The following is a 65,642-nucleotide window of genomic DNA, read 5'->3' on the forward strand; positions in this document are numbered from 1 at the left end:
GCTGGCCGGGGACTTCAACGCCACCCATCCCTACTGGGGCTGCGTCGCGGCCAACCGCCGAGGCAGCTCCCTCCGTCAGCTCCTCCGGCGTACTAACCTCTCCATCTGCGCCCCCGCCACCCCCACATTCTTCCCCGCTCAGCACCACCGTCATCCCAGTATCATCGACCTCGCCCTCACCACACCGCTCCCCATCATCTCTGGTCTCACCACGCTCACCGCCGGGGCCTCGGATCACCTGCCCGTCCTCGGCTCCCTTCACTTCTACCCCCATTCCAACCCGCACCTTCCCCGCTTCGACTTCCGCAACGCCGACTGGAATGGGTTCCAGACCACCCTCTCATCATCACTCGACCTCACCCTCCCCTTCGACACCCCCGACCGTCTCGACGCCAACGTCGTGTCATTCACCCGGGCCGTCTCTGCGGCCGCCTCCGCTCACATTCCGCTGGCCACTCCAAGTACCCGCATCACCCCCTTCCCGCCTTACCTGCGTGACGCCGTGGTCCTGCGCGACCGCTTCCGCGGCCTGTGGCAGGCCAACCGGTCCCCGTTGACACGGATGGTGTTCCTCCTGCTGCGGGGCCGGTGCCGCCGGATGGTCGCGGCGTGGAAGGCGCATTTGGAGACCCGGCGTCTCGGCTCCCTCGCCTCTGCATCCGGCTCTCTGTGGACCTACGTCCGGCGCCTCCGATCGGTCCCCACCACTATTCCCCCACTCACCCACCCGGCCGGGGTGGCGGAGACTGCCCCTGAGCGATCGGAGGCGGTCGCTGCCTACCTCGCGACCACGTTTGCCTCCGCTGACCCCCCCACCCTCTCCTCCGAGTCTTCGGACGACGGGGACACACCCCCCCCCCCTCGCACATCACGTCACTCTGCCCGTTCTTCCGGACTCTCTGCCATTCCCTCTCGCCACGCCATCGGAGGTGCGCACACTCCTCCTCCGTCTCAAGCCCCCTTCTGCCCCCGGTTCCGACTCTCTGCCTGCACCCGTCCTCCGTGCTCTTCCTCGGAAGGCGACGGTCTTCCTTACCCGCATCATCAACGCGATGTTCCTTCTCTGTCATTTCCCCACCCCTTGGAAAGTGGCCATTGTCTCACCCATACCCAAACCCGGGAAGCCCCCTTCCCTACCATCATCGTACCGCCCCATTTCTCTTCTACCCATCATCTCTAAGGTCGCAGAGCGGACCATTCTCACACGCCTTCTCCTTCACGTCAACCTCTTGCATCTTCTCCCCCATCACCAGTTCGGTTTCCGCAAACGTCACTCCACCTCCCACGCCATCGCCCGTGTGGAGGTGCTGGCTGTTCAAGGTTTCGCACGGCGCCAACACACGGGCATGGTGCTTCTGGACCTTGCCCGGGCATTTGATTCCGTGCCCCATTCACAACTCATTCACCGTCTCTCCGCCACCGACCTTCCACCTCATCTCATACGCCTCATCTGCTCGTTCCTGGGGGGTCGTACCTTCCGGGTTCGGGTGGAGGGCGAACTCTCCGACCCCCGTCACATCATGGCCGGCGTCCCCCAGGGCGCCATCCTTTCACCCCTTCTCTTCACCCTTCACATCGCCGACCTGCAACCACCACCTGGCACTCACCTGGTTCAGTACGCCGATGACACTTGCCTCCTCGCTTCCTCCGTCTCCGAGCGGATGCTCGGCGACCGCCTGAGCCGCGGGCTCACATCACTCTCTACTCAGTTCCTCGCGCACGGCATCGGGCTGAACTGCTCGAAGACCCAATCCATTCTCTTCTCACGCATCCACCCACGCCAGGACCACCCCCCACGAGTTTCCAGCACTGCCATCCCCTGGTCACCCGAGGTCCGCTATCTGGGGGTGACCCTGGACAGTACCTTCACTTTCATCCCGCACCTTGCTTCCATGAAGACTCAATCCAGGGCGGTCTTGGCGCAGCTGGCACCGATACTGCGACCCTCATCTGGCACCCCCCTCCCGGTTCGCATCACCGCATTTCATTCCTACGTCATCCCACGCTTCACCTACGCATCCCCCGTGTGGGTTCATTCATCCCGTTTCAACCTTCGCCCCATTACCCGCACCTACTTCCTGGGGATTCGTCTCCTTCTCGGACTCCCCCGCGCCACCTCCAGGCTGACTCTCCTGGCAGACTCCGGCCTGCCCCACCTTCACCCTCTCCTTCGCTCCATGACAACTTACTTCCTACGCCGATGCCGACGCAGCGACAACCCCCTCATCCTTCAACTTGCGGAGCCGCTGCCTCCTGCACCCCACCCACGACGACCGCTCTTTTCGACTGACCACTTACGCGACGACTCCGACGACGACGCTGACGACGTCCCGGCGGCCGGTGGGCCCGGTAGATGACGGCGTAGACCTCCACGTCCACCGGTAGCCTCCGCGGACCCGCCACCATAGTTCACCATCTACATCGCCACTCCGTCTTCTTCCCATCGTCATCAGCATCGCCGTTTTCTCCGCGCGGCCTCCATCAGCTGCGCGGCTCCTGGATCAGCATCTCTTCACCCCCAGCAGTCCCTCACCCCCCCTCCACCCAACAAGTAGCCGGGACCTTCAAGAACCTCCGTGTTGGCGGGGTCCAGCAGCATCGTCATGTTCTTCATCTTTGTGTTTATGTTCTGTACAGTGTTCTTGTCCACTGCCTTGTATGTATCTTTATGTATTAAATGATGTTTTTGTGTGTGGGCCCCTAGGGGCCCCACTTATTAAAAAAAAAAAAAAAAAAAAAAAAAAAAAAAAAAAAAAAAAAAAAAAAAAAACTAAAGATTTCCGTGGAGGGGAACATTTGATGAGTCTTTAAACAATTTTTTGTTGTGCCCAGTGTTTACACACTGGGCCGGTTACCGTTAAACCACTGGGCCCGGGGGTGAGGCGGGGAGGGGGAAATCTGAAAAATCGAATTGGACAAGTATCGTTCATGGGAATTTTTTTTTTCTTTTTTCAACTATTACCATGCACAATTACGTACCTTCCTTCCGCACTTTCAAGACGGTGGGGTTGTTCGCCAAGGCACCGTAAACTTGAGACCTACGAATGCATTACATACCATACACAGATGAAAAAAAAAAAAAAAATTACACTTCACTGTACATAATTCTTAACACTACTTCACAACTACTAAGTTGAAATTTTTTCACCGGGACAGCGCGAACGCAGTCCCGACTACCAAAAATTACGCGCCCGAGTTACCCACATTTGGGGTAATCGCAGAGGTCAGCTCAACCGAAGTGCAAGTTTTTTTTTTTTTTTTTTTTTTTTTTTTTTTTTTTTTTTTTTTTTTTTTTTTTTTTTTTTTCCTCCTTACATGCTAGGTACATGGTATACATCAATACACCCGGCTGCCGAAGGGAACCGCGCGTCCCAGCGACCCTGCGCTTTTGCGCGCTTACATAAATCTAAATAATAATAAACTTAACAGCTAATGATAATTAATACACAGCAGCAAGTACAATTAATGACTAGGAAAAAATATATACATATGAAAAAACCTAGAGTACATGATTAAATATAGACATCAAAGTGGTTAAATAACAAGCCGATTAGCGTACAGAAACAAGTAAATTAACAGTGAACATGAACAATTACATAGCAGGCAAAGTGAACAATAAACAAGTGAACAAACGGTAAAAGCAAATACACGATACAAAAGAGACAAGAACAGGTACATTAACAGTGAAAGAAGTCCGCAAAGTGCGAAACATCAACATTAGGGCGGCTCGGCCAACACAAAGTCCCTGATGCGACGGTGAGGGTGGGCCACAGTGGGGTCGTAGTCCGCCAGGGAGTTGATGGCCGGGTTCAGGTGCCGGGCAGCACGGCGGAAGAAAGCGGAGGCCAGACGGCGAACAACTTCGTCGGGCGGAGCGACGCCAGCAAGGTCGTACAGGCGGGTGACGGCTGTCCGATGAGGTGTGGCGAGCAGATACCGCAGGCACCAATGGTACGTGGAGCGGATCGGCCGAAAGGTGAAAGGTGGCACGTACGCCCACACCACGCAACCGTAGAGCAGGATGGGCAGCACAAGCGCCTGCCAGAGGCGGACCCGCATGTCCAGAGGCAGAGTACTGCGCGGCGAGAGGACGGGCCGGAGAGCCTGCATGGCCGTGCGAGCGCGGCCGGCCATGTGCGAGACGTGTTCGTTCCAGGTGAGCGACGAGTCCAGGTGCAGCCCCAAGTACAGCGCAGACCGCGTCCACGGGAGGACGGTGCCCAGCAGTGTCAGCGGAGGTGGCGGGCGACTGCGGCGCTTGGAGAAGAAGATGGCTTTCGTCTTCTGCGGGTTCGGCAGGAGGCCCCACGACTGCAGGTAAGTGGCGATCGACCGAAGGCAGGTCTGCGCACGAGCACCCAGCAGGAGTGCATCCGGACCAGTGAGCAGAAGGGCGGTGTCATCCGCGTACTGCAAGGTCTTGGCAGCAGGCAGCACCGGAATGTCAGCAACAAACAAGGCGAACAGCAGCGGACTCAGCAAAGCTCCTTGTGGCACGCCGGCATCAACGGAGAGCGGCGCGGACAAGGCAGAGTCCACGCGCACCCGGAAAGTGCGGCCGGAGAGGAAACTACACAAGGTGGCAAGGAAGCGCTCCGGAAAACCAAAGGTGCGGAGCTTGGCCAGGAGGAGCGAGTGACTGATGCAGTCAAAAGCACGAGACAAGTCCAACAGGACCAAGACCGAGTGTTCGTGGCTGTTGAAGGCTCGGGTGATGTCATCCACGACGACCGCCAAGGAGTGGAGAGCCGAATGACGTTTCCGAAAGCCAAACTGCGTAGGCGGCAGTAAATCCAGACGGTCAACAAGGAGACGCAGGCGAGCGAGCAAGATCTTCTCCGCCACCTTTGAGAGCACCGACAGCAAGGAGATAGGCCGGTGGCCGGTGAGCAGCCGTACATCCTGCCCCTTCTTCGGAACGGGCACCACCACCGCTGTCTTCCAGGGGGTCGGATAGTGCTGGAGGAGAAGGATGGCGTTTAAGAGCTGCGTGAAGTACACGAGGCCCCTTCGCGACAGATGGTGCAGCAGTGGAGCCTGAACGCCATCAAGACCAGGGGCGACACGGCTTCGTAAGCTGCCGATGGCGCGTCGCACCTCCCGCGGTGTGGCCAGCAAGTAGCCGCGGAACGGGTCTTCGTCCACAGGGGCGGAGGCAGCGAGCTGCGGCGCAGCACGGAGAGCAGAAGAAGCATGCGGCTGGAATGTCTCGTGAAACCTAGCGGCCAGGGCAGCAGCTTTGGTGGCGGGGTCTTCCAACAGGGCGCCATCCACGCAAAGAGGCGGCACCGTGGTGCGAGTCGCACGCAGCTTCCGCAGGAACGTCCACACGGTGCCACGAGTCAGCGAAAGGGCCTGAATGCGGGCGAGCTGCACCTGCGCCTGCCAAGCGGCAACCGCACGGCGGACCTCAGACTTGAGCGCGTGGTACTCAGCGAGGAGGCGATCACCACGTTGGCGCTGCCAGCGGCCGCGAGCGCGGTTGCGCAGTGTAAGAAGGCGGCGGAGCTCGCGCGGCATCGGCGGGCCGGAGCGGGGAGCACGGCAGACCGGAACAGCCTCAGCAGCAGCCATGGTCAGGAGAGCCGCAAAGGACGTGGCAGTCTCGTCGAGATCTTGAGGAGTGCGAGGGACCGCAGTCAGGTCAAGGTGCGAGTCCAGACAACGGCGATAAGCCGGCCAATCAGCCCGCCGAAAATCGAGGCGCTCCTGTACGCCGCCAAAGTCGCACTCGAGCTGGAGCTCACCAAAGACGGGCAGGTGGTCAGAGTCGAGGGCGAGACGAGTCGCGACGTTGAGCACAGGCACACCAGTGGACAGAAAAAAGTCCAGGACAGACGGGCGTTGAGCCGCCCGCGTCGGGAAGTACGTGGGGGACGACGGAGCAACCAGCGACAGACCAGCCTCGCGCACCAGCCTGTAGAGACCACGGCCACGAAAGTCGGTGGTGGCGCAGCCCCAGTGAACATGCCGACAATTGTAGTCGCCCGCGATGACGCAGTGCCTGTCCAGACGCAGCAAGGTGGTGAAGGCCAGCACGGGAAAGGCCTTATGCGGTGCCGAGTAAACAGAGCAAAACGTAAACGGCTGGGCGACCCCCGTGATCTTCACGGCGACAGCCTCCAAGTTCGTCAGCTGGGGCAGCGCGCGACGATGGTGCCGGAGATCCGAACGGACAAAGATCGCAACGCCCCCACGAAGGCCGGACGCACGGTCGGCACGATGGACGGCGTAACCAGGGACCTGGAAACGGACGCCATCGGTAAGCCAAGTCTCTGTGACACCAACAATGGCCGGGCGGTGGACACGAAGAAGGTCGGAAAAATCGGCAGCACGAAGGCACAGCGAGCGGGCGTTCCACGTCACGACGGGCGCAGTCATCGGCGAGCAGAAGCAGCGGGAGGAGCGGCAGCACCAGACGACGCAGCAAGCAGATCGGCGGACGCCAGCAGCAAGACCTCAAACTTCGCAGACAAGGTGGGCGCCTGGAGAAAGGAGCGGACGTGAGCGGCGAGCTTGCGGAGCCAAGAGCAGACATCCAAGCTGCGGAGCATGTCGAGCAGCTCCCGCAGGACGTCAGCAGTAGGCGGATCCTCCGCAGGAGTGGGCCGGTGGGCAGAAGAAGTAGGCGGGGGCCCCGAGACAGCCGCAGCGAAAGAGGTGCCCGCGACACGACGGCCACCACTAAAGGTAGAGGGGGGAGGCGCCTGCGCGGGACGGCGGGCCTGCTGCTGTTCCTTCCGCTGTTCCAGAGACGCCAGCTTGCGGAGGCGGTGAGGGCATTTGGAGTAGTTGGCCGGATGGTCTCCGCCACAGTTGCAGCACGTCGCGGGCTCGGAAGCAGGGCGCTGACAGTCCCGGGAAGCATGTGCGTCACCGCAGCGCACGCAGCGCAGGGCCTCATCACAGCCGTGGGTTGTGTGGCCAAAGTGCTGGCACCGAAAACATTGTACGAGGCGACCACCCCCACGGAACGGTTCCACAGTGACGCCGACTCCACACAGGTTGGTAAGTTGGAGGGCCTTGTGGAGCGGGCCCATGCCCTGCAGCACAACCAGGAACAGAGGCAGTGGCTCAGGAAATTCCTGGCGCGACTGCAGGCGGACCACCGTGTGGTGCGGGATGTCGCGCTCATTCAAAGCGTCCGAAATATCCTCGGTGGGCGTATCAATGTGCAGCCGACGGAGGATGACACGGGCATTGCGATCTTCGGCGCAAGTCCAGGTGTGAAAGCGCTTGCCCAGAGCACGCAAGTGTTGGCACATGCGGAAGTGATCATCCTTGTTCGCCATTTGGAACGTCGAGGAACCCGCGTAATGCGTCGCCTTGAAGTCAGCGGTGAACTGCGCGCGCAACGACGCCATGTCCTTGAGCGCAGACGGGGAGAGCCCACCACGGCACACAATCAAAGGCGGCTTCTTGGACTTGGCTGACTGCCGGGACCCAGGAGCAGCAGAGTCCGGCATGGGCGCAGACGAGAGCGGCGCAGGCGCTCGAGTCGAGGGGCCAGCCTCCTGGGAGGAGTGCAGGGGCCCACGACCACGGGGCGAAGACTGGTGACGGCGGCCGCGAACGGAAGAGGAGCGAGAAGACGAGCGACTCGAACTGCGGCCGGCCCCACCAGCGGCAGGTGCAGAAGACGGCGTGGCACGGTCCGACACAGGAGGAGGCGGCGCCATGAGGGGCGGCGAGGCACTGCGACCGGAATTCTTGGCGTGGTGCCGGGGACCGACCTTGCCGCGCTGCATCTTCGGAGGCGGGTCACTAGGCGGGCTGGACGGCGGCGCAGCAGCCGCGGCGAGAGGCAGCGACTCGACAATGGGGTCCTCAGCCCAGGAAAATTTGGCAGGGGCGGGCTCCGTGCGCCGCTTGCCCAGACGGACGCGTCCGGCGTCCGAGTCGGCCTCAGAGGCGGGAGTAGAGCTGAGCACCACTGAAGGAGCAGCACTAGCCGCGGAAGCTGCCGGCGACGCAGAAGGCTCAGGACGAGGCACTGGAGCAGCCAGCGTGACAATGGGCGCAGCAGGCGGGGTGAGGCCGAAGTCAGACACGTCCACCACGGCGTGCTCAGCTCGCGGAATGCCCGCGAGGAACCCCTGGGGCAGCACAGGACCAGGCGAATAGCTCAGCGCCGCAGGCGGAGGAGAGGCCGCAGCAGGGGGCGGCACCGCAGCGGGGCGATGAAGAGGGCCAATAGCCTGCGACAGCAGCACATCAGCCTGACTGTGCTGCGAGCCGGAGGGCGAAGAGCGGCCTGCAGAGCTGGGGGTCCGCTGCCCTGAGTGCTGCGAAGAGTCAGAGTCAGACAGGTTGCCCGCCGTCAGAGTCCACAGCTCTTCAGACATGGGCAAGAGCGCCGCCGTGACCCGCGAAGCAGACAGCGGCGACGAACAGGTGGTAGTCGTGGTCGTGGTGGTGGTGAGTGACGCCAGCACGGTCAGCGCAGTCGTGGCAGCAGGACCAGCGTAACTGGAAGGAGCGGCAACACGGGCGACAGAAGGGGGGACAGCTAGCACCACAGGAACATCAGGCCTCGAGCTGGACACAGAAGCGCGCCGCGGAGGGGCAGTGCTGCGCGGCCGCGTCAGCGTGCGCCTCTGACCAGCTGCGTCGGGCGAACATTTCAGGTAGGTCTTGCGGATGCGAGGGTCAATTGACCGACCAACAGGCGGGCGAGAACTCGAAGAACGATCAGCCATGATGAGAGACACAAAAATACAAAGTCAGCAAAATTACGAAAAAAGCAAGTGCACACGGCACAAAACAGACAAAAAGACACGAAAAGCAGGAGAAAACAGAGCAGCAAAGTTCAAAAATATACCCCACAACAGAACAGACAGCAGCAAGAACAAAACCAGAAATCACTATTTTACGCACAAAACATGTTACCAGTAAACCGCAAGAAGTTGACAAAATCGCCACCAGGCAGCAAACAACAACAATGACAAAACAGAAAACGTCAAGTTTACGCACCAAACTGGTTACCATTAAACCGCAGCTAGTACCAAAAAGCGCCACTAGGTGGCAATCAGCAACAAAGAAAGCGCGCGCACGAGCGAGTCGCGCGACCAAAAACACAAAGCAGCAGTTGAGCACGAAAAACGATGTGAAGCAGCAGGTGAAAGAAAAAGCTGGCCGCGCGCAGACATGCAGCACGACCAGGATGGAGAAACAGCAGATGGAAATAAAAGAAGCATTCAAGGAGCAGCAGGCATGAAGTCCGGGAAGCGCCGACATCGGCGCATGATGAACAGCAGGTGGTGAGCAAGAAGTTCTGCGCAGCGCCGACAGGCGGCAGCACAATACGAAGAAAGTGCTGCCGCGCGGTGGTGAAAGACTGAACTTGAAGAGAATTAACGGTAATCGGCAAAGTGTGTAAGAAATGGGAGGAAGTTTGGAACCTATGCGTTCCCCTGAACAAAGCTGTACTTACTTAGGCCCTCACTTAGTCTCTTTGAATATCATGCTCAACCGCTGATCCTGGGTATTTGGCCGCAACGGTAGCCACTACGCCAGGTAAGTATGCTGCGCAGTGTTTCGCTTTTCTATTTCACTTGGAGCTCGGACCACCTCATCAACGTGTTTTGAGGTTATGTACTTCTACCTCCGAAACAGCTCTTTCCCCAGACATAACACTCCCGTGCCAGTTCATCACACTACATGACAGTACACACCAACAATGCAAATACAATTTCTTCCTACAACTGCCCGTTTCTACTCGCACCTCGTTTCCTTTGTTTCTGTACCCACGGCGACGGTCGACCGCCGCGTGCATTTGGTTACCCCGTTTGCCGCGTGGCGGCACTTGGTTACACCGTTTGCCGCGTGGCGGCACTCGGGTCGTCGCGTCCGCCTCGGCAAAAAGGCGGGCACCACGGCACAGTCGAGAGGGGAACTTTTTTCCATTAGCAACATACCTAGGGTTTCACGAAATATCGAGTGCCGTGTCCCACGAGGCGATTTTCGGACGATTCGCGGCTTCAGGCTGCACGACCGTACGCTATTTTCACCATTAGTGGTGGTCCGCACATTTTTCCTATATAGTCCGGATTTTCAAAGTTTCAACCGTGCTCTGGTTTCCCTTCAAACGCATAAATCTTTCGCCTTTTAACATTTGATGAGTCTTTAAACAATTTTTTGTTGTGCCCAGTGTTTACACACTGGGCCGGTTACCGTTAAACCACTGGGCCCGGGGGTGAGGCGGGGAGGGGGAAATCTGAAAAATCGAATTGGACAAGTATCGTTCATGGGAATTTTTTTTTTCTTTTTTCAACTATTACCATGCACAATTACGTACCTTCCTTCCGCACTTTCAAGACGGTGGGGTTGTTCGCCAAGGCACCGTAAACTTGAGACCTACGAATGCATTACATACCATACACAGATGAAAAAAAAAAAAAAAATTACACTTCACTGTACATAATTCTTAACACTACTTCACAACTACTAAGTTGAAATTTTTTCACCGGGACAGCGCGAACGCAGTCCCGACTACCAAAAATTACGCGCCCGAGTTACCCACATTTGGGGTAATCGCAGAGGTCAGCTCAACCGAAGTGCAAGTTCAAGTTCAAGTTCATAACATTTATTAACAGAAAATTAAAATACACCTTGGTCGGTTTACAAACAAAAAGATACAATTACATGCCTCAGCCGCAGGCTCCTACATGAAAACAAATTTAAATAAAAAATACACAAAAAGAACGAAAGAAAACAAGTCGGTAAAAATAAGTGGGGAAAAACACGAAAAACCCCAAAACAAATTGAAAAAGGGGAAAGGAAAAATGACCAGAAACAGGAGAAGCCCCAAAACAGCTAACGAGAAGGAGGGCGGGGAATAAAAACCCCGAAAACCCCCACGAGGCAAAGAAAACAAAAAGCGAAGAATGGGTGGCGAAACGCCACCGAGGCCAAAAGAGAGAGGAAAAAAAAGGCGACCCGAACACTCGCGGGCCGCGGCAACAAAAGAAAGCGACGAATAAAAACATCGCAAAAAGAATGCCTAGAGAGGCAAATAAAAGATCCCAAAGGAAAAGCTAAAAGGCAGCCATGTTGGTTGCAAAAATATAGGAAAAATAATTAAGAACATTTAAAGCAAAGTGGTATCATAAATGGCAGCATACCAGCAAACGAAGGGGGAAAGCAATAACAATTAAATCCCCTACAAGAAAGGGCCAGAAGGAAGCCAAAAGGCACCCACGAGAAGCGTGGCGCAAAGCAAATACATGAAAAGACACCCAGCGCAGGCAAGATGTCACTCAATGAAACAGTACCCTAAAATAAATTTACAGCATAAGGCTGAACAAGAGCACCCCCCCCGAACCCTAACAGAGAACCAAGTGGGTCGAGGAGGGAGGGGGAAGGCACACAAAACACTAATTTAATAAACACAGACAGCAAACAAGACACGATACACAAACACCACCCTGACACAATAAAGCATTTAAAGTCCAAAAATAACCCTGAAAAAGAAAACAAAAACACACCGAAGCACACAAAGTACACCGAAGACAGCCAGAGTCAAACGACGCACAGCACGTAAAAATGTCAAAGTTAGGGTGGGTCGTCACGAAGAATGTCACGCAACCGGGGATGGGCGTGTGGCGCAGCAACGTCGTAGTCCCCAATAGACCGGACCAACGGGTTAAGGCTGCGCGCATTGCGCCTGAAGAACCGCCGGGCGAAGTCAGCAACCATCTCCACCGGCCGCCGGAGACCAGAGAGGCGGTACAGCAGCTCCACAGGCGTCCACAGCGGGTAGCCGAGCACCAGGCGCAGACCAGCGTGCAGCACAGAATTGATGGGGCGCCAGCAAGTCCGGGGAAGCGCCGCCCAGACCACCGACGCGTACAGCAACACTGGCAGGATGTAGGCCCTGTACACCAGTTGCCGGGTGGGCAGAGGCACGCCACTCCGCGCCCCCAGCACCGGCCGCAACGTCCTGTGCAGAATCCGCGTCCTCCGAACCGCCGCCGTGATGTGGGGCTGCCAGGTGAAAGTGGCGTCCAGCAGCACCCCCAGGTACTTCACCGCAGGCAAGTACGGCAGCAAGACGCCCAGGAGCACCAGGGGGGCCGGTGGTCGGCGGCGGCGCTTGGTGCAGAAGAGCACCTGGGTCTTCGCGGGGTTCGGCAAGATGCCCCAGGAGGCCATGTAGCCGCTCAAGTGACGCAGCGCCACCTGCGCCTGCGCCTGCAGCACCTGCGCGTCGTCACCGGTCACCAGAACCGCCGTGTCATCGGCGTAGAGCGCCAAAGTAGCCCCAGGCGGGGGCGCCATGTCCGCCAGGAACACAGCGAACAGCGTCGGACTCAGGATCGCCCCCTGCGGCACCCCAGCAGCCACGCGATGAATCCCGGAGAGCGCGCCATCAACCCGGACAGCAAACGTACGGTCAGCAAGGAAGCTCTGGAGGAGATTGATCAGATGGGGGCTCAGCTCCGTCCGCCGCAGCTTGTGCACCAGGGCAGCATGGTGAACCGAGTCAAAGGCGCGCTTTAAATCCAGCAGCACGAGAATGGAGTGCGCCCGCCGATTGAAGCCGGCAGAAATCAGGTCAGTCACGTATGCAACAGCTTGGAGCGCAGACAGGTGCCGGCGGAACCCAAACTGGAAGTCCTGGAGAGTGCCATGAACCGCCAGGTGGAGCCCCAAACGCCCAAGAACCATACGCTCAAAGACCTTGGAGAGGCAAGACAGCAGAGAGATAGGCCGGTACAGGGCAACATCTGGAGAAGCAGGATGCGTCTTGGGGACCGGGACGATCACAGCATGACGCCACGGCAGAGGAAAGTGTGCCAGAAGAAGGCTGAAGTTGCACAGCTTGGTGAAATAAATAAGCGCCTTCCGGGAGAGGGACTTCACCAAAACGGGGCGCACACCATCAGGGCCAGGAGCCTTCCCCAGCTTCAGCCGGCCCACGGCACGCTCCACCTCACGAGGCGTGACCAGCAGGGAGCCCACGGCGGCCGGGAGCGGCAGCGGCGGCAGATCCCGGAAGGCGGCAGCAGTCGGCCCAGCCGCCGGAACAGCGTGCGGCACGAAGGTGGACACGAAGTGGCCCGCCAACAGCTCCGCTTTATCCCGGGGGTCATCCAGGAAGCGCTGACCAGACTGCAGCGGCGGGACACCAGCGGCACGGGAGCGCAGGCCCCGGACGTAGCCCCACACCGAGCCCGTCTGCGCCGATAAAGACCGCAGGGCCAGAAGGTGCTGAGAGGCCTGCCAGTCGGTAACGGCACGGCGGCAGCGGCCCTTGTAGTACCGGTAGTCTTCCAGCGCCTGGGGGTGGCGCAGGCGCTGCCAGCAACGCCGGGCAGCATTCCGCATCCGGATCAGCGCACGCAGGGGCGGCGGTAAAGGCTTGCCCCCCGGGCGCACAGGCCGCAACGGGACGGCCGCACGCTCCGCACTGCCAAGTGCGGCAGCGAACCGCTCCACCACGTCATCCAGGTCCTCAGGGGTCGCCACCGTCAGCCCCAGGTCCAGCTGGTCATCCAGGTGCCTCCGAAAGGCCGGCCAATCCGCCCGCTGGTAGTCGCGCCGCCGCAGAGGAGGGCCAGCAGCCTGAAGACCCTGGAGAACACCGACCACCGGTAAATGGTCAGAGGCGAGGTCAGAGAGGACGGCCAGGGAAACGACGGTCAGCCGTTGGGTGGTCAGGCACAAGTCCAGGACAGAAGGGCGCTGGTTAGCCCGGGTGGGACAGTAGGTAGGCGAGGGAGGCGCATGGATGGTCAGATCGCAAGCAGCCGTGAACCGCAGGAGCGCACGGCCACGGAAGGTGTCAGCGGCGCAGCCCCAGCGAGTATGGCGGCAGTTGAAATCGCCAGCGAGCAAGACAGCAGCGTCCAGCCGCGCCAGCAGCACCAGGTCATCCGTGGGCAGCACCCGATTAGGCTGCAGGTAGGCGGCCACCACCGTGAGGGCCGGGCGCGTGGACGTCAGCCGAACAGCCACCGCCTCCGCCGCGGCCAGCGCAGGAACAGCACGGCGGTAGTGGGAGATGTGGCACCGCACCAGCACAGCAACCCCGCCACGCGGCCCAGCAGGGCGGTCAGCCCGGTGGCACACGTAGCCCGGGACGTCAAGCGCCAAATGCGGCTTGAGCCAGGTCTCGGTGAGCAGCACCAGGTCGGGCGACCAGCGGTGAAGGATGTCAGCCAGCTCCTGGGAATGAGAACGGACAGACCGGGCATTCCACAGAAGCAGGCTAGTCATGAGAGGCAGCACCAGCGGCGGGCACAGCCTGCCCGGGCCCCGCATCGTCATCGCCAAAGAGCCGCAGCAGAGCAGACAGCAGCACCTCGCCCTTCTCCAGGAGAGTGGGGGCACGCGCCAGGGCAACAAGCGTGCGCCGGATGCACTGCAGCCAGGACGAGAGGCGCAGGTCCTTCAGCAGGCGGATGATCTCCTGCACATCAGCAGCCAAGCCGCGCCCGCCCTCGGGGGGCGCATCTGCACCGCCAGCAGCAGGCCGGCCGCGGGAAGAGCCCGCAACCGCCCCCGCATAGTCCACGCCGTCACGACGAGAGGCCGGCAGACCTGGAAACTGACTGCCCCGGGTCGCATCAAACCCGCCAGGGCCCCGGGCTGGAGGCTTGCGGCGGCGCGCCTGACGCTCCTCGTACGCCAACCGAGAAGGACAGCCAGAGAAGTTGGCCGGGTGATCCAGGCCACACAGCGCACACGTGGGCGGAGAGGCAGGATCAAGCGAGCAGTCGGTAGACCGGTGGGGCCCCCCACAGCGCACACACACCGCGGGGTTATCGCAGTTGTGGCTGGAGTGGCCGAACTCCTGGCACCTATAACACTGGACAGCCCGAAGGCTGCCGCGGTACAGCTCTACCTTGACCGCGACGTGTCCCAGGTGCTTCAGCTGGAGAGCCTGCGCCTTCTGCTCCGTCCCGTTCAGCACCACGAGAAAGAGCGGCCAAGGAGTGGCCTGAGGTCCGCGGCTGCCCATACGCACCACCTTGCTGTGGGCGATGCCCTGCTCTGTCAGGAACTCGGAGATGAGCTCCACCGGGGTGTCCAGGTGGAGGTTCCGGATCACCACCCGAGCATTGCGGTCCTCCTGACTGGCCCAGGTGTGGAACGCCATGCCACGCTCCCGCAGAATGGTGCGCATCTTCTCGAAGTCCGCCTTGTTGCGCATCTGAAAGGTGGACGTGCGGGCGAAACTCTTGGCCTCGAAATCTGCAGAGAAGTGCGGCCGCAGATCCCGCAAGTCCCGCAGCGCAGTAGGCGAAAGACCCCCCTGGCACACGATGACAGGCGGCCAGGACTTCCGGCCTGTAAGAGGCGGCGCAGGGGCCGGCGCACCACCAGCAGAGGACACCGCCGGCCGCGGCGAGGGGGCCCCGGGCGCTGGCGGCCGTGCTGGGCGGCCAGAGCTAGGGCCAGCAACAGCAGACACATCGGAGAGGTCGTCCCGTGAGGTAGACAGATCACCAGAGGTCTGCGACAGCCGGGACGACCGGCCGCGGGCGCCCCCAGACTTGGGGCGTTTCCCCTTGGGCGGCGGCTTGGCCCGGGGAGGCAGAGGCCCACCAGAACCTCCACCCTGCTCCTCACGCTCCGAGTCAGGGGACAGCAAATGGTCGCCCGGGGCCGCAGCGCGCTTCCGCTTGCCCAGCAGCACCGGCTCCTGGTCCCGCGGAGCCACCACCAGGGGCTTCGGGCGGGGCACCACCAAAGGAGGACCTGAATAAACAGACACAGGAACCCCAGCACCCGACGAGACGGGCGGCGCGGGCGCGCCATCCACAGCCACAGGCGCCACAGTGACAGCAGGCGCAGTGGAATCGCCCGCCATGCCACGATACCGCAGCGAATAGTCAGGCACCGCAAAGACGTGCCCCCCAGCAGCAGTTGTCCGGCTAGTCGTCGTCACGCTTGAGGTGGTGACGGTGGCGGTGGCACACCGGAGGCAGGCCACCGGTAGCCCCACATCAGAAAAGACAGCAACAGGCGTCGCAGGCAGCTGGCACGAACCACCCGGGGGCTGGTCCACCCCCGAGGCAGACGGCGGCGTCAGGCCGGGCCGCTGGGCCGCGTACGGATCCGGCACAGGCGGCGGCACGCCGCCCCCACTGGGCTGCTTGGACCCAACGTACGAAGACTGGGTACGAGTGCGGGGGCCATCCGCCCGCCGATCAAGACTGAGGGAGCGCCGCGCCCCAGCCCCAGGCCGGGGGCCATCGCCACCAGAACCATCAGCGCGCGCCAGACGCCGGGACAAAGGCCGCGCAATCCGCTCAGGCTGCGAGGAGGACATAACAGGTGACACAATGCAGCCAGGCGCCACCGCGCTGACCGCCACACAAACAGAAGGCTGGGAGAGAGACACAGTGCGCACAGGCTGGGCAGGACAGTCAGCAATGTAGTAATGTTCGTAATCATCAGTATCAGTGGTACAGGAAATAATGTCACAAGTAGGTTCACTCGCCATAATAAGAAGAAAATAAAGAAGTAACAGAACAGCAAAAATAACCCACAACAAAACCTGGGCGCAGGAACAGAAAATTAAATATAATTAATTGGTCGCAAGTATGCCGCGCTCCAACTAACGAGGCCAACAGCAATCGATTGCGGGCCACATAGGCGGCCATTAACTGCAACAGAAAACAAGCACCGGCCGTTGCCGGAACTGCCGGAGGCCAACCACCAGGCAAGCCGAAGAAGACAAGATGGCCAGCGAGACTATTATAGCAAACAGAAAACACGAACCACAAAAATACTAAATAAACAAATCGGCAACGAAAAATACGCAAAGGAGCGAAAGACACGAGACCCAAACACAAGAACAGAAAACAGAAAAAATACAGAGCGAAAACACGAAAGTACAGAGCAAAATGACACGAAATGACGACCACAAAAATACCACGAGATCGCAAACAGCAAAACGAAAAATCAGCGAACACAGAAAACGTAAATAAACCGCGCGCGAGACACAGATCACGGACCAATAAACAATCAGCAATCACGAAAACAGAAATAAACGCAGCAGCAATTAATAGTGCAAACAGAAAGGCATGAGTCGGCCTTGCAAAATTAAATGTGCAGGAACGAGAGACCTGGCGGCCATGACACGCGGACTCGTCACAAGGAGCAGCAAGCGTGAACAGCAAAAACGGGAAATGAATGCGCAGAAAATTAATAGAACCAGCAAGGAAAGAATGTGGAACAACAAGCAGCATAAAATTAAACCAGAAAATAAGGGAAATGAAACAGACCTGAATCGGGCGTGAAATATGGGTCGGGCTCACATTATTCAGCAGACGATCGCCTGCGATGACGACACAGGGCGCGGGCAGCACGGAGTTCCGCAGGCCGCCACCAGGGGCAGCACCATCCAGGCGGCGCTCGGCGAAGTCCCGCGCAGGCCAGCGGCTTGTAGATCCCGCCACCAGGAGCAGCACCAGGCACCGCAACACCAGCAGCTTCTGACTGCCGCCGCTAGGCGGCAGCACCGACGCACGCGCACACGACCAGGAATTTACACACTCGCGGGGTTACAGCAAAACCGATGGACCCGGGGGTGAAGCGGGGAGGGGGGGAAAACCGAAATTCAGCGAAAAGAGCACAACTACGCGCGTAAGCACACTCAAAACGACCCGCACACAGGGTAGCCCCTACGCCAGGTAAGTATGCTGCGCAGTGTTTCGCTTTTCTATTTCACTTGGAGCTCGGACCACCTCATCAACGTGTTTTGAGGTTATGTACTTCTACCTCCGAAACAGCTCTTTCCCCAGACATAACACTCCCGTGCCAGTTCATCACACTACATGACAGTACACACCAACAATGCAAATACAATTTCTTCCTACAACTGCCCGTTTCTACTCGCACCTCGTTTCCTTTGTTTCTGTACCCACGGCGACGGTCGACCGCCGCGTGCATTTGGTTACCCCGTTTGCCGCGTGGCGGCACTTGGTTACACCGTTTGCCGCGTGGCGGCACTCGGGTCGTCGCGTCCGCCTCGGCAAAAAGGCGGGCACCACGGCACAGTCGAGAGGGGAACTTTTTTCCATTAGCAACATACCTAGGGTTTCACGAAATATCGAGTGCCGTGTCCCACGAGGCGATTTTCGGACGATTCGCGGCTTCAGGCTGCACGACCGTACGCTATTTTCACCATTAGTGGTGGTCCGCACATTTTTCCTATATAGTCCGGATTTTCAAAGTTTCAACCGTGCTCTGGTTTCCCTTCAAACTGCTCTTAGGTGCTACTCTGAGTGGTTTGCAGGGATTTCCTTAGTTAATTCGAGTTTTCCTCGCGTGCTTTTATAATCCGACCAGTCGTTTCTGGTGCGAAGACTTGCTGCTGGGTGCATATCCGGATCTGGTAACTCTCAGCAGCAAGCAACAGGGTCCCCCCCTGGGCATTGCTGGGGGGACTCTGCAGAAATAAATTCAACCCTCGGGTTCCACTAATTATTATTTTATTTTTATTTACAAGTTCTACTCAGCATCACTCCTATTATATTCACTCCATCTTCTTCCACCTTTAACTGACTGCCGACTGCTGCTGCTGCTTCCTGGGGCTGTCACCAGGTGGCCGAGAAGAGTAGTTCCTCCCAGGTGTGGCTCTTGGCCTGCCGACTTGATTGTTTCTCGTCGGCATGGCCGAGGGGGGGTCCGGGGAGGACCCGCCCCTGGGGGACTCCGACTTTGAGGGCCGACTCCAACCGCCATTGAGGGACTACACCAGGCCTCCTGGTGGCCACCGAGACCGGACGGGTGCCTCGGGCGATGCTGGAGCAGAGGGATGCTCGCCGCCCCCCACCCCCAGCCGGACCGGGATCCGCACCCAGGAGCGCTGCACGAAGGTGTCGGAGTCCAAGCATCACCAGATGGTGCCACCTGGCTTCTGCTCCGACACCCCCTTCACCCCGGACGTCACCATGGCAGCAACCCTCACCACCACGACCACCACCATGACGACCACGACAGTTTGCACTTTCACCCCCTCTGCTTCTCACCCCATCTCCTCACCATTCTCAGCGCCTTCCCCCTCACTGCCACTCATCCCTGTCGAGCCTGCGGCCCCCCGGGACGTGCCGATGGACACCGGCTTCAGCCTCCCCCGCCGGACGGTGAAGCGGCCGAGGATGGGGCGCGCCGAGGACCGCACCTCCATCTCCAACCGGTTTGGCGCCCTCGAGCTCGACTCCGCCGGCGAGGAGGGGACCTCGTCCCGGGACTCGTCACCTGCACCATCCACGTCATCCCGCATCTCACACCTCACCCGCCGCACCACCCCCCGACCGACTACGACCGCCGCGACTCAGCCATCGACCTCCGCTGCTCGTCAGCCGTCGCCTCGACCATCCACCTCCGCATCTGCACCTGGACCCCGCACCCGGCCTCCCACCCAACCTGCTGCCGCCCCCGCATCTGCCTCCGCCGCCGCCACCGTCAAGCCTACCCGCATGCCGCCCATCGGCTGCCGCCTCCCCATCACCACCAGCCCCTTCACCCTGGCCCAATCGTTTCAGTCGCTCCTTTCTGGCAAGCTATCCATCACCTCCGTCGACGGCCGCACCTCCTTTTACACTTCTAACGCCGCTGATCACACCTTCCTATACAACCACCTCACCCAGCTCGGCCATCAGCCTTTCACGCACCTGCGACAGGACGAGAAGGGGGACCGACTCGTCCTGAAGCGTCTCCCACTCACCACTACCCCCGAGGAGGTGCACGCCGCCCTCCTCGACCTGGACCTACCCGTTGCTTCCGTCACTCCGCTCCGCGTCACCGACACCGCCACGACCCGTCCGTTCCTGGTTAATACTCACCACCTGGGGGAGGCAGCTCCCTTCCTGGCTCTACGCTCCCTGGGCTGCTGGGTGGTCTCCGTCGAACGCTATCGTGGCAGCGGGCGGGTCCCGCAGTGTTACCGGTGCCAGCAGGCCGGCCACCCATCCACACGCTGCGAGAGGCCGGTGGCCTGTTTCAAGTGTGCCGGGCCCCACCGGTCCCGCGAGTGCACATCGACGACTCCGAAGTGCGTCAATTGCGGCGAGGCGCACTTCGCGACTTCCATGGACTGCCGGGTGAACCAGGCCTACCTCAGACGCCACCCCCCCCGACAACAGCCTGAGGCCACCCCGGCACCGCGACCGCGACCGCCAAACTTGACCGACGCTCGTGCCTTTCCCGCCGTCACCTCCAACGCCTGGACTCGGCGCGGTTCCGCCGCCGCCACCCTGTTCCCCTCCCGCAACGGGCCATCTCCATCTGCACCTCAGGACCCCTCATCTCACCGACCGGACGCTGACGACACTTCATTCACCACGATCATACGTGACCTCATCCAGCTGTTTCGGCAGTACTTTCCCTTCATTCGCCGCACCCTGACCGCCCTGTCCCATGCCAAGTCCCCTTCGGAGAGATTCGAGGTGCTCCTCCAAGCGCTTCTGGGTCTCTTCGATGGATCCCCCGCCGCCCCTTAAGCTCCTAGTCTGGAACGCCTTTTCTTTGCTCCCTAAGCTTCTCGACTTCCTTCACCTCGTCGACGAGCACTCACCCGATGTCGTGTTCCTATCAGAGACCTGGCTGACCCCCGCTGTACCCCTCCGCGTCCCGGGATATGCCGTCCACCGCTCCGACCGTGATGGTCGGGGGGGTGGGGTGGCACTCCTGGTGCGCGACACCTTCACCCATCACCGCCGACACATTCCACCTTCACCCGCGACTGAGGCTGTGGCCGTGCGCCTGTTCGGACAGCCCTACTCCCTGACTCTAGTCTCCGTGTATCTCCCACCCCAATTTGCCTTCCCCTCTGCCGCCGTTGTCGCCCTCGGTCGGCTCGATGCCCATGTCGTGCTGGCCGGGGACTTCAACGCCACCCATCCCTACTGGGGCTGCGTCGCGGCCAACCGCCGAGGCAGCTCCCTCCGTCAGCTCCTCCGGCGTACTAACCTCTCCATCTGCGCCCCCGCCACCCCCACATTCTTCCCCGCTCAGCACCACCGTCATCCCAGTATCATCGACCTCGCCCTCACCACACCGCTCCCCATCATCTCTGGTCTCACCACGCTCACCGCCGGGGCCTCGGATCACCTGCCCGTCCTCGGCTCCCTTCACTTCTACCCCCATTCCAACCCGCACCTTCCCCGCTTCGACTTCCGCAACGCCGACTGGAATGGGTTCCAGACCACCCTCTCATCATCACTCGACCTCACCCTCCCCTTCGACACCCCCGACCGTCTCGACGCCAACGTCGTGTCATTCACCCGGGCCGTCTCTGCGGCCGCCTCCGCTCACATTCCGCTGGCCACTCCAAGTACCCGCATCACCCCCTTCCCGCCTTACCTGCGTGACGCCGTGGTCCTGCGCGACCGCTTCCGCGGCCTGTGGCAGGCCAACCGGTCCCCGTTGACACGGATGGTGTTCCTCCTGCTGCGGGGCCGGTGCCGCCGGATGGTCGCGGCGTGGAAGGCGCATTTGGAGACCCGGCGTCTCGGCTCCCTCGCCTCTGCATCCGGCTCTCTGTGGACCTACGTCCGGCGCCTCCGATCGGTCCCCACCACTATTCCCCCACTCACCCACCCGGCCGGGGTGGCGGAGACTGCCCCTGAGCGATCGGAGGCGGTCGCTGCCTACCTCGCGACCACGTTTGCCTCCGCTGACCCCCCCACCCTCTCCTCCGAGTCTTCGGACGACGGGGACACACCCCCCCCCCCTCGCACATCACGTCACTCTGCCCGTTCTTCCGGACTCTCTGCCATTCCCTCTCGCCACGCCATCGGAGGTGCGCACACTCCTCCTCCGTCTCAAGCCCCCTTCTGCCCCCGGTTCCGACTCTCTGCCTGCACCCGTCCTCCGTGCTCTTCCTCGGAAGGCGACGGTCTTCCTTACCCGCATCATCAACGCGATGTTCCTTCTCTGTCATTTCCCCACCCCTTGGAAAGTGGCCATTGTCTCACCCATACCCAAACCCGGGAAGCCCCCTTCCCTACCATCATCGTACCGCCCCATTTCTCTTCTACCCATCATCTCTAAGGTCGCAGAGCGGACCATTCTCACACGCCTTCTCCTTCACGTCAACCTCTTGCATCTTCTCCCCCATCACCAGTTCGGTTTCCGCAAACGTCACTCCACCTCCCACGCCATCGCCCGTGTGGAGGTGCTGGCTGTCCAAGGTTTCGCACGGCGCCAACACACGGGCATGGTGCTTCTGGACCTTGCCCGGGCATTTGATTCCGTGCCCCATTCACAACTCATTCACCGTCTCTCCGCCACCGACCTTCCACCTCATCTCATACGCCTCATCTGCTCGTTCCTGGGGGGTCGTACCTTCCGGGTTCGGGTGGAGGGCGAACTCTCCGACCCCCGTCACATCATGGCCGGCGTCCCCCAGGGCGCCATCCTTTCACCCCTTCTCTTCACCCTTCACATCGCCGACCTGCAACCACCACCTGGCACTCACCTGGTTCAGTACGCCGATGACACTTGCCTCCTCGCTTCCTCCGTCTCCGAGCGGATGCTCGGCGACCGCCTGAGCCGCGGGCTCACATCACTCTCTACTCAGTTCCTCGCGCACGGCATCGGGCTGAACTGCTCGAAGACCCAATCCATTCTCTTCTCACGCATCCACCCACGCCAGGACCACCCCCCACGAGTTTCCAGCACTGCCATCCCCTGGTCACCCGAGGTCCGCTATCTGGGGGTGACCCTGGACAGTACCTTCACTTTCATCCCGCACCTTGCTTCCATGAAGACTCAATCCAGGGCGGTCTTGGCGCAGCTGGCACCGATACTGCGACCCTCATCTGGCACCCCCCTCCCGGTTCGCATCACCGCATTTCATTCCTACGTCATCCCACGCTTCACCTACGCATCCCCCGTGTGGGTTCATTCATCCCGTTTCAACCTTCGCCCCATTACCCGCACCTACTTCCTGGGGATTCGTCTCCTTCTCGGACTCCCCCGCGCCACCTCCAGGCTGACTCTCCTGGCAGACTCCGGCCTGCCCCACCTTCACCCTCTCCTTCGCTCCATGACAACTTACTTCCTACGCCGATGCCGACGCAGCGACAACCCCCTCATCCTTCAACTTGCGGAGCCGCTGCCTCCTGCACCCCACCCACGACGACCGCTCTTTTCGACTGACCACTTACGCGACGACTCCGACGACGACGCTGACGACGTCCCGGCGGCCGGTGGGCCCGGTAGATGACGACGTAGACCTCCACGTCCACCGGTAGCCTCCGCGGACCCGCCACTATAGTTCACCATCTACATCGCCACTCCGTCTTCTTCCCATCGTCATCAGCATCGCCGTTTTCTCCGCGCGGCCTCCATCAGCTGCGCGGCTCCTGGATCAGCATCTCTTCACCCCCAGCAGTCCCTCACCCCCCCTCCACCCAACAAGTAGCCGGGACCTTCAAGAACCTCCGTGTTGGCGGGGTCCAGCATCGTCATGTTTGTGTTTATGTTCTGTACAGTGTTCTTGTCAACTGCCTTGTATGTATCTTTATGTATTAAATGATGTTTTTGTGTGTGGGCCCCTAGGGGCCCCACTTTATAAAAAAAAAAAAAAAAAAAAAAAAAAAAAAAAAAAAAAAAAAAAAAAAAACTAAAGATTTCCGTGGAGGGGAACATTTGATGAGTCTTTAAACAATTTTTTGTTGTGCCCAGTGTTTACACACTGGGCCGGTTACCGTTAAACCACTGGGCCCGGGGGTGAGGCGGGGAGGGGGAAATCTGAAAAATCGAATTGGACAAGTATCGTTCATGGGAATTTTTTTTTTCTTTTTTCAACTATTACCATGCACAATTACGTACCTTCCTTCCGCACTTTCAAGACGGTGGGGTTGTTCGCCAAGGCACCGTAAACTTGAGACCTACGAATGCATTACATACCATACACAGATGAAAAAAAAAAAAAAAATTACACTTCACTGTACATAATTCTTAACACTACTTCACAACTACTAAGTTGAAATTTTTTCACCGGGACAGCGCGAACGCAGTCCCGACTACCAAAAATTACGCGCCCGAGTTACCCACATTTGGGGTAATCGCAGAGGTCAGCTCAACCGAAGTGCAAGTTTTTTTTTTTTTTTTTTTTTTTTTTTTTTTTTTTTTTTTTTACATTCAAGACAATGACACAAACACAGTACACATTTATGCCCGACGTCGAAGGGGTCCGCGCGCCCCAGCGACCCTGCGCTTTTGCGCGCTTACATCAAACTAAACACAAACTTAACAACTAATTAAACATACATAGCAGCAAGTACAACTTATAACTAGGAAAAATACACAAGTATGAAAAAACCTAGCGCACATAAAATACAAGTTCAGAACAGGAGTTAAATAACAAACAAAGTAGCAAACAGCAAATAGAGAATGATACAAAAGCAAACAATTTAAGTACAAGCATGACAATAGATTACACTGGTTTACACAGATAGATACACACAAGTACAAGGTACACTACTATCAGGCCAACAGCAGGCAAGTCTGGAAAATTAGGGCGGCTCGAACAACTCGTAGTCACGGAGCCGGCAGTGTGGGTGAGGCTCTGCCGGGTTGTAGTCAGCCAAAGAGCTGATCACAGGGTTCAGGTGGCGGGCCGCTCGGCGGAAGAAGGCCATCGCCAGAGAGCGGACGACGACGGCGGGCGGATCGACCCCTGCTAGGTCGTAGATGGTGTCGACCGCGGTCCGATGGGGCGAGCCGGTCAGGTACCGCAAGCACCAGTTGTAGGTGGTGCGGACTGGGCGAGACGTGAAGGCAGGAACAGAGGCCCAGACCACTGCGCCGTAGAGGAGAATCGGCAGGACCAGCGACTGCCAGAGACGCAGACGCATCTCCAGCGGGAGCGTGCTGCGAGGTGAGAGCACGGGGCGAACGGCCTGCATGGCGGTACGAGCGCGGCCAGACATCCGGGAGATGTGCTCGTGCCAGGTAAGCGTAGAGTCCAGTTGGACGCCAAGGTACCGCACGGAGCTGGACCACGGAAGGACCGTGCCCATCAGAGACAGAGGCGCAGGCGGACGGCGGCGGCGCTTGGTGAAGAAGATCGCCATCGTCTTCTGAGGGTTCGGAAGAAGGCCCCAGGACTGCAGGTAAGCCGCAACGGAGCGGAGGCTGCTCTGCGCACGAGCACCCAGCAGGGAAGCAGTGGGGCCGGTCAGCAAGAGAGCAGTGTCGTCCGCGTACTGCAGCGTCCGAGTGGCGGGCAAGGCAGGCAGATCAGCCACAAAGAGGGCAAACAACAGCGGGCTGAGGAGAGCCCCCTGAGGGGTACCAGCATCGGCAGTAGAAGGAGCCGAGAGAGCAGAATCCACACGAACACGGAACGTGCGGCCAGAAAGAAAGCTGGACAGAACGGCAAGAATAGTCTCCGGGAAGCCAAAGGTGCGGAGTTTGGCGATGAGAAGGGGATGACTGATGCTGTCAAAGGCCCGAGAAAGATCCAGTAGGACCAAAATGGCGTGCTCCTGTGCGTTGAAGGCCGTCTGGATGTCATCAACGGCCACGGCGACGGTGTGGAGCGCCGAGTGGCGCCTCCGAAACCCAAATTGCGTGGGAGGAAGCAAGGCCAGGCGATCTGCAATGAGACGCACACGGGACAGCAGGACCTTCTCGGCGACCTTTGACAAGGCTGGCAACAGCGAGATGGGACGGTAGCCGGCGACCGACTGCGCGGACTGGCCCCTCCGCGGAATGGGCACCACCACCGCAGTCTTCCAAGGCGTGGGGAAATGTCCGAGCAGCAGCATGGCATTCACCAGGTAGGTGACGTAAACAACGCCCTTGCGCGACAGGGCACGGAGAAGCGGGGTCTGGATGCCATCGAAGCCAGGCGCAATACTGCAGCGGAGGCCGGCGAGAGCACGGCGTATCTCCCTGGGCGTCGCAAGAGAAACACCACGGAGCAGGTCCTCCGCCCCCAGGTCGGGGTCAGTAGGCGGGCACGGCGGAGGGGCGCGAGCAGCAGCGTGGGGCTGGAAGGCCTGATGAAACGCCTGGGCGAGAGCCTCCGCCTTGGCGACCGGGTCCTCCAAAGTTGCGCCGTCCACCAGCAGCGGGGGAACGGTGGTCCGAGATGCACGCAGTTTGCGGAGGAAGGTCCAGACAGTGCCCCGAGAGAAGGAAAGAGCCTGGATGCGCGCCAACTGGGTCTGAGCGTGCCAATCGGCCACAGCACGGCGAGCCTCAGACTTGAGGGCGCGGAACTCGCAGAGCAGGGGTTCGGTGCGGTGGCGCTGCCAACGACCGCGTGCCCGATTCCGCAACTTGATGAGACGGCGGATGGCGGAGGGCAGCGGAGGGCCGGCCCGAGACACACGGCAGGTCGGAACGTGGGCGGCGGCAGACATGGTCAGGAGGGCAGCAAAGTCCGAAACGGCCGCATCCAGAGCCTCAGGCGAACGAGGGACTGCGGTCAGGTCGAGGCGAGCATCCAGGAACCGGCGAAACGCCGGCCAGTCGGCACGGCGAAAATCCAGGCGTTCCTGAGGACCCCCGAAGTCGGGCTGAAGTTGGAGCACGCCAAACACCGGCAGGTGGTCCGAGTCCAGGATGGTGCGAGCCTCAACAAACGACAGCTGCGGACCAGAGGACAAAAACAAGTCCAGCACGGATGGATGCTGAGTCGCCCGAGCAGGATAGTAGGTGGGCGAAGGCGGAGCAAACAGAGAAAGGCCCGCTTCACAGATGAGCCGGTAAAGGCCACGGCCGCGATAGTCGGTGGTAGCGCAGCCCCAGTGGACGTGGCGGCAGTTAAAATCACCAGCGACGACGCAGTGCCGGTCAAGACGGAGCAAAGCAGCAAAGGCAAGAACCGGAAACGCCGTGTGCGGAGGTGAGTAGGCAGAACAGAAAGTGAAGGGCTGCACAATGCCGGTGATCTTGACGGCCACGGCCTCCATGTTCGCCAACTGGGGAAGCGCGCGGCGGTGATGGCGCAGGTCGGAGCGAACGAAGACAGCTACACCACCTCGGGGCCGGTCCGCACGGTCGGCACGATGGGCTACATAACCCGGGACCTGGAAACGAGCGTCTGCAGTAAGCCAGGTCTCCGTCACACCGACAATGGCAGGGCGGTGAGAGCGGAGCAGGGCAGCAAAATCGACGGCACGTAAGCTCAAGGACCGTGCGTTCCAGGTGACGACCGTGTCTGTCATGGGCGAGCGGCGTCGGTAGAACGAGCAGCAGCATCGAGAGAACCAGAGAGCAGGTCAGCAGAAGCAAGCAGCAGGACCTCGAACTTGGCCGACAAGGAAGGCGCACGGAGAAACTGGCGCACATGACCGACAAGGCGCCGCAGCCACGAGCAGATGTCGAGGTGGCGCACCATGTCCAGCAACTCCCGGAAAATGTCAGTGACCGGAGGTTCAGAAGCCGCAGGAGTAGGCCGAGCAGAAGTGGCGGAAGACTGACCGGCCAAGACGTCTGCAAAAGAGGCACCAGCAACGCGGCGACTGCCGTCAAAGGAACGCGCAGGCGGCTGTTGAGCGGGATGACGAGCACGTTGCTCCTTCTGCTTGTCCAGGGCCGCCATCTTGCGAAGCCGAGCGGGACACTTGGAGTAGTTCGCCGGGTGCGCCTCCCCGCAATTGCAGCAGGTGGCCGGGTCAGACATAGGCCGCTCGCAGCGTCGAGACTCGTGATCGCCACCACAGCGCACACAGCGCGGGGCCTCATCACAGTTGTGAGTCGTGTGGCCGAATCTCTGACAGCGGAAGCATTGCACGAGACGCCCGCCCCCACGGAACGGCTCCACAGAGACACCGACGCCGCACAGATTGGTGATCTGCAGGGCCTGATGTAGTTGGCCCATGCCCTGGAGCACAACAAGGAACAGCGGCAGCGGCTCGGGAAATTCTTGCCGCGACTGAAGACGGACAACAGAGCTGTGTTCGATGCCGCGTTCATGCAGAGCCTCAGAAATGTCCTCAACAGGCGTGTCAATATGGAGGCGGCGAAGGATCACGCGGGCATTCCGGTCCTCAGCGCAGGACCACGTGTGGAACTGCCTGCCCTCGGAGCGCAGATGTTGGCACATCCGAAAGTGATCCTCACGATTGGCCATCTGATAAGTCGAGGAGTTCTGATAGTGAGTGGCCTTGAAGTCCGCAATAAATTTGGAGCGCAGAGCCGCCATATCCTTGAGGGCAGTCGGGGGCAAGCCACCACGACAAACAATCAGAGGGGGCCGCTTGGGCCGCGCAGAAGCAGAGGCAGCGCGCGGGTCAGCCGCTGAAGCCGAAGGAGCAGGAGGGGCTGCGGGGCGAGACGACGGGCCAGCTTCCTGCGACGAGTGCGGAGAAGTCCCACGACGAGGCGTCCGAGGGTGGCGCACGTGCGAGCGGGAACCACGCGAGGACGAACGGCTGGAACCGCGGCCGGCACCAGCGGACGAGGTGGCGGGACCGGCTGATGAAGGCGCGGGCGCAGAGACAGGTGGTGCAGGCGAGGCGCGGCGAAGAGTGGACTTAGGCTGGTGACGAGGGCCAACCTTCCCCCGCTGCATCTTGGGGGGGGGAAGACTCGGCGGGCTGGAAGGCGGGGCCCCATCAGGAGCAGGAGCATCCGACGGGTCCAGCGGGTCATCAGCCCAGAGAAAAGGCGGCGGGTCGGCACCAGGTCGGCGCTTCCCCAAACGCACGCGGTCAGTCTCCATGTCGGCCGCGGCACGCACCACAGGGACCGGCTGGTCCTCAGGGGAGACATCCACCAGCAAGGGGGCAGACGGAGGTACGGCGTCAGAAGGCACAGGCAGCGGCGCCGCCGGGGCGGCATCCACCACCAGAGCAGGCCCCGAAGTAGGCGGCAAGACAGGAGCAGGCACGCCAAGCAGGTCCAGCACCTCCTGGGACAACGCCTCCGAAGGGCCGAGCACCAACCCGGGACCTGGAGAGTAGCTGGGCGCGAGAGGGGCGGCCGCCGAGGAGACAAGGGCAGCGCCGGACACAGGCGTAGTAGCGCCTGGACGGAAATGGGGGCCCAAAGTCTGCGAAACAGCCAGATCAGACCAGACAAGGGAACCATCGACAGGAGAGGCACGGCCAGATGAAGTAGGAGTGGCCTGGCCTAACTGCACGGAGGAGTCCGAGTCAGAAAGACCGCGAGGAGACAACGTCCATAAGTCCTCGGACATAGGCAAATAGGCCCCAGACAGGCGCGAGGCAGACAGCGGCGCCGAACAGGTAGTGGTGGTCGTAGTGGTAGTGGTCAGCGAAGCCAAGACGGTCAGCGCGGTGGAGGCAGCGGGACCAGCATACCCCGAAGCAGCAACAGAGAGGCCGACAGAGGTGACAGCGGAGGGGGCGACTGAAACAGCAGAGACTGGACAAGATACAGAAGAGCGCCGCGGAGGGGCGGTACTGCGGGGCCGCGTCGGCGTGCGCCGCTGGCCAGCGGCATCCTGGGAGCACTTCAGGTAAGTCTTGCGAACTCTGGGGTCAACAGACCGACCAACAGATTTGCGAGAGCCAGAAAAGCGATCAGCCATAATGGTGCAGACAAAAACTCAAGAGCAGCAAAAGCACACAAAAAAGCACAGCGAAGCAGCAAACAGCAAAACTACAAGAAAAATGCAAGAGTGAAAAGCAGCAAAATACAAGAACAATTCCACCAAAAAGACGGACAACAGCAAGAACAGCACGAGTAAACGCAGAAGCACAGACAAAACGGACAATAATATATGCAGGAACAGCACACAAAATCACTACAAGGCAAGAAACAGCAAAAAAGAAAAATCGAAAAAAGCCAACTTTACGCACTGGGATGGTTACCATTAAACCTCGCGCAGTTGCAAAAGCTGCCACCAGGCGGCAGAGAACATCAAATGTGGCGCGCGCGCAGGCAGGCAGCGCGACCAAACACAGGGAACAGCGGTTGAGCACGAAAAGAGTAGTTAGACAGCAGGTGGAAGAAAAAACTGGCCGCGCGCAGACATGCAGCACGACCAGGATGGTAAAACAGCAAAAGGAAATAAACGAAGCAATCAACGAGCAGGCAGGAAATCCAGGAAGCGCCGACATCGGCGCATGACGAACAGCAGGTGGTGAGCAAGGAGTTCTGCGCAGCGCCGACAGGCGGCAGCACAGTACGAAGACGGTGCTGCCGCGCGGTGGTGAGAAACGGAACTTAGTGAGAAATAATGGTAATCGGCAGAGTGTGTAAAATGAACTGAAAGAGGGAGGAAGTTTGGATCCTATGCGATCCCCTGGTATAATCTGTACTTACTGTTGTCCCTAACTAATCTCTTTGAATATCATGCTCAACCGCTTACTTCAGTCCCTTGAGCCGCGATGGGAGCCCCGAGCCAGGTAAGTATGCTGCGCAGTGTTTCGCTTTTCTATTTCACTTGGAGCTCGGACCACCTCATCAACGTGTTTTGAGGTTATGTACTTCTACCTCCGAAACAGCTCTTTCCCCAGACATAACACTCCCGTGCCAGTTCATCACACTACATGACAGTACACACCAACAATGCAAATACAATTTCTTCCTACAACTGCCCGTTTCTACTCGCACCTCGTTTCCTTTGTTTCTGTACCCACGGCGACGGTCGACCGCCGCGTGCATTTGGTTACCCCGTTTGCCGCGTGGCGGCACTTGGTTACACCGTTTGCCGCGTGGCGGCACTCGGGTCGTCGCGTCCGCCTCGGCAAAAAGGCGGGCACCACGGCACAGTCGAGAGGGGAACTTTTTTCCATTAGCAACATACCTAGGGTTTCACGAAATATCGAGTGCCGTGTCCCACGAGGCGATTTTCGGACGATTCGCGGCTTCAGGCTGCACGACCGTACGCTATTTTCACCATTAGTGGTGGTCCGCACATTTTTCCTATATAGTCCGGATTTTCAAAGTTTCAACCATGCTCTGGTTTCCCTTCAAACTGCTCTTAGGTGCTACTCTGAGTGGTTTGCAGGGATTTCCTTAGTTAATTCGAGTTTTCCTCGCGTGCTTTTATAATCCGACCAGTCGTTTCTGGTGCGAAGACTTGCTGCTGGGTGCATATCCGGATCTGGTAACTCTCAGCAGCAAGCAACAGGGTCCCCCCCTGGGCATTGCTGGGGGGACTCTGCAGAAATTAATTCAACCCTCGGGTTCCACTAATTATTATTTTATTTTTATTTACAAGTTCTACTCAGCATCACTCCTATTATATTCACTCCATCTTCTTCCACTTTTAACTGACTGCTGACTGCTGCTGCTGCTTCCTGGGGCTGTCACCAGGTGGCCGAGAAGAGTAGTTCCTCCCAGGTGTGGCTCTTGGCCTGCCGACTTGATTGTTTCTCGTCGGCATGGCCGAGGGGGGGTCCGGGGAGGACCCGCCCCTGGGGGACTCCGACTTTGAGGGCCGACTCCAACCGCCATTGAGGGACTACACCAGGCCTCCTGGTGGCCACCGAGACCGGACGGGTGCCTCGGGCGATGCTGGAGCAGAGGGATGCTCGCCGCCCCCCACCCCCAGCCAGACCGGGATCCGCACCCAGGAGCGCTGCACGAAGGTGTCGGAGTCCAAGCATCACCAGATGGTGCCACCTGGCTTCTGCTCCGACACCCCCTTCACCCCGGACGTCACCATGGCAGCAACCCTCACCACCACGACCACCACCATGACGACCACGACAGTTTGCACTTTCACCCCCTCTGCTTCTCACCCCATCTCCTCACCATTCTCAGCGCCTTCCCCCTCACTGCCACTCATCCCTGTCGAGCCTGCGGCCCCCCGGGACGTGCCGATGGACACCGGCTTCAGCCTCCCCCGCCGGACGGTGAAGCGGCCGAGGATGGGGCGCGCCGAGGACCGCACCTCCATCTCCAACCGGTTTGGCGCCCTCGAGCTCGACTCCGCCGGCGAGGAGGGCACCTCGTCCCGGGACTCGTCACCTGCACCATCCACGTCATCCCGCATCTCACACCTCACCCGCCGCACCACCCCCCGACCGACTACGACCGCCGCGACTCAGCCATCGACCTCCGCTGCTCGTCAGCCGTCGCCTCGACCATCCACCTCCGCATCTGCACCTGGACCCCGCACCCGGCCTCCCACCCAACCTGCTGCCGCCCCCGCATCTGCCTCCGCCGCCGCCACCGTCAAGCCTACCCGCATGCCGCCCATCGGCTGCCGCCTCCCCATCACCACCAGCCCCTTCACCCTGGCCCAATCGTTTCAGTCGCTCCTTTCTGGCAAGCTATCCATCACCTCCGTCGACGGCCGCACCTCCTTTTACACCTCTAACGCCGCTGATCACACCTTCCTATACAACCACCTCACCCAGCTCGGCCATCAGCCTTTCACGCACCTGCGACAGGACGAGAAGGGGGACCGACTCGTCCTGAAGCGTCTCCCACTCACCACTACCCCCGAGGAGGTGCACGCCGCCCTCCTCGACCTGGACCTACCCGTTGCTTCCGTCGCTCCGCTCCGCGTCACCGACACCGCCACGACCCGTCCGTTCCTGGTTAATACTCACCACCTGGGGGAGGCAGCTCCCTTCCTGGCTCTACGCTCCCTGGGCTGCTGGGTGGTCTCCGTCGAACGCTATCGTGGCAGCGGGCGGGTCCCGCAGTGTTACCGGTGCCAGCAGGCCGGCCACCCATCCACACGCTGCGAGAGGCCGGTGGCCTGTTTCAAGTGTGCCGGGCCCCACCGGTCCCGCGAGTGCACATCGACGACTCCGAAGTGCGTCAATTGCGGCGAGGCGCACTTCGCGACTTCCATGGACTGCCGGGTGAACCAGGCCTACCTCAGACGCCACCCCCCCCGACAACAGCCTGAGGCCACCCCGGCACCGCGACCGCGACCGCCAAACTTGACCGACGCTCGTGCCTTTCCCGCCGTCACCTCCAACGCCTGGACTCGGCGCGGTTCCGCCGCCGCCACCCTGTTCCCCTCCCGCGACGGGCCATCTCCATCTGCACCTCAGGACCCCTCATCTCACCGACCTGACGCTGACGACACTTCATTCACCACGATCATACGTGACCTCATCCAGCTGTTTCGGCAGTACTTTCCCTTCATTCGCCGCACCCTGACCGCCCTGTCCCATGCCAAGTCCCCTTCGGAGAGATTCGAGGTGCTCCTCCAAGCGCTTCTGGGTCTCTTCGATGGATCCCCCGCCGCCCCTTAAGCTCCTAGTCTGGAACGCCTTTTCTTTGCTCCCTAAGCTTCTCGACTTCCTTCACCTCGTCGACGAGCACTCACCCGATGTCGTGTTCCTATCAGAGACCTGGCTGACCCCCGCTGTACCCCTCCGCGTCCCGGGATATGCCGTCCACCGCTCCGACCGTGATGGTCGGGGGGGTGGGGTGGCACTCCTGGTGCGCGACACCTTCACCCATCACCGCCGACACATTCCACCTTCACCCGCGACTGAGGCTGTGGCCGTGCGCCTGTTCGGACAGCCCTACTCCCTGACTCTAGTCTCCGTGTATCTCCCACCCCAATTTGCCTTCCCCTCCGCCGCCGTTGTCGCCCTCGGTCGGCTCGATGCCCATGTCGTGCTGGCCGGGGACTTCAACGCCACCCATCCCTACTGGGGCTGCGTCGCGGCCAACCGCCGAGGCAGCTCCCTCCGTCAGCTCCTCCGGCGTACTAACCTCTCCATCTGCGCCCCCGCCACCCCCACATTCTTCCCCGCTCAGCACCACCGTCATCCCAGTATCATCGACCTCGCCCTCACCACACCGCTCCCCATCATCTCTGGTCTCACCACGCTCACCGCCGGGGCCTCGGATCACCTGCCCGTCCTCGGCTCCCTTCACTTCTACCCCCATTCCAACCCGCACCTTCCCCGCTTCGACTTCCGCAACGCCGACTGGAATGGGTTCCAGACCACCCTCTCATCATCACTCGACCTCACCCTCCCCTTCGACACCCCCGACCGTCTCGACGCCAACGTCGTGTCATTCACCCGGGCCGTCTCTGCGGCCGCCTCCGCTCACATTCCGCTGGCCACTCCAAGTACCCGCATCACCCCCTTCCCGCCTTACCTGCGTGACGCCGTGGTCCTGCGCGACCGCTTCCGCGGCCTGTGGCAGGCCAACCGGTCCCCGTTGACACGGATGGTGTTCCTCCTGCTGCGGGGCCGGTGCCGCCGGATGGTCGCGGCGTGGAAGGCGCATTTGGAGACCCGGCGTCTCGGCTCCCTCGCCTCTGCATCCGGCTCTCTGTGGACCTACGTCCGGCGCCTCCGATCGGTCCCCACCACTATTCCCCCACTCACCCACCCGGCCGGGGTGGCGGAGACTGCCCCTGAGCGATCGGAGGCGGTCGCTGCCTACCTCGCGACCACGTTTGCCTCCGCTGACCCCCCCACCCTCTCCTCCGAGTCTTCGGACGACGGGGACACACCCCCCCCCCCTCGCACATCACGTCACTCTGCCCGTTCTTCCGGACTCTCTGCCATTCCCTCTCGCCACGCCATCGGAGGTGCGCACACTCCTCCTCCGTCTCAAGCCCCCTTCTGCCCCCGGTTCCGACTCTCTGCCTGCACCCGTCCTCCGTGCTCTTCCTCGGAAGGCGACGGTCTTCCTTACCCGCATCATCAACGCGATGTTCCTTCTCTGTCATTTCCCCACCCCTTGGAAAGTGGCCATTGTCTCACCCATACCCAAACCCGGGAAGCCCCCTTCCCTACCATCTTCGTACCGCCCCATTTCTCTTCTACCCATCATCTCTAAGGTCGCAGAGCGGACCATTCTCACACGCCTTCTCCTTCACGTCAACCTCTTGCATCTTCTCCCCCATCACCAGTTCGGTTTCCGCAAACGTCACTCCACCTCCCACGCCATCGCCCGTGTGGAGGTGCTGGCTGTCCAAGGTTTCGCACGGCGCCAACACACGGGCATGGTGCTTCTGGACCTTGCCCGGGCATTTGATTCCGTGCCCCATTCACAACTCATTCACCGTCTCTCCGCCACCGACCTTCCACCTCATCTCATACGCCTCATCTGCTCGTTCCTGGGGGGTCGTACCTTCCGGGTTCGGGTGGAGGGCGAACTCTCCGACCCCCGTCACATCATGGCCGGCGTCCCCCAGGGCGCCATCCTTTCACCCCTTCTCTTCACCCTTCACATCGCCGACCTGCAACCACCACCTGGCACTCACCTGGTTCAGTACGCCGATGACACTTGCCTCCTCGCTTCCTCCGTCTCCGAGCGGATGCTCGGCGACCGCCTGAGCCGCGGGCTCACATCACTCTCTACTCAGTTCCTCGCGCACGGCATCGGGCTGAACTGCTCGAAGACCCAATCCATTCTCTTCTCACGCATCCACCCACGCCAGGACCACCCCCCACGAGTTTCCAGCACTGCCATCCCCTGGTCACCCGAGGTCCGCTATCTGGGGGTGACCCTGGACAGTACCTTCACTTTCATCCCGCACCTTGCTTCCATGAAGACTCAATCCAGGGCGGTCTTGGCGCAGCTGGCACCGATACTGCGACCCTCATCTGGCACCCCCCTCCCGGTTCGCATCACCGCATTTCATTCCTACGTCATCCCACGCTTCACCTACGCATCCCCCGTGTGGGTTCATTCATCCCGTTTCAACCTTCGCCCCATTACCCGCACCTACTTCCTGGGGATTCGTCTCCTTCTCGGACTCCCCCGCGCCACCTCCAGGCTGACTCTCCTGGCAGACTCCGGCCTGCCCCACCTTCACCCTCTCCTTCGCTCCATGACAACTTACTTCCTACGCTGATGCCGACGCAGCGACAACCCCCTCATCCTTCAACTTGCGGAGCCGCTGCCTCCTGCACCCCACCCACGACGACCGCTCTTTTCGACTGACCACTTTGGCGACGACTCCGACGACGACGCTGACGACGTCCCGGCGGCCGGTGGGCCCGGTAGATGACGGCGTGGACCTCCACGTCCACCGGTAGCCTCCGCGGACCCGCCACCATAGTTCACCATCTACATCGCCACTCCGTCTTCTTCCCATCGTCATCAGCATCGCCGTTTTCTCCGCGCGGCCTCCATCAGCTGCGCGGCTCCTGGATCAGCATCTCTTCACCCCCAGCAGTCCCTCACCCCCCCTCCACCCAACAAGTAGCCGGGACCTTCAAGAACCTCCGTGTTGGCGGGGTCCAGCATCGTCATGTTCTTCATCTTTGTGTTTATGTTCTGTACAGTGTTCTTGTCCACTGCCTTGTATGTATCTTTATGTATTAAATGATGTTTTTGTGTGTGGGCCCCTAGGGGCCCCACTTATTAAAAAAAAAAAAAAAAAAAAAAAAAAAAAAAAAAAAAAAAAAAAAAAAAACTAAAGATTTCCGTGGAGGGGAACATTTGATGAGTCTTTAAACAATTTTTTGTTGTGCCCAGTGTTTACACACTGGGCCGGTTACCGTTAAACCACTGGGCCCGGGGGTGAGGCGGGGAGGGGGAAATCTGAAAAATCGAATTGGACAAGTATCGTTCATGGGAATTTTTTTTTTCTTTTTTCAACTATTACCATGCACAATTACGTACCTTCCTTCCGCACTTTCAAGACGGTGGGGTTGTTCGCCAAGGCACCGTAAACTTGAGACCTACGAATGCATTACATACCATACACAGATGAAAAAAAAAAAAAAAATTACACTTCACTGTACATAATTCTTAACACTACTTCACAACTACTAAGTTGAAATTTTTTCACCGGGACAGCGCGAACGCAGTCCCGACTACCAAAAATTACGCGCCCGAGTTACCCACATTTGGGGTAATCGCAGAGGTCAGCTCAACCGAAGTGCAAGGGAAGAGCCTCACCCTGGGGGAACCCCCTGCTTGATCAGGGTAGCCCCTACGCCAGGTAAGTATGCTGCGCAGTGTTTCGCTTTTCTATTTCACTTGGAGCTCGGACCACCTCATCAACGTGTTTTGAGGTTATGTACTTCTACCTCCGAAACAGCTCTTTCCCCAGACATAACACTCCCGTGCCAGTTCATCACACTACATGACAGTACACACCAACAATGCAAATACAATTTCTTCCTACAACTGCCCGTTTCTACTCGCACCTCGTTTCCTTTGTTTCTGTACCCACGGCGACGGTCGACCGCCGCGTGCATTTGGTTACCCCGTTTGCCGCGTGGCGGCACTTGGTTACACCGTTTGCCGCGTGGCGGCACTCGGGTCGTCGCGTCCGCCTCGGCAAAAAGGCGGGCACCACGGCACAGTCGAGAGGGGAACTTTTTTCCATTAGCAACATACCTAGGGTTTCACGAAATATCGAGTGCCGTGTCCCACGAGGCGATTTTCGGACGATTCGCGGCTTCAGGCTGCACGACCGTACGCTATTTTCACCATTAGTGGTGGTCCGCACATTTTTCCTATATAGTCCGGATTTTCAAAGTTTCAACCGTGCTCTGGTTTCCCTTCAAACGCATAAATCTTTCGCCTTTTACTAAAGATTTCCGTGGAGGGGAACATTTGATGAGTCTTTAAACAATTTTTTGTTGTGCCCAGTGTTTACACACTGGGCCGGTTACCGTTAAACCACTGGGCCCGGGGGTGAGGCGGGGAGGGGGAAATCTGAAAAATCGAATTGGACAAGTATCGTTCATGGGAATTTTTTTTTTCTTTTTTCAACTATTACCATGCACAATTACGTACCTTCCTTCCGCACTTTCAAGACGGTGGGGTTGTTCGCCAAGGCACCGTAAACTTGAGACCTACGAATGCATTACATACCATACACAGATGAAAAAAAAAAAAAAAATTACACTTCACTGTACATAATTCTTAACACTACTTCACAACTACTAAGTTGAAATTTTTTCACCGGGACAGCGCGAACGCAGTCCCGACTACCAAAAATTACGCGCCCGAGTTACCCACATTTGGGGTAATCGCAGAGGTCAGCTCAACCGAAGTGCAAGGGAAGAGCCTCACCCTGGGGGAACCCCCTGCTTGATCAGGGTAGCCCCTACGCCAGGTAAGTATGCTGCGCAGTGTTTCGCTTTTCTATTTCACTTGGAGCTCGGACCACCTCATCAACGTGTTTTGAGGTTATGTACTTCTACCTCCGAAACAGCTCTTTCCCCAGACATAACACTCCCGTGCCAGTTCATCACACTACATGACAGTACACACCAACAATGCAAATACAATTTCTTCCTACAACTGCCCGTTTCTACTCGCACCTCGTTTCCTTTGTTTCTGTACCCACGGCGACGGTCGACCGCCGCGTGCATTTGGTTACCCCGTTTGCCGCGTGGCGGCACTTGGTTACACCGTTTGCCGCGTGGCGGCACTCGGGTCGTCGCGTCCGCCTCGGCAAAAAGGCGGGCACCACGGCACAGTCGAGAGGGGAACTTTTTTCCATTAGCAACATACCTAGGGTTTCACGAAATATCGAGTGCCGTGTCCCACGAGGCGATTTTCGGACGATTCGCGGCTTCAGGCTGCACGACCGTACGCTATTTTCACCATTAGTGGTGGTCCGCACATTTTTCCTATATAGTCCGGATTTTCAAAGTTTCAACCGTGCTCTGGTTTCCCTTCAAACGCATAAATCTTTCGCCTTTTACTAAAGATTTCCGTGGAGGGGAACATTTGATGAGTCTTTAAACAATTTTTTGTTGTGCCCAGTGTTTACACACTGGGCCGGTTACCGTTAAACCACTGGGCCCGGGGGTGAGGCGGGGAGGGGGAAATCTGAAAAATCGAATTGGACAAGTATCGTTCATGGGAATTTTTTTTTTCTTTTTTCAACTATTACCATGCACAATTACGTACCTTCCTTCCGCACTTTCAAGACGGTGGGGTTGTTCGCCAAGGCACCGTAAACTTGAGACCTACGAATGCATTACATACCATACACAGATGAAAAAAAAAAAAAAAAATACACTTCACTGTACATAATTCTTAACACTACTTCACAACTACTAAGTTGAAATTTTTTCACCGGGACAGCGCGAACGCAGTCCCGACTACCAAAAATTACGCGCCCGAGTTACCCACATTTGGGGTAATCGCAGAGGTCAGCTCAACCGAAGTGCAAGGGAAGAGCCTCACCCTGGGGGAACCCCCTGCTTGATCAGGGTAGCCCCTACGCCAGGTAAGTATGCTGCGCAGTGTTTCGCTTTTCTATTTCACTTGGAGCTCGGACCACCTCATCAACGTGTTTTGAGGTTATGTACTTCTACCTCCGAAACAGCTCTTTCCCCAGACATAACACTCCCGTGCCAGTTCATCACACTACATGACAGTACACACCAACAATGCAAATACAATTTCTTCCTACAACTGCCCGTTTCTACTCGCACCTCGTTTCCTTTGTTTCTGTACCCACGGCGACGGTCGACCGCCGCGTGCATTTGGTTACCCCGTTTGCCGCGTGGCGGCACTTGGTTACACCGTTTGCCGCGTGGCGGCACTCGGGTCGTCGCGTCCGCCTCGGCAAAAAGGCGGGCACCACGGCACAGTCGAGAGGGGAACTTTTTTCCATTAGCAACATACCTAGGGTTTCACGAAATATCGAGTGCCGTGTCCCACGAGGCTATTTTCGGACGATTCGCGGCTTCAGGCTGCACGACCGTACGCTATTTTCACCATTAGTGGTGGTCCGCACATTTTTCCTATATAGTCCGGATTTTCAAAGTTTCAACCGTGCTCTGGTTTCCCTTCAAACTGCTCTTAGGTGCTACTCTGAGTGGTTTGCAGGGATTTCCTTAGTTAATTCGAGTTTTCCTCGCGTGCTTTTATAATCCGACCAGTCGTTTCTGGTGCGAAGACTTGCTGCTGGGTGCATATCCGGATCTGGTAACTCTCAGCAGCAAGCAACAGGGTCCCCCCCTGGGCATTGCTGGGGGGACTCTGCAGAAATAAATTCAACCCTCGGGTTCCACTAATTATTATTTTCTTTTTATTTACAAGTTCTACTCAGCATCACTCCTATTATATTCACTCCATCTTCTTCCACCTTTAACTGACTGCTGACTGCTGCTGCTGCTTCCTGGGGCTGTCACCAGGTGGCCGAGAAGAGTAGTTCCTCCCGGGTGTGGCTCTTGGCCTGCCGACTTGATTGTTTCTCGTCGGCATGGCCGAGGGGGGGTCCGGGGAGGACCCGCCCCTGGGGGACTCCGACTTTGAGGGCCGACTCCAACCGCCATTGAGGGACTACACCAGGCCTCCTGGTGGCCACCGAGACCGGACGGGTGCCTCGGGCGATGCTGGAACAGAGGGATGCTCGCCGCCCCCCACCCCCAGCCGGACCGGGATCCGCACCCAGGAGCGCTGCACGAAGGTGTCGGAGTCCAAGCATCTCCAGATGGTGCCACCTGGCTTCTGCTCCGACACCCCCTTCACCCCGGACGTCACCATGGCAGCAACCCTCACCACCACGACCACCACCATGACGACCACGACAGTTTGCACTTTCACCCCCTCTGCTTCTCACCCCATCTCCTCACCATTCTCAGCGCCTTCCCCCTCACTGCCACTCATCCCTGTCGAGCCTGCGGCCCCCCGGGACGTGCCGATGGACACCGGCTTCAGCCTCCCCCGCCGGACGGTGAAGCGGCCGAGGATGGGGCGCGCCGAGGACCGCACCTCCATCTCCAACCGGTTTGGCGCCCTCGAGCTCGACTCCGCCGGCGAGGAGGGGACCTCGTCCCGGGACTCGTCACCTGCACCATCCACGTCATCCCGCATCTCACACCTCACCCGCCGCACCACCCCCCGACCGACTACGACCGCCGCGACTCAGCCATCGACCTCCGCTGCTCGTCAGCCGTCGCCTCGACCATCCACCTCCGCATCTGCACCTGGACCCCGCACCCGGCCTCCCACCCAACCTGCTGCCGCCCCCGCATCTGCCTCCGCCGCCGCCACCGTCAAGCCTACCCGCATGCCGCCCATCGGCTGCCGCCTCCCCATCACCACCAGCCCCTTCACCCTGGCCCAATCGTTTCAGTCGCTCCTTTCTGGCAAGCTATCCATCACCTCCGTCGACGGCCGCACCTCCTTTTACACTTCTAACGCCGCTGATCACACCTTCCTATACAACCACCTCACCCAGCTCGGCCATCAGCCTTTCACGCACCTGCGACAGGACGAGAAGGGGGACCGACTCGTCCTGAAGCGTCTCCCACTCACCACTACCCCCGAGGAGGTGCACGCCGCCCTCCTCGACCTGGACCTACCCGTTGCTTCCGTCACTCCGCTCCGCGTCACCGACACCGCCACGACCCGTCCGTTCCTGGTTAATACTCACCACCTGGGGGAGGCAGCTCCCTTCCTGGCTCTACGCTCCCTGGGCTGCTGGGTGGTCTCCGTCGAACGCTATCGTGGCAGCAGGCGGGTCCCGCAGTGTTACCGGTGCCAGCAGGCCGGCCACCCATCCACACGCTGCGAGAGGCCGGTGGCCTGTTTCAAGTGTGCCGGGCCCCACCGGTCCCGCGAGTGCACATCGACGACTCCGAAGTGCGTCAATTGCGGCGAGGCGCACTTCGCGACTTCCATGGACTGCCGGGTGAACCAGGCCTACCTCAGACGCCACCCCCCCCCGACAACAGCCTGAGGCCACCCCGGCACCGCGACCGCGGCCGCCAAACTTGACCGACGCTCGTGCCTTTCCCGCCGTCACCTCCAACGCCTGGACTCGGCGCGGTTCCGCCGCCGCCACCCTGTTCCCCTCCCGCGACGGGCCATCTCCATCTGCACCTCAGGACCCCTCATCTCACCGACCGGACGCTGACGACACTTCATTCACCACGATCATACGTGACCTCATCCAGCTGTTTCGGCAGTACTTTCCCTTCATTCGCCGCACCCTGACCGCCCTGTCCCATGCCAAGTCCCCTTCGGAGAGATTCGAGGTGCTCCTCCAAGCGCTTCTGGGTCTCTTCGATGGATCCCCCGCCGCCCCTTAAGCTCCTAGTCTGGAACGCCTTTTCTTTGCTCCCTAAGCTTCTCGACTTCCTTCACCTCGTCGACGAGCACTCACCCGATGTCGTGTTCCTATCAGAGACCTGGCTGACCCCCGCTGTACCCCTCCGCGTCCCGGGATATGCCGTCCACCGCTCCGACCGTGATGGTCGGGGGGGTGGGGTGGCACTCCTGGTGCGCGACACCTTCACCCATCACCGCCGACACATTCCACCTTCACCCGCGACTGAGGCTGTGGCCGTGCGCCTGTTCGGACAGCCCTACTCCCTGACTCTAGTCTCCGTGTATCTCCCACCCCAATTTGCCTTCCCCTCTGCCGCCGTTGTCGCCCTCGGTCGGCTCGATGCCCATGTCGTGCTGGCCGGGGACTTCAACGCCACCCATCCCTACTGGGGCTGCGTCGCGGCCAACCGCCGTGGCAGCTCCCTCCGTCAGCTCCTCCGGCGTACTAACCTCTCCATCTGCGCCCCCGCCACCCCCACATTCTTCCCCGCTCAGCACCACCGTCATCCCAGTATCATCGACCTCGCCCTCACCACACCGCTCCCCATCATCTCTGGTCTCACCACGCTCACCGCCGGGGCCTCGGATCACCTGCCCGTCCTCGGCTCCCTTCACTTCTACCCCCATTCCAACCCGCACCTTCCCCGCTTCGACTTCCGCAACGCCGACTGGAATGGGTTCCAGACCACCCTCTCATCATCACTCGACCTCACCCTCCCCTTCGACACCCCCGACCGTCTCGACGCCAACGTCGTGTCATTCACCCGGGCCGTCTCTGCGGCCGCCTCCGCTCACATTCCGCTGGCCACTCCAAGTACCCGCATCACCCCCTTCCCGCCTTACCTGCGTGACGCCGTGGTCCTGCGCGACCGCTTCCGCGGCCTGTGGCAGGCCAACCGGTCCCCGTTGACACGGATGGTGTTCCTCCTGCTGCGGGGCCGGTGCCGCCGGATGGTCGTGGCGTGGAAGGCGCATTTGGAGACCCGGCGTCTCGGCTCCCTCGCCTCTGCATCCGGCTCTCTGTGGACCTACGTCCGGCGCCTCCGATCGGTCCCCACCACTATTCCCCCACTCACCCACCCGGCCGGGGTGGCGGAGACTGCCCCTGAGCGATCGGAGGCGGTCGCTGCCTACCTCGCGACCACGTTTGCCTCCGCTGACCCCCCCCACCCTCTCCTCCGAGTCTTCGGACGACGGGGACACACCCCCCCCCCCTCGCACATCACGTCACTCTGCCCGTTCTTCCGGACTCTCTGCCATTCCCTCTCGCCACGCCATCGGAGGTGCGCACACTCCTCCTCCGTCTCAAGCCCCCTTCTGCCCCCGGTTCCGACTCTCTGCCTGCACCCGTCCTCCGTGCTCTTCCTCGGAAGGCGACGGTCTTCCTTACCCGCATCATCAACGCGATGTTCCTTCTCTGTCATTTCCCCACCCCTTGGAAAGTGGCCATTGTCTCACCCATACCCAAACCCGGGAAGCCCCCTTCCCTACCATCATCGTACCGCCCCATTTCTCTTCTACCCATCATCTCTAAGGTCGCAGAGCGGACCATTCTCACACGCCTTCTCCTTCACGTCAACCTCTTGCATCTTCTCCCCCATCACCAGTTCGGTTTCCGCAAACGTCACTCCACCTCCCACGCCATCGCCCGTGTGGAGGTGCTGGCTGTCCAAGGTTTCGCACGGCGCCAACACACGGGCATGGTGCTTCTGGACCTTGCCCGGGCATTTGATTCCGTGCCCCATTCACAACTCATTCACCGTCTCTCCGCCACCGACCTTCCACCTCATCTCATACGCCTCATCTGCTCGTTCCTGGGGGGTCGTACCTTCCGGGTTCGGGTGGAGGGCGAACTCTCCGACCCCCGTCACATCATGGCCGGCGTCCCCCAGGGCGCCATCCTTTCACCCCTTCTCTTCACCCTTCACATCGCCGACCTGCAACCACCACCTGGTACTCACCTGGTTCAGTACGCCGATGACACTTGCCTCCTCGCTTCCTCCGTCTCCGAGCGAATGCTCGGCGACCGCCTGAGCCGCGGGCTCACATCACTCTCTACTCAGTTCCTCGCGCACGGCATCGGGCTGAACTGCTCGAAGACCCAATCCATTCTCTTCTCACGCATCCACCCACGCCAGGACCACCCCCCACGAGTTTCCAGCACTGCCATCCCCTGGTCACCCGAGGTCCGCTATCTGGGGGTGACCCTGGACAGTACCTTCACTTTCATCCCGCACCTTGCTTCCATGAAGACTCAATCCAGGGCGGTCTTGGCGCAGCTGGCACCGATACTGCGACCCTCATCTGGCACCCCCCTCCCGGTTCGCATCACCGCATTTCATTCCTACGTCATCCCACGCTTCACCTACGCATCCCCCGTGTGGGTTCATTCATCCCGTTTCAACCTTCGCCCCATTACCCGCACCTACTTCCTGGGGATTCGTCTCCTTCTCGGACTCCCCCGCGCCACCTCCAGGCTGACTCTCCTGGCAGACTCCGGCCTGCCCCACCTTCACCCTCTCCTTCGCTCCATGACAACTTACTTCCTACGCCGATGCCGACGCAGCGACAACCCCCTCATCCTTCAACTTGCGGAGCCGCTGCCTCCTGCACCCCACCCACGACGACCGCTCTTTTCGACTGACCACTTACGCGACGACTCCGACGACGACGCTGACGACGTCCCGGCGGCCGGTGGGCCCGGTAGATGACGGCGTAGACCTCCACGTCCACCGGTAGCCTCCGCGGACCCGCCACCATAGTTCACCATCTACATCGCCACTCCGTCTTCTTCCCATCGTCATCAGCATCGCCGTTTTCTCCGCGCGGCCTCCATCAGCTGCGCGGCTCCTGGATCAGCATCTCTTCACCCCCAGCAGTCCCTCACCCCCCCTCCACCCAACAAGTAGCCGGGACCTTCAAGAACCTCCGTGTTGGCGGGGTCCAGCATCGTCATGTTCTTCGTCTTTGTGTTTATGTTCTGTACAGTGTTCTTGTCAACTGCCTTGTATGTATCTTTATGTATTAAATGATGTTTTTGTGTGTGGGCCCCTAGGGGCCCCACTTTAAAAAAAAAAAAAAAAAAAAAAAAAAAAAAAAAAAAAAAAAAAAAAAAAAAAAACTAAAGATTTCCGTGGAGGGGAACATTTGATGAGTCTTTAAACAATTTTTTGTTGTGCCCAGTGTTTACACACTGGGCCGGTTACCGTTAAACCACTGGGCCCGGGGGTGAGGCGGGGAGGGGGAAATCTGAAAAATCGAATTGGACAAGTATCGTTCATGGGAATTTTTTTTTTCTTTTTTCAACTATTACCATGCACAATTACGTACCTTCCTTCCGCACTTTCAAGACGGTGGGGTTGTTCGCCAAGGCACCGTAAACTTGAGACCTACGAATGCATTACATACCATACACAGATGAAAAAAAAAAAAAAAATTACACTTCACTGTACATAATTCTTAACACTACTTCACAACTACTAAGTTGAAATTTTTTCACCGGGACAGCGCGAACGCAGTCCCGACTACCAAAAATTACGCGCCCGAGTTACCCACATTTGGGGTAATCGCAGAGGTCAGCTCAACCGAAGTGCAAGGGAAGAGCCTCACCCTGGGGGAACCCCCTGCTTGATCAGGGTAGCCCCTACGCCAGGTAAGTATGCTGCGCAGTGTTTCGCTTTTCTATTTCACTTGGAGCTCGGACCACCTCATCAACGTGTTTTGAGGTTATGTACTTCTACCTCCGAAACAGCTCTTTCCCCAGACATAACACTCCCGTGCCAGTTCATCACACTACATGACAGTACACACCAACAATGCAAATACAATTTCTTCCTACAACTGCCCGTTTCTACTCGCACCTCGTTTCCTTTGTTTCTGTACCCACGGCGACGGTCGACCGCCGCGTGCATTTGGTTACCCCGTTTGCCGCGTGGCGGCACTTGGTTACACCGTTTGCCGCGTGGCGGCACTCGGGTCGTCGCGTCCGCCTCGGCAAAAAGGCGGGCACCACGGCACAGTCGAGAGGGGAACTTTTTTCCATTAGCAACATACCTAGGGTTTCACGAAATATCGAGTGCCGTGTCCCACGAGGCGATTTTCGGACGATTCGCGGCTTCAGGCTGCACGACCGTACGCTATTTTCACCATTAGTGGTGGTCCGCACATTTTTCCTATATAGTCCGGATTTTCAAAGTTTCAACCGTGCTCTGGTTTCCCTTCAAACTGCTCTTAGGTGCTACTCTGAGTGGTTTGCAGGGATTTCCTTAGTTAATTCGAGTTTTCCTCGCGTGCTTTTATAATCCGACCAGTCGTTTCTGGTGCGAAGACTTGCTGCTGGGTGCATATCCGGATCTGGTAACTCTCAGCAGCAAGCAACAGGGTCCCCCCCTGGGCATTGCTGGGGGGACTCTGCAGAAATAAATTCAACCCTCGGGTTCCACTAATTATTATTTTATTTTTATTTACAAGTTCTACTCAGCATCACTCCTATTATATTCACTCCATCTTCTTCCACCTTTAACTGACTGCTGACTGCTGCTGCTGCTTCCTGGGGCTGTCACCAGGTGGCCGAGAAGAGTAGTTCCTCCCAGGTGTGGCTCTTGGCCTGCCGACTTGATTGTTTCTCGTCGGCATGGCCGAGGGGGGGTCCGGGGAGGACCCGCCCCTGGGGGACTCCGACTTTGAGGGCCGACTCCAACCGCCATTGAGGGACTACACCAGGCCTCCTGGTGGCCACCGAGACCGGACGGGTGCCTCGGGCGATGCTGGAGCAGAGGGATGCTCGCCGCCCCCCACCCCCAGCCAGACCGGGATCCGCACCCAGGAGCGCTGCACGAAGGTGTCGGAGTCCAAGCATCACCAGATGGTGCCACCTGGCTTCTGCTCCGACACCCCCTTCACCCCGGACGTCACCATGGCAGCAACCCTCACCACCACGACCACCACCATGACGACCACGACAGTTTGCACTTTCACCCCCTCTGCTTCTCACCCCATCTCCTCACCATTCTCAGCGCCTTCCCCCTCACTGCCACTCATCCCTGTCGAGCCTGCGGCCCCCCGGGACGTGCCGATGGACACCGGCTTCAGCCTCCCCCGCCGGACGGTGAAGCGGCCGAGGATGGGGCGCGCCGAGGACCGCACCTCCATCTCCAACCGGTTTGGCGCCCTCGAGCTCGACTCCGCCGGCGAGGAGGGCACCTCGTCCCGGGACTCGTCACCTGCACCATCCACGTCATCCCGCATCTCACACCTCACCCGCCGCACCACCCCCCGACCGACTACGACCGCCGCGACTCAGCCATCGACCTCCGCTGCTCGTCAGCCGTCGCCTCGACCATCCACCTCCGCATCTGCACCTGGACCCCGCACCCGGCCTCCCACCCAACCTGCTGCCGCCCCCGCATCTGCCTCCGCCGCCGCCACCGTCAAGCCTACCCGCATGCCGCCCATCGGCTGCCGCCTCCCCATCACCACCAGCCCCTTCACCCTGGCCCAATCGTTTCAGTCGCTCCTTTCTGGCAAGCTATCCATCACCTCCGTCGACGGCCGCACCTCCTTTTACACCTCTAACGCCGCTGATCACACCTTCCTATACAACCACCTCACCCAGCTCGGCCATCAGCCTTTCACGCACCTGCGACAGGACGAGAAGGGGGACCGACTCGTCCTGAAGCGTCTCCCACTCACCACTACCCCCGAGGAGGTGCACGCCGCCCTCCTCGACCTGGACCTACCCGTTGCTTCCGTCACTCCGCTCCGCGTCACCGACACCGCCACGACCCGTCCGTTCCTGGTTAATACTCACCACCTGGGGGAGGCAGCTCCCTTCCTGGCTCTACGCTCCCTGGGCTGCTGGGTGGTCTCCGTCGAACGCTATCGTGGCTGCGGGCGGGTCCCGCAGTGTTACCGGTGCCAGCAGGCCGGCCACCCATCCACACGCTGCGAGAGGCCGGTGGCCTGTTTCAAGTGTGCCGGGCCCCACCGGTCCCGCGAGTGCACATCGACGACTCCGAAGTGCGTCAATTGCGGCGAGGCGCACTTCGCGACTTCCATGGACTGCCGGGTGAACCAGGCCTACCTCAGACGCCACCCCCCCCGACAACAGCCTGAGGCCACCCCGGCACCGCGTCCGCGACCGCCAAACTTGACCGACGCTCGTGCCTTTCCCGCCGTCACCTCCAACGCCTGGACTCGGTGCGGTTCCGCCGCCGCCACCCTGTTCCCCTCCCGCGACGGGCCATCTCCATCTGCACCTCAGGACCCCTCATCTCACCGACCGGACGCTGACGACACTTCTTTCACCACGATCATACGTGACCTCATCCAGCTGTTTCGGCAGTACTTTCCCTTCATTCGCCGCACCCTGACCGCCCTGTCCCATGCCAAGTCCCCTTCGGAGAGATTCGGGGTGCTCCTCCAAGCGCTTCTGGGTCTCTTCGATGGATCCCCCGCCGCCCCTTAAGCTCCTAGTCTGGAACGCCTTTTCTTTGCTCCCTAAGCTTCTCGACTTCCTTCACCTCGTCGACGAGCACTCACCCGATGTCGTGTTCCTATCAGAGACCTGGCTGACCCCCGCTGTACCCCTCCGCGTCCCGGGATATGCCGTCCACCGCTCCGACCGTGATGGTCGGGGGGGTGGGGTGGCACTCCTGGTGCGCGACACCTTCACCCATCACCGCCGACACATTCCACCTTCACCCGCGACTGAGGCTGTGGCCGTGCGCCTGTTCGGACAGCCCTACTCCCTGACTCTAGTCTCCGTGTATCTCCCACCCCAATTTGCCTTCCCCTCTGCCGCCGTTGTCGCCCTCGGTCGGCTCGATGCCCATGTCGTGCTGGCCGGGGACTTCAACGCCACCCATCCCTACTGGGGCTGCGTCGCGGCCAACCGCCGAGGCAGCTCCCTCCGTCAGCTCCTCCGGCGTACTAACCTCTCCATCTGCGCCCCCGCCACCCCCACATTCTTCCCCGCTCAGCACCACCGTCATCCCAGTATCATCGACCTCGCCCTCACCACACCGCTCCCCATCATCTCTGGTCTCACCACGCTCACCGCCGGGGCCTCGGATCACCTGCCCGTCCTCGGCTCCCTTCACTTCTACCCCCATTCCAACCCGCACCTTCCCCGCTTCGACTTCCGCAACGCCGACTGGAATGGGTTCCAGACCACCCTCTCATCAACACTCGACCTCACCCTCCCCTTCGACACCCCCGACCGTCTCGACGCCAACGTCGTGTCATTCACCCGGGCCGTCTCTGCGGCCGCCTCCGCTCACATTCCGCTGGCCACTCCAAGTACCCGCATCACCCCCTTCCCGCCTTACCTGCGTGACGCCGTGGTCCTGCGCGACCGCTTCCGCGGCCTGTGGCAGGCCAACCGGTCCCCGTTGACACGGATGGTGTTCCTCCTGCTGCGGGGCCGGTGCCGCCGGATGGTCGCGGCGTGGAAGGCGCATTTGGAGACCCGGCGTCTCGGCTCCCTCGCCTCTGCATCCGGCTCTCTGTGGACCTACGTCCGGCGCCTCCGATCGGTCCCCACCACTATTCCCCCACTCACCCACCCGGCCGGGGTGGCGGAGACTGCCCCTGAGCGATCGGAGGCGGTCGCTGCCTACCTCGCGACCACGTTTGCCTCCGCTGACCCCCCCACCCTCTCCTCCGAGTCTTCGGACGACGGGGACACACCCCCCCCCCCTCGCGCATCACGTCACTCTGCCCGTTCTTCCGGACTCTCTGCCATTCCCTCTCGCCACGCCATCGGAGGTGCGCACACTCCTCCTCCGTCTCAAGCCCCCTTCTGCCCCCGGTTCCGACTCTCTGCCTGCACCCGTCCTCCGTGCTCTTCCTCGGAAGGCGACGGTCTTCCTTACCCGCATCATCAACGCGATGTTCCTTCTCTGTCATTTCCCCACCCCTTGGAAAGTGGCCATTGTCTCACCCATACCCAAACCCGGGAAGCCCCCTTCCCTACCATCATCGTAACGCCCCATTTCTCTTCTACCCATCATCTCTAAGGTCGCAGAGCGGACCATTCTCACACGCCTTCTCCTTCACGTCAACCTCGTGCATCTTCTCCCCCATCACCAGTTCGGTTTCCGCAAACGTCACTCCACCTCCCACGCCATCGCCCGTGTGGAGGTGCTGGCTGTCCAAGGTTTCGCACGGCGCCAACACACGGGCATGGTGCTTCTGGACCTTGCCCGGGCATTTGATTCCGTGCCCCATTCACAACTCATTCACCGTCTCTCCGCCACCGACCTTCCGCCTCATCTCATACGCCTCATCTGCTCGTTCCTGGGGGGTCGTACCTTCCGGGTTCGGGTGGAGGGCGAACTCTCCGACCCCCGTCACATCATGGCCGGCGTCCCCCAGGGCGCCATCCTTTCACCCCTTCTCTTCACCCTTCACATCGCCGACCTGCAACCACCACCTGGCACTCACCTGGTTCAGTACGCCGATGACACTTGCCTCCTCGCTTCCTCCGTCTCCGAGCGGATGCTCGGCGACCGCCTGAGCCGCGGGCTCACATCACTCTCTACTCAGTTCCTCGCGCACGGCATCGGGCTGAACTGCTCGAAGACCCAATCCATTCTCTTCTCACGCATCCACCCACGCCGGGACCACCCCCCACGAGTTTCCAGCACTGCCATCCCCTGGTCACCCGAGGTCCGCTATCTGGGGGTGACCCTGGACAGTACCTTCACTTTCATCCCGCACCTTGCTTCCATGAAGACTCAATCCAGGGCGGTCTTGGCGCAGCTGGCACCGATACTGCGACCCTCATCTGGCACCCCCCTCCCGGTTCGCATCACCGCATTTCATTCCTACGTCATCCCACGCTTCACCTACGCATCCCCCGTGTGGGTTCATTCATCCCGTTTCAACCTTCGCCCCATTACCCGCACCTACTTCCTGGGGATTCGTCTCCTTCTCGGACTCCCCCGCGCCACCTCCAGGCTGACTCTCCTGGCAGACTCCGGCCTGCCCCACCTTCACCCTCTCCTTCGCTCCATGACAACTTACTTCCTACGCCGATGCCGACGCAGCGACAACCCCCTCATCCTTCAACTTGCGGAGCCGCTGCCTCCTGCACCCCACCCACGACGACCGCTCTTTTCGACTGACCACTTACGCGACGACTCCGACGACGACGCTGACGACGTCCCGGCGGCCGGTGGGCCCGGTAGATGACGGCGTAGACCTCCACGTCCACCGGTAGCCTCCGCGGACCCGCCACCATAGTTCACCATCTACATCGCCACTCCGTCTTCTTCCCATCGTCATCAGCATCGCCGTTTTCTCCGCGCGGCCTCCATCAGCTGCGCGGCTCCTGGATCAGCATCTCTTCACCCCCAGCAGTCCCTCACCCCCCCTCCACCCAACAAGTAGCCGGGACCTTCAAGAACCTCCGTGTTGGCGGGGTCCAGCATCGTCATGTTCTTCATCTTTGTGTTTATGTTCTGTACAGTGTTCTTGTCCACTGCCTTGTATGTATCTTTATGTATTAAATGATGTTAAAAAAAAAAAAAAAAAAAAAAAAAAAAAAAAAAAAAAAAAAAAAAAAAAAACTAAAGATTTCCGTGGAGGGGAACATTTGATGAGTCTTTAAACAATTTTTTGTTGTGCCCAGTGTTTACACACTGGGCCGGTTACCGTTAAACCACTGGGCCCGGGGGTGAGGCGGGGAGGGGGAAATCTGAAAAATCGAATTGGACAAGTATCGTTCATGGGAATTTTTTTTTTCTTTTTTCAACTATTACCATGCACAATTACGTACCTTCCTTCCGCACTTTCAAGACGGTGGGGTTGTTCGCCAAGGCACCGTAAACTTGAGACCTACGAATGCATTACATACCATACACAGATGAAAAAAAAAAAAAAAATTACACTTCACTGTACATAATTCTTAACACTACTTCACAACTACTAAGTTGAAATTTTTTCACCGGGACAGCGCGAACGCAGTCCCGACTACCAAAAATTACGCGCCCGAGTTACCCACATTTGGGGTAATCGCAGAGGTCAGCTCAACCGAAGTGCAAGGGAAGAGCCTCACCCTGGGGGAACCCCCTGCTTGATCAGGGTAGCCCCTACGCCAGGTAAGTATGCTGCGCAGTGTTTCGCTTTTCTATTTCACTTGGAGCTCGGACCACCTCATCAACGTGTTTTGAGGTTATGTACTTCTACCTCCGAAACAGCTCTTTCCCCAGACATAACACTCCCGTGCCAGTTCATCACACTACATGACAGTACACACCAACAATGCAAATACAATTTCTTCCTACAACTGCCCGTTTCTACTCGCACCTCGTTTCCTTTGTTTCTGTACCCACGGCGACGGTCGACCGCCGCGTGCATTTGGTTACCCCGTTTGCCGCGTGGCGGCACTTGGTTACACCGTTTGCCGCGTGGCGGCACTCGGGTCGTCGCGTCCGCCTCGGCAAAAAGGCGGGCACCACGGCACAGTCGAGAGGGGAACTTTTTTCCATTAGCAACATACCTAGGGTTTCACGAAATATCGAGTGCCGTGTCCCACGAGGCGATTTTCGGACGATTCGCGGCTTCAGGCTGCACGACCGTACGCTATTTTCACCATTAGTGGTGGTCCGCACATTTTTCCTATATAGTCTGGATTTTCAAAGTTTCAACCGTGCTCTGGTTTCCCTTCAAACGCATAAATCTTTCGCCTTTTAACATTTGATGAGTCTTTAAACAATTTTTTGTTGTGCCCAGTGTTTACACACTGGGCCGGTTACCGTTAAACCACTGGGCCCGGGGGTGAGGCGGGGAGGGGGAAATCTGAAAAATCGAATTGGACAAGTATCGTTCATGGGAATTTTTTTTTTCTTTTTTCAACTATTACCATGCACAATTACGTACCTTCCTTCCGCACTTTCAAGACGGTGGGGTTGTTCGCCAAGGCACCGTAAACTTGAGACCTACGAATGCATTACATACCATACACAGATGAAAAAAAAAAAAAAAATTACACTTCACTGTACATAATTCTTAACACTACTTCACAACTACTAAGTTGAAATTTTTTCACCGGGACAGCGCGAACGCAGTCCCGACTACCAAAAATTACGCGCCCGAGTTACCCACATTTGGGGTAATCGCAGAGGTCAGCTCAACCGAAGTGCAAGGGAAGAGCCTCACCCTGGGGGAACCCCCTGCTTGATCAGGGTAGCCCCTACGCCAGGTAAGTATGCTGCGCAGTGTTTCGCTTTTCTATTTCACTTGGAGCTCGGACCACCTCATCAACGTGTTTTGAGGTTATGTACTTCTACCTCCGAAACAGCTCTTTCCCCAGACATAACACTCCCGTGCCAGTTCATCACACTACATGACAGTACACACCAACAATGCAAATACAATTTCTTCCTACAACTGCCCGTTTCTACTCGCACCTCGTTTCCTTTGTTTCTGTACCCACGGCGACGGTCGACCGCCGCGTGCATTTGGTTACCCCGTTTGCCGCGTGGCGGCACTTGGTTACACCGTTTGCCGCGTGGCGGCACTCGGGTCGTCGCGTCCGCCTCGGCAAAAAGGCGGGCACCACGGCACAGTCGAGAGGGGAACTTTTTTCCATTAGCAACATACCTAGGGTTTCACGAAATATCGAGTGCCGTGTCCCACGAGGCGATTTTCGGACGATTCGCGGCTTCAGGCTGCACGACCGTACGCTATTTTCACCATTAGTGGTGGTCCGCACATTTTTCCTATATAGTCCGGATTTTCAAAGTTTCAACCGTGCTCTGGTTTCCCTTCAAACTGCTCTTAGGTGCTACTCTGAGTGGTTTGCAGGGATTTCCTTAGTTAATTCGAGTTTTCCTCGCGTGCTTTTATAATCCGACCAGTCGTTTCTGGTGCGAAGACTTGCTGCTGGGTGCATATCCGGATCTGGTAACTCTCAGCAGCAAGCAACAGGGTCCCCCCCTGGGCATTGCTGGGGGGACTCTGCAGAAATAAATTCAACCCTCGGGTTCCACTAATTATTATTTTATTTTTATTTACAAGTTCTACTCAGCATCACTCCTATTATATTCACTCCATCTTCTTCCACCTTTAACTGACTGCTGACTGCTGCTGCTGCTTCCTGGGGCTGTCACCAGGTGGCCGAGAAGAGTAGTTCCTCCCAGGTGTGGCTCTTGGCCTGCCGACTTGATTGTTTCTCGTCGGCATGGCCGAGGGGGGGTCCGGGGAGGACCCGCCCCTGGGGGACTCCGACTTTGAGGGCCGACTCCAACCGCCATTGAGGGACTACACCAGGCCTCCTGGTGGCCACCGAGACCGGACGGGTGCCTCGGGCGATGCTGGAGCAGAGGGATGCTCGCCGCCCCCCACCCCCAGCCGGACCGGGATCCGCACCCAGGAGCGCTGCACGAAGGTGTCGGAGTCCAAGCATCACCAGATGGTGCCACCTGGCTTCTGCTCCGACACCCCCTTCACCCCGGACGTCACCATGGCAGCAACCCTCACCACCACGACCACCACCATGACGACCACGACAGTTTGCACTTTCACCCCCTCTGCTTCTCACCCCATCTCCTCACCATTCTCAGCGCCTTCCCCCTCACTGCCACTCATCCCTGTCGAGCCTGCGGCCCCCCGGGACGTGCCGATGGACACCGGCTTCAGCCTCCCCCGCCGGACGGTGAAGCGGCCGAGGATGGGGCGCGCCGAGGACCGCACCTCCATCTCCAACCGGTTTGGCGCCCTCGAGCTCGACTCCGCCGGCGAGGAGGGGACCTCGTCCCGGGACTCGTCACCTGCACCATCCACGTCATCCCGCATCTCACACCTCACCCGCCGCACCACCCCCCGACCGACTACGACCGCCGCGACTCAGCCATCGACCTCCGCTGCTCGTCAGCCGTCGCCTCGACCATCCACCTCCGCATCTGCACCTGGACCCCGCACCCGGCCTCCCACCCAACCTGCTGCCGCCCCCGCATCTGCCTCCGCCGCCGCCACCGTCAAGCCTACCCGCATGCCGCCCATCGGCTGCCGCCTCCCCATCACCACCAGCCCCTTCACCCTGGCCCAATCGTTTCAGTCGCTCCTTTCTGGCAAGCTATCCATCACCTCCGTCGACGGCCGCACCTCCTTTTACACTTCTAACGCCGCTGATCACACCTTCCTATACAACCACCTCACCCAGCTCGGCCATCAGCCTTTCACGCACCTGCGACAGGACGAGAAGGGGGACCGACTCGTCCTGAAGCGTCTCCCACTCACCACTACCCCCGAGGAGGTGCACGCCGCCCTCCTCGACCTGGACCTACCCGTTGCTTCCGTCACTCCGCTCCGCGTCACCGACACCGCCACGACCCGTCCGTTCCTGGTTAATACTCACCACCTGGGGGAGGCAGCTCCCTTCCTGGCTCTACGCTCCCTGGGCTGCTGGGTGGTCTCCGTCGAACGCTATCGTGGCAGCGGGCGGGTCCCGCAGTGTTACCGGTGCCAGCAGGCCGGCCACCCATCCACACGCTGCGAGAGGCCGGTGGCCTGTTTCAAGTGTGCCGGGCCCCACCGGTCCCGCGAGTGCACATCGACGACTCCGAAGTGCGTCAATTGCGGCGAGGCGCACTTCGCGACTTCCATGGACTGCCGGGTGAACCAGGCCTACCTCAGACGCCACCCCCCCCCGACAACAGCCTGAGGCCACCCCGGCACCGCGACCGCGACCGCCAAACTTGACCGACGCTCGTGCCTTTCCCGCCGTCACCTCCAACGCCTGGACTCGGCGCGGTTCCGCCGCCGCCACCCTGTTCCCCTCCCGCGACGGGCCATCTCCATCTGCACCTCAGGACCCCTCATCTCACCGACCGGACGCTGACGACACTTCATTCACCACGATCATACGTGACCTCATCCAGCTGTTTCGGCAGTACTTTCCCTTCATTCGCCGCACCCTGACCGCCCTGTCCCATGCCAAGTCCCCTTCGGAGAGATTCGAGGTGCTCCTCCAAGCGCTTCTGGGTCTCTTCGATGGATCCCCCGCCGCCCCTTAAGCTCCTAGTCTGGAACGCCTTTTCTTTGCTCCCTAAGCTTCTCGACTTCCTTCACCTCGTCGACGAGCACTCACCCGATGTCGTGTTCCTATCAGAGACCTGGCTGACCCCCGCTGTACCCCTCCGCGTCCCGGGATATGCCGTCCACCGCTCCGACCGTGATGGTCGGGGGGGTGGGGTGGCACTCCTGGTGCGCGACACCTTCACCCATCACCGCCGACACATTCCACCTTCACCCGCGACTGAGGCTGTGGCCGTGCGCCTGTTCGGACAGCCCTACTCCCTGACTCTAGTCTCCGTGTATCTCCCACCCCAATTTGCCTTCCCCTCTGCCGCCGTTGTCGCCCTCGGTCGGCTCGATGCCCATGTCGTGCTGGCCGGGGACTTCAACGCCACCCATCCCTACTGGGGCTGCGTCGCGGCCAACCGCCGAGGCAGCTCCCTCCGTCAGCTCCTCCGGCGTACTAACCTCTCCATCTGCGCCCCCGCCACCCCCACATTCTTCCCCGCTCAGCACCACCGTCATCCCAGTATCATCGACCTCGCCCTCACCACACCGCTCCCCATCATCTCTGGTCTCACCACGCTCACCGCCGGGGCCTCGGATCACCTGCCCGTCCTCGGCTCCCTTCACTTCTACCCCCATTCCAACCCGCACCTTCCCCGCTTCGACTTCCGCAACGCCGACTGGAATGGGTTCCAGACCACCCTCTCATCATCACTCGACCTCACCCTCCCCTTCGACACCCCCGACCGTCTCGACGCCAACGTCGTGTCATTCACCCGGGCCGTCTCTGCGGCCGCCTCCGCTCACATTCCGCTGGCCACTCCAAGTACCCGCATCACCCCCTTCCCGCCTTACCTGCGTGACGCCGTGGTCCTGCGCGACCGCTTCCGCGGCCTGTGGCAGGCCAACCGGTCCCCGTTGACACGGATGGTGTTCCTCCTGCTGCGGGGCCGGTGCCGCCGGATGGTCGCGGCGTGGAAGGCGCATTTGGAGACCCGGCGTCTCGGCTCCCTCGCCTCTGCATCCGGCTCTCTGTGGACCTACGTCCGGCGCCTCCGATCGGTCCCCACCACTATTCCCCCACTCACCCACCCGGCCGGGGTGGCGGAGACTGCCCCTGAGCGATCGGAGGCGGTCGCTGCCTACCTCGCGACCACGTTTGCCTCCGCTGACCCCCCCACCCTCTCCTCCGAGTCTTCGGACGACGGGGACACACCCCCCCCCCCTCGCACATCACGTCACTCTGCCCGTTCTTCCGGACTCTCTGCCATTCCCTCTCGCCACGCCATCGGAGGTGCGCACACTCCTCCTCCGTCTCAAGCCCCCTTCTGCCCCCGGTTCCGACTCTCTGCCTGCACCCGTCCTCCGTGCTCTTCCTCGGAAGGCGACGGTCTTCCTTACCCGCATCATCAACGCGATGTTCCTTCTCTGTCATTTCCCCACCCCTTGGAAAGTGGCCATTGTCTCACCCATACCCAAACCCGGGAAGCCCCCTTCCCTACCATCATCGTACCGCCCCATTTCTCTTCTACCCATCATCTCTAAGGTCGCAGAGCGGACCATTCTCACACGCCTTCTCCTTCACGTCAACCTCTTGCATCTTCTCCCCCATCACCAGTTCGGTTTCCGCAAACGTCACTCCACCTCCCACGCCATCGCCCGTGTGGAGGTGCTGGCTGTCCAAGGTTTCGCACGGCGCCAACACACGGGCATGGTGCTTCTGGACCTTGCCCGGGCATTTGATTCCGTGCCCCATTCACAACTCATTCACCGTCTCTCCGCCACCGACCTTCCACCTCATCTCATACGCCTCATCTGCTCGTTCCTGGGGGGTCGTACCTTCCGGGTTCGGGTGGAGGGCGAACTCTCCGACCCCCGTCACATCATGGCCGGCGTCCCCCAGGGCGCCATCCTTTCACCCCTTCTCTTCACCCTTCACATCGCCGACCTGCAACCACCACCTGGCACTCACCTGGTTCAGTACGCCGATGACACTTGCCTCCTCGCTTCCTCCGTCTCCGAGCGGATGCTCGGCGACCGCCTGAGCCGCGGGCTCACATCACTCTCTACTCAGTTCCTCGCGCACGGCATCGGGCTGAACTGCTCGAAGACCCAATCCATTCTCTTCTCACGCATCCACCCACGCCAGGACCACCCCCCACGAGTTTCCAGCACTGCCATCCCCTGGTCACCCGAGGTCCGCTATCTGGGGGTGACCCTGGACAGTACCTTCACTTTCATCCCGCACCTTGCTTCCATGAAGACTCAATCCAGGGCGGTCTTGGCGCAGCTGGCACCGATACTGCGACCCTCATCTGGCACCCCCCTCCCGGTTCGCATCACCGCATTTCATTCCTACGTCATCCCACGCTTCACCTACGCATCCCCCGTGTGGGTTCATTCATCCCGTTTCAACCTTCGCCCCATTACCCGCACCTACTTCCTGGGGATTCGTCTCCTTCTCGGACTCCCCCGCGCCACCTCCAGGCTGACTCTCCTGGCAGACTCCGGCCTGCCCCACCTTCACCCTCTCCTTCGCTCCATGACAACTTACTTCCTACGCCGATGCCGACGCAGCGACAACCCCCTCATCCTTCAACTTGCGGAGCCGCTGCCTCCTGCACCCCACCCACGACGACCGCTCTTTTCGACTGACCACTTACGCGACGACTCCGACGACGACGCTGACGACGTCCCGGCGGCCGGTGGGCCCGGTAGATGACGGCGTAGACCTCCACGTCCACCGGTAGCCTCCGCGGACCCGCCACCATAGTTCACCATCTACATCGCCACTCCGTCTTCTTCCCATCGTCATCAGCATCGCCGTTTTCTCCGCGCGGCCTCCATCAGCTGCGCGGCTCCTGGATCAGCATCTCTTCACCCCCAGCAGTCCCTCACCCCCCCTCCACCCAACAAGTAGCCGGGACCTTCAAGAACCTCCGTGTTGGCGGGGTCCAGCATCGTCATGTTCTTCATCTTTGTGTTTATGTTCTGTACAGTGTTCTTGTCCACTGCCTTGTATGTATCTTTATGTATTAAATGATGTTTTTGTGTGTGGGCCCCTAGGGGCCCCACTTTTAAAAAAAAAAAAAAAAAAAAAAAAAAAAAAAAAAAAAAAAAACTAAAGATTTCCGTGGAGGGGAACATTTGATGAGTCTTTAAACAATTTTTTGTTGTGCCCAGTGTTTACACACTGGGCCGGTTACCGTTAAACCACTGGGCCCGGGGGTGAGGCGGGGAGGGGGAAATCTGAAAAATCGAATTGGACAAGTATCGTTCATGGGAATTTTTTTTTTCTTTTTTCAACTATTACCATGCACAATTACGTACCTTCCTTCCGCACTTTCAAGACGGTGGGGTTGTTCGCCAAGGCACCGTAAACTTGAGACCTACGAATGCATTACATACCATACACAGATGAAAAAAAAAAAAAAAATTACACTTCACTGTACATAATTCTTAACACTACTTCACAACTACTAAGTTGAAATTTTTTCACCGGGACAGCGCGAACGCAGTCCCGACTACCAAAAATTACGCGCCCGAGTTACCCACATTTGGGGTAATCGCAGAGGTCAGCTCAACCGAAGTGCAAGGGAAGAGCCTCACCCTGGGGGAACCCCCTGCTTGATCAGGGTAGCCCCTACGCCAGGTAAGTATGCTGCGCAGTGTTTCGCTTTTCTATTTCACTTGGAGCTCGGACCACCTCATCAACGTGTTTTGAGGTTATGTACTTCTACCTCCGAAACAGCTCTTTCCCCAGACATAACACTCCCGTGCCAGTTCATCACACTACATGACAGTACACACCAACAATGCAAATACAATTTCTTCCTACAACTGCCCGTTTCTACTCGCACCTCGTTTCCTTTGTTTCTGTACCCACGGCGACGGTCGACCGCCGCGTGCATTTGGTTACCCCGTTTGCCGCGTGGCGGCACTTGGTTACACCGTTTGCCGCGTGGCGGCACTCGGGTCGTCGCGTCCGCCTCGGCAAAAAGGCGGGCACCACGGCACAGTCGAGAGGGGAACTTTTTTCCATTAGCAACATACCTAGGGTTTCACGAAATATCGAGTGCCGTGTCCCACGAGGCGATTTTCGGACGATTCGCGGCTTCAGGCTGCACGACCGTACGCTATTTTCACCATTAGTGGTGGTCCGCACATTTTTCCTATATAGTCCGGATTTTCAAAGTTTCAACCGTGCTCTGGTTTCCCTTCAAACTGCTCTTAGGTGCTACTCTGAGTGGTTTGCAGGGATTTCCTTAGTTAATTCGAGTTTTCCTCGCGTGCTTTTATAATCCGACCAGTCGTTTCTGGTGCGAAGACTTGCTGCTGGGTGCATATCCGGATCTGGTAACTCTCAGCAGCAAGCAACAGGGTCCCCCCCTGGGCATTGCTGGGGGGACTCTGCAGAAATAAATTCAACCCTCGGGTTCCACTAATTATTATTTTCTTTTTATTTACAAGTTCTACTCAGCATCACTCCTATTATATTCACTCCATCTTCTTCCACCTTTAACTGACTGCTGACTGCTGCTGCTGCTTCCTGGGGCTGTCACCAGGTGGCCGAGAAGAGTAGTTCCTCCCGGGTGTGGCTCTTGGCCTGCCGACTTGATTGTTTCTCGTCGGCATGGCCGAGGGGGGGTCCGGGGAGGACCCGCCCCTGGGGGACTCCGACTTTGAGGGCCGACTCCAACCGCCATTGAGGGACTACACCAGGCCTCCTGGTGGCCACCGAGACCGGACGGGTGCCTCGGGCGATGCTGGAGCAGAGGGATGCTCGCCGCCCCCCACCCCCAGCCGGACCGGGATCCGCACCCAGGAGCGCTGCACGAAGGTGTCGGAGTCCAAGCATCACCAGATGGTGCCACCTGGCTTCTGCTCCGACACCCCCTTCACCCCGGACGTCACCATGGCAGCAACCCTCACCACCACGACCACCACCATGACGACCACGACAGTTTGCACTTTCACCCCCTCTGCTTCTCACCCCATCTCCTCACCATTCTCAGCGCCTTCCCCCTCACTGCCACTCATCCCTGTCGAGCCTGCGGCCCCCCGGGACGTGCCGATGGACACCGGCTTCAGCCTCCCCCGCCGGACGGTGAAGCGGCCGAGGATGGGGCGCGCCGAGGACCGCACCTCCATCTCCAACCGGTTTGGCGCCCTCGAGCTCGACTCCGCCGGCGAGGAGGGGACCTCGTCCCGGGACTCGTCACCTGCACCATCCACGTCATCCCGCATCTCACACCTCACCCGCCGCACCACCCCCCGGCCGACTACGACCGCCGCGACTCAGCCATCGACCTCCGCTGCTCGTCAGCCGTCGCCTCGACCATCCACCTCCGCATCTGCACCTGGACCCCGCACCCGGCCTCCCACCCAACCTGCTGCCGCCCCCGCATCTGCCTCCGCCGCCGCCACCGTCAAGCCTACCCGCATGCCGCCCATCGGCTGCCGCCTCCCCATCACCACCAGCCCCTTCACCCTGGCCCAATCGTTTCAGTCGCTCCTTTCTGGAAAGCTATCCATCACCTCCGTCGACGGCCGCACCTCCTTTTACACTTCTAACGCCGCTGATCACACCTTCCTATACAACCACCTCACCCAGCTCGGCCATCAGCCTTTCACGCACCTGCGACAGGACGAGAAGGGGGACCGACTCGTCCTGAAGCGTCTCCCACTCACCACTACCCCCGAGGAGGTGCACGCCGCCCTCCTCGACCTGGACCTACCCGTTGCTTCCGTCACTCCGCTCCGCGTCACCGACACCGCCACGACCCGTCCGTTCCTGGTTAATACTCACCACCTGGGGGAGGCAGCTCCCTTCCTGGCTCTACGCTCCCTGGGCTGCTGGGTGGTCTCCGTCGAACGCTATCGTGGCAGCGGGCGGGTCCCGCAGTGTTACCGGTGCCAGCAGGCCGGCCACCCATCCACACGCTGCGAGAGGCCGGTGGCCTGTTTCAAGTGTGCCGGGCCCCACCGGTCCCGCGAGTGCACATCGACGACTCCGAAGTGCGTCAATTGCGGCGAGGCGCACTTCGCGACTTCCATGGACTGCCGGGTGAACCAGGCCTACCTCAGACGCCACCCCCCCCGACAACAGCCTGAGGCCACCCCGGCACCGCGACCGCGACCGCCAAACTTGACCGACGCTCGTGCCTTTCCCGCCGTCACCTCCAACGCCTGGACTCGGCGCGGTTCCGCCGCCGCCACCCTGTTCCCCTCCCGCGACGGGCCATCTCCATCTGCACCTCAGGACCCCTCATCTCACCGACCGGACGCTGACGACACTTCATTCACCACGATCATACGTGACCTCATCCAGCTGTTTCGGCAGTACTTTCCCTTCATTCGCCGCACCCTGACCGCCCTGTCCCATGCCAAGTCCCCTTCGGAGAGATTCGAGGTGCTCCTCCAAGCGCTTCTGGGTCTCTTCGATGGATCCCCCGCCGCCCCTTAAGCTCCTAGTCTGGAACGCCTTTTCTTTGCTCCCTAAGCTTCTCGACTTCCTTCACCTCGTCGACGAGCACTCACCCGATGTCGTGTTCCTATCAGAGACCTGGCTGACCCCCGCTGTACCCCTCCGCGTCCCGGGATATGCCGTCCACCGCTCCGACCGTGATGGTCGGGGGGGTGGGGTGGCACTCCTGGTGCGCGACACCTTCACCCATCACCGCCGACACATTCCACCTTCACCCGCGACTGAGGCTGTGGCCGTGCGCCTGTTCGGACAGCCCTACTCCCTGACTCTAGTCTCCGTGTATCTCCCACCCCAATTTGCCTTCCCCTCTGCCGCCGTTGTCGCCCTCGGTCGGCTCGATGCCCATGTCGTGCTGGCCGGGGACTTCAACGCCACCCATCCCTACTGGGGCTGCGTCGCGGCCAACCGCCGAGGCAGCTCCCTCCGTCAGCTCCTCCGGCGTACTAACCTCTCCATCTGCGCCCCCGCCACCCCCACATTCTTCCCCGCTCAGCACCACCGTCATCCCAGTATCATCGACCTCGCCCTCACCACACCGCTCCCCATCATCTCTGGTCTCACCACGCTCACCGCCGGGGCCTCGGATCACCTGCCCGTCCTCGGCTCCCTTCACTTCTACCCCCATTCCAACCCGCACCTTCCCCGCTTCGACTTCCGCAACGCCGACTGGAATGGGTTCCAGACCACCCTCTCATCATCACTCGACCTCACCCTCCCCTTCGACACCCCCGACCGTCTCGACGCCAACGTCGTGTCATTCACCCGGGCCGTCTCTGCGGCCGCCTCCGCTCACATTCCGCTGGCCACTCCAAGTACCCGCATCACCCCCTTCCCGCCTTACCTGCGTGACGCCGTGGTCCTGCGCGACCGCTTCCGCGGCCTGTGGCAGGCCAACCGGTCCCCGTTGACACGGATGGTGTTCCTCCTGCTGCGGGGCCGGTGCCGCCGGATGGTCGCGGCGTGGAAGGCGCATTTGGAGACCCGGCGTCTCGGCTCCCTCGCCTCTGCATCCGGCTCTCTGTGGACCTACGTCCGGCGCCTCCGATCGGTCCCCACCACTATTCCCCCACTCACCCACCCGGCCGGGGTGGCGGAGACTGCCCCTGAGCGATCGGAGGCGGTCGCTGCCTACCTCGCGTCCACGTTTGCCTCCGCTGACCCCCCCACCCTCTCCTCCGAGTCTTCGGACGACGGGGACACACCCCCCCCCCCTCGCACATCACGTCACTCTGCCCGTTCTTCCGGACTCTCTGCCATTCCCTCTCGCCACGCCATCGGAGGTGCGCACACTCCTCCTCCGTCTCAAGCCCCCTTCTGCCCCCGGTTCCGACTCTCTGCCTGCACCCGTCCTCCGTGCTCTTCCTCGGAAGGCGACGGTCTTCCTTACCCGCATCATCAACGCGATGTTCCTTCTCTGTCATTTCCCCACCCCTTGGAAAGTGGCCATTGTCTCACCCATACCCAAACCCGGGAAGCCCCCTTCCCTACCATCATCGTACCGCCCCATTTCTCTTCTACCCATCATCTCTAAGGTCGCAGAGCGGACCATTCTCACACGCCTTCTCCTTCACGTCAACCTCTTGCATCTTCTCCCCCATCACCAGTTCGGTTTCCGCAAACGTCACTCCACCTCCCACGCCATCGCCCGTGTGGAGGTGCTGGCTGTCCAAGGTTTCGCACGGCGCCAACACACGGGCATGGTGCTTCTGGACCTTGCCCGGGCATTTGATTCCGTGCCCCATTCACAACTCATTCACCGTCTCTCCGCCACCGACCTTCCACCTCATCTCATACGCCTCATCTGCTCGTTCCTGGGGGGTCGTACCTTCCGGGTTCGGGTGGAGGGCGAACTCTCCGACCCCCGTCACATCATGGCCGGCGTCCCCCAGGGCGCCATCCTTTCACCCCTTCTCTTCACCCTTCACATCGCCGACCTGCAACCACCACCTGGCACTCACCTGGTTCAGTACGCCGATGACACTTGCCTCCTCGCTTCCTCCGTCTCCGAGCGAATGCTCGGCGACCGCCTGAGCCGCGGGCTCACATCACTCTCTACTCAGTTCCTCGCGCACGGCATCGGGCTGAACTGCTCGAAGACCCAATCCATTCTCTTCTCACGCATCCACCCACGCCAGGACCACCCCCCACGAGTTTCCAGCACTGCCATCCCCTGGTCACCCGAGGTCCGCTATCTGGGGGTGACCCTGGACAGTACCTTCACTTTCATCCCGCACCTTGCTTCCATGAAGACTCAATCCAGGGCGGTCTTGGCGCAGCTGGCACCGATACTGCGACCCTCATCTGGCACCCCCCTCCCGGTTCGCATCACCGCATTTCATTCCTACGTCATCCCACGCTTCACCTACGCATCCCCCGTGTGGGTTCATTCATCCCGTTTCAACCTTCGCCCCATTACCCGCACCTACTTCCTGGGGATTCGTCTCCTTCTCGGACTCCCCCGCGCCACCTCCAGGCTGACTCTCCTGGCAGACTCCGGCCTGCCCCACCTTCACCCTCTCCTTCGCTCCATGACAACTTACTTCCTACGCCGATGCCGACGCAGCGACAACCCCCTCATCTTTCAACTTGCGGAGCCGCTGCCTCCTGCACCCCACCCACGACGACCGCTCTTTTCGACTGACCACTTACGCGACGACTCCGACGACGACGCTGACGACGTCCCGGCGGCCGGTGGGCCCGGTAGATGACGGCGTAGACCTCCACGTCCACCGGTAGCCTCCGCGGACCCGCCACCATAGTTCACCATCTACATCGCCACTCCGTCTTCTTCCCATCGTCATCAGCATCGCCGTTTTCTCCGCGCGGCCTCCATCAGCTGCGCGGCTCCTGGATCAGCATCTCTTCACCCCCAGCAGTCCCTCACCCCCCCTCCACCCAACAAGTAGCCGGGACCTTCAAGAACCTCCGTGTTGGCGGGGTCCAGCATCGTCATGTTCTTCATCTTTGTGTTTATGTTCTGTACAGTGTTCTTGTCCACTGCCTTGTATGTATCTTTATGTATTAAATGATGTTTTTGTGTGTGGGCCCCTAGGGGCCCCACTTAAAAAAAAAAAAAAAAAAAAAAAAAAAAAAAAAAAAAAAAAAAAAAAAAAAAAAAAAAAAAAAACTAAAGATTTCCGTGGAGGGGAACATTTGATGAGTCTTTAAACAATTTTTTGTTGTGCCCAGTGTTTACACACTGGGCCGGTTACCGTTAAACCACTGGGCCCGGGGGTGAGGCGGGGAGGGGGAAATCTGAAAAATC

The 65,642-nt window shown here is 59.6% G+C and overlaps 2 protein-coding genes and 9 non-coding genes across 11 annotated transcripts in view; 2 read left to right on the forward strand and 9 right to left on the reverse strand.

Moving 5' to 3' along the window:
* The window catches only part of LOC134543993 (uncharacterized), a 16,327-nt gene extending 9,946 nt beyond the window's left edge, over positions 1–6,381 (reverse strand). The window contains exon 1 of the mRNA XM_063388437.1: positions 3,737–6,381. Within this exon, the coding sequence (XP_063244507.1) occupies positions 3,737–6,381 (2,645 nt within the window). The remainder of the gene's footprint in view (positions 1–3,736) is intronic.
* On the reverse strand, positions 6,378–8,699 carry LOC134543994 (rho GTPase-activating protein 17-like). The gene has a single exon (XM_063388438.1). It carries the CDS (start codon positions 8,697–8,699, stop codon positions 6,378–6,380), a length of 2,322 nt encoding a protein of 773 aa, XP_063244508.1.
* Positions 8,700–36,623: 27,924 nt separating this feature from the next.
* LOC134543997 (U1 spliceosomal RNA) lies at positions 36,624–36,786 on the reverse strand. Its single transcript, XR_010077432.1, has one exon. It is a non-coding gene; the product is annotated as a U1 spliceosomal RNA (small nuclear RNA).
* Positions 36,787–37,329: 543 nt separating this feature from the next.
* On the forward strand, positions 37,330–37,449 carry LOC134544029 (U5 spliceosomal RNA). The gene has a single exon (XR_010077462.1). It is a non-coding gene; the product is annotated as a U5 spliceosomal RNA (small nuclear RNA).
* A 299-nt stretch (positions 37,450–37,748) lies between these two features.
* On the reverse strand, positions 37,749–37,911 carry LOC134543998 (U1 spliceosomal RNA). Its single transcript, XR_010077433.1, has one exon. It is a non-coding gene; the product is annotated as a U1 spliceosomal RNA (small nuclear RNA).
* A 543-nt stretch (positions 37,912–38,454) lies between these two features.
* On the forward strand, positions 38,455–38,574 carry LOC134544031 (U5 spliceosomal RNA). Its single transcript, XR_010077464.1, has one exon. It is a non-coding gene; the product is annotated as a U5 spliceosomal RNA (small nuclear RNA).
* A 299-nt stretch (positions 38,575–38,873) lies between these two features.
* Positions 38,874–39,036, reverse strand: LOC134543999 (U1 spliceosomal RNA). The gene has a single exon (XR_010077434.1). It is a non-coding gene; the product is annotated as a U1 spliceosomal RNA (small nuclear RNA).
* A 6,323-nt stretch (positions 39,037–45,359) lies between these two features.
* On the reverse strand, positions 45,360–45,522 carry LOC134544000 (U1 spliceosomal RNA). The gene has a single exon (XR_010077435.1). It is a non-coding gene; the product is annotated as a U1 spliceosomal RNA (small nuclear RNA).
* A 6,288-nt stretch (positions 45,523–51,810) lies between these two features.
* On the reverse strand, positions 51,811–51,973 carry LOC134544001 (U1 spliceosomal RNA). The gene has a single exon (XR_010077436.1). It is a non-coding gene; the product is annotated as a U1 spliceosomal RNA (small nuclear RNA).
* Positions 51,974–52,913: 940 nt separating this feature from the next.
* LOC134544002 (U1 spliceosomal RNA) lies at positions 52,914–53,076 on the reverse strand. The gene has a single exon (XR_010077437.1). It is a non-coding gene; the product is annotated as a U1 spliceosomal RNA (small nuclear RNA).
* Positions 53,077–59,387: 6,311 nt separating this feature from the next.
* On the reverse strand, positions 59,388–59,550 carry LOC134544003 (U1 spliceosomal RNA). The gene has a single exon (XR_010077438.1). It is a non-coding gene; the product is annotated as a U1 spliceosomal RNA (small nuclear RNA).
* Between the last annotated feature and the right edge of the window lie 6,092 nt (positions 59,551–65,642).

This window comes from Bacillus rossius, unplaced genomic scaffold, assembly GCF_032445375.1.
Source record: "Bacillus rossius redtenbacheri isolate Brsri unplaced genomic scaffold, Brsri_v3 Brsri_v3_scf27, whole genome shotgun sequence".
Lineage (NCBI taxonomy): Eukaryota > Metazoa > Arthropoda > Insecta > Phasmatodea > Bacillidae > Bacillus > Bacillus rossius.

Coding starts and splice junctions, on each gene's coding strand:
- LOC134543994 (XM_063388438.1), bottom strand. CDS start 8,699: ATGGCTGATCGTTCTTCGAGTTCTCGCCCGCCTGTTGGTCGGTCAATT.